This window comes from Aedes albopictus, chromosome 1, assembly GCF_035046485.1.
Source record: "Aedes albopictus strain Foshan chromosome 1, AalbF5, whole genome shotgun sequence".
Lineage (NCBI taxonomy): Eukaryota > Metazoa > Arthropoda > Insecta > Diptera > Culicidae > Aedes > Aedes albopictus.
In genome coordinates, this window is record NC_085136.1 from 191797348 (window position 1) to 191869436 (window position 72089).

Sequence of the window (72089 nt, forward strand, 5' to 3'; positions counted from 1 at the left end):
AACGCTCCAGATGGAACAGAGCCTGCATTTCAACTTGAGAAAACGTAAATAGATTTTCTTAATGAGTCCTTGGAGAAATCCCTGGTGGAATCATGGAACGAATAATATAGAAATACCTGGAATGATAATAGGTCTCCTCCAGAATTTATTGAAAGAATTCCCCTTGCAATAACAACCACTACCGTAGGCCGCCTTTTCATTTTTGATTAATTCTTTTCGATAAATACTCAGAAAATCGGGATGCAGAAGAGGGCAAGTCCCTTGTCTTGTGTATTTACAACTGAGATTCCTACAAAAGTGCTGCTGTGAACCCTCCAGATATTTCTTTAATATTTTTTGCTGTGATTCCTTCAGGGATTTCCAGTAGCATTTCAAGCGAAATTCTTAAAGAGAGATATCTGGAAAAATCATTGGAAATATCTAAAGAAATCCTTGGAGAAATCACAGAATGGAATTGTATATGATAACGTGGACATACTTCTGGAGCAATCTCAGCAAGAATTTCAGCATTTCAGTAGGAATTCCTTGAGACGTTATCCAAAGATTTCTTCATTTTCCCAAGAGCTCCTCTTGACATTAACGACGGATTTCTCCAAGAGTTACTTCAGGAATTTCTCTAGGAAATATTCTAGGATACCTACCGTAGATAGTTGATAGACCATAGTGGTGGAGAACAAACGTTTTGTATCTGATGATGGCTGAATGAAGTAGGCCGAAACGTTATGCCAATACGATTTGAAAAGTCTTTTTTCACCGAAAAAAATCAACAAATCTCGAAACACCTACCGTGATGTCTGCATTGATTCATTGTGTGTTGTTCTCAAAGTTCTGTGCCAAAGTTATCCTGAATCGGATACAGGAGAAAAAAGACGCGGCGGCAGCAAGAGAGTTCCGTGCCGAAAGATCTTGTGTTAACTATATTGTCACGCTCCGTATTATACTGGAGCAGGTTAGCGAATTCCAAGAGTCCCTCTTTTTGGTGTTCATTGAGTACAAAAAAAAATTCGATCGTCTGAGCCACAAAAATCTGTGGGCGCCCTGAGACGCAAAGGAGTTTCGAATAAAACTGTCAACCTCAAGGAAGCGCAGTACGAGGCTTTTACATGCAGAGTCCTGCATAACGGAGCTTTGTCGGACCCCATCCGGGAAGTTTGGTACTATCACTGCTACTGTTTCTCATCGTAATAGACAAGATCATGGTGGGGGCGTTTGACCGTTAGGCCGTCCCTTATTTTGCAAAATTTAGAAATGTTATAAGTTCGTTAGTGGAAAATGATCGTTTTAGCTAAAAAATGATCGTGTCAAAATTTGAAGTCCGTATCTCAAGGCTAAGTGGTCCCTCAAGGGGCCTAAAGTTGTCAAAAATTGTATGGGACCAAAAAAACATGAAATTTTTATCGACAGAAAAATACGCTATTCTACTAAAACCGGTGATTTTAGGACCCTAAAGGGCCAAAAATGTGCTTAGATTTGCGATATCTCTACTCGTTTCCAAGATATTGACAAAAAGCAATTGAAAAATCAGCATTTTTGACCATTTTTTTTAGATTCCGAAGGAAACTTACCTTATTTTGTTCAATAACTCAAAAACGAGTAGAGATATCGCAAATCTAAGCACATTTTTGGCCCTTTAGGGTCCTAAAATCACCGGTTTTAGTAGAATAGCGTATTTTTCTGTCGATAAAAATTTCATGTTTTTTTGGTCCCATACAATTTTTGACAACTTTAGGCCCCTTGAGGGACCACTTAGCCTTGAGATACGGACTTCAAATTTTGACACGATCATTTTTTAGCTAAAACGATCATTTTCCACTAACGAACTTATAACATTTCTAAATTTTGCAAAATAAGGGACGGCCTATTGACCGTGTACATACCAAATCGTAGGCTAGTTTGGCAGTCCATTGCAATGGAGCATACTAGACGAACGTCGTTCTAACATGCAGAATAAGCTCGACGACCAGACCGAACGCTCCTCTACGGCGGGTCTACCATCAACGTCAGCAAGACCAAATCGTTTGGTTATCAACACGGATTAAGACGGCTAGGGCTGCTTTTCCGAATCTACGAAATATATGGAGATCCAATCAGATCAGTCAACGCATCAAAACTCGATTTTTCAATTCCAACGTGAAATCTATGTTGTTGTACGCCAGCAAAACGTGGTGCGTGTCAGCAGAGACCATACAAAAACTACAGATTTTCATCAACCGTTGTCTGCGGTTTATAATTCGGGCCTGGTGGCCTCACAACTGGATTTCGAGTACTGAGCTCCATCGACGATGTCATTGGAAACCGATATCTACAGAAATTCGAGAACGTAAATGGAGGAAGTCGACCAAACACCACGAAAGAACGGAGACGAAATCTGCAAGCAAGCGTTGGATTGGAATCCGGCAGGACATCGCAGCAGAGACAGACCAAGAGGCCCATGGCGACAAAGCCTCAACAACGAAATCAAAGAAGGCGAACCTGACCTGGGTCCAGGTCAAGGCTGAAGCCAGCAGCAGCCCAGGATGGAGATCATTTACGTTGGCTATGTACCCCCAGAGGTGCTCAGGACACGTGAGTGAGTGAGTGATTCCTGCAGAAGTTGCTTCTGTGATTGCTACAGAGATCTTTAAAAGGTACCTCCAAAAATTCACCATGGAGATTGTTGCGGTGGATTGCCGTTCGGAGGTCTTTGGAGCAAAATTCGCCAATGTTCCCGGTGAAATCAGCTCAAAGCTGTAAATTTATTCGTGATTGAATTGCATTAAAAAAGAACTAATTCTACTTACAATTGGTCCCGTACTAGGCAAATAAATTTCACGGTTTGCAATATAGCTAGGGTAGTTTAGTAATAGTTTAGGTTGTGATCTGTAATTAGGTAGTTTTAATTAGTATTATAAGTTCAAATAAACAAATTTCCAATTCACTTTATAGTTCACAATTCTGCATCCACAACGATGATTTGCTATTTTCTGATAACCTATCTGACAGCTTCCCATAGTATAGGTATTCGTCTCACACACTCGCATGAGAAACGTCTAAGCTTTCGGGGGGCGCTTCGATGGTAGCCGTCGTCGCAACATCCTCCCCCTCGTGTCGTACGACTACTGGTTCTACGGCACCACACCCGCGACTCGCAGCTGCACAGCGTCCGCCGATATCCGTATCACTTTGATCACCCGAATGCTCTTCATCATGTCCAGTAACGTCCAAAACTGCGAGGTTGCATGCTGCTCTTCTCCTTAAGATTCCGGCAGATGTCTCGACATCCGCTAGACGCACAGCTCCGTCCTTCCCGGGATATGTTCGGCACACACGGCCGCGCACCCATTGGTTCCGTATTTTTCCGTCGACGATCACTACTAACGCTCCTTCTTTGATAGGCTCGATGTCGCTGAACCACTTTGACCGTCGGGATATTATTGGTAGGTACTCGGTTATCCAACGACTCCAAAATCTATCCAACTTATGTTGGATCAGCTCCCAACTGTTCTTCAACGCCTTTCTCTCATCCACCGGCGCCTTGAGCGGTTGTCGAACTCCACTAGAGCTGAGCATCAAAAAATGGTTGGGAGTCAACGACTCCTGCTCTTCGCTGTCAATAGGCAGAAACGTTAACGGCCGCGAATTGACCATATGCTCCGCTTCAGTCAACAATGTCATAAACGATTCGTCGTCCAACTTCCTTGTTTCCGGCAATGTTCCGAGAGCGGTCTTCACGGATCGAACCATGCGCTCCCAACATCCTCCCATGTGTGGGGCCAACGGCGGGTTGAATCGCCATTGAGTGTTGGTATCCGTAAAGGTGCTGCCCAGGCTAACGTTAATCTCTTGCAATTCGTTGTTCAGCTCTCTACTCGCGCCAATGAAATTTGTTCCATTATCCGTGTAGATTTCTTGCGGCGCTCCTCTGCGAGCGATAAAACGTCGAACTGCTTTCTTACACGAGTCGGTCGAAAGAGAATGCACTAGCTCCATGTGTATAGCCCGTACGGTTAGGCACGTAAATATCGCTACCCAACGTTTTACCACGCTACGGCCGATCTTTACTGTATAGGGCCCGAAGTAGTCTATGCCTACAAATGTGAACGGTTTAACATATGGTGTGATACGGAACTGAGGCAGTTGACTCATCTTCGGAATAGCAGGAACGGATTTGTATATACGACACCATTGGCAACGTTTCGCTATGGATCGGACTTGTGATCTCAGTTTTGGGATGTAAAACTTCTGACGAATTTCATTCACGACCGTTTCATTGTTGGCGTGACGAAATTTTCGGTGGTACCAGTCCAGTAACAAGTTGGTAATCGAGTGTCCTTTAGGCAGTATTATCGGGAACTTGGTATCTCGATCTATGCAGTCTGCCGCAGCAACCCGACCATCTACGCGCAACAATCCATGTTCGTCTAGCATCGGTGGGAGATTCACTAGTGGACTGCTTCGGCTCAGCGCACGCCTATTTTTGGGAGCCGTTTGCGCGTTCCAGTTCATTGTAGCAACTTCATCTGCGTATCCGTCCGACTGAGCATACCGCCAGAGACTTCTTTCCGCAATTTGCAAATCCTCACTGCTGATATCCGTAGTTTCATCGCTCTTCATTTTCCTGATTCGCCGCAGAAGCTTTTCGCCGAATCGGCGAGCAAACGCCAAGCCTCGTAGTAGCCGCTCGAATTTGGAAAACCGCGACACTTCGACTACCGGAAATGATAAAAAGTGGCTGCAGACGTAAGCAGGCCGCAGCTCCTCTTCTGTAGCATGTGCCGCTCCCTCGAACTTGTCCTTCGGCCAATCCTGTTCGTCGTTGTACAGAAACGCCGGTCCACGCATCCATCGGCTTTCGGGCTTGCAGTTTGGACCTTTACCCCATTTTGTGGCTTCATCGGCTACGTTGATTTTGGTACCCAACCAATGCCACTCTTCCGTCTTCGACAGGCTCAGGATCTCGTTGACTCTGAACGCCACGTACTGCCGATACCTTCGAGAATCTGACTTTACCCACGAAATGACGGTGCTTGAGTCGCTCCAATAGAACGTTCGTTTGATCCGGACTGAATGACCATCTTCAATGGTCTTACGCAGACGTGCACCAATCACGGCGGCTTGCAACTCCAATCGAGGTACGGAGGTCAACTGTAGTGGAGCTACCTTCGTTTTAGACGCCACTAGCGCACATCGTATCTGTCCCCGATCGTGAACGCGGAAGTATGCTACAGATGAGTATGCTTGCGCACTTCCGTCCACGAATATGTGGAGCTCCAGGTCTTCGTAGCAGGTAGGATCGTACCCCGGAAAGTAGCTTCGAGGGATTCGTACGTTGTCTAACTCCTTCAAACCCTGCAGCCATAGCTTCCATCGCACAAACAGTTCTTCGGGTATCTTTTGGTCCCAATCCACCTTCGCTCTCCAGACATCTTGCAGCAGTATTTTCCCTTGAACTACCAGTGAGCCGACTAGTCCCAATGGATCGTAAATCTTCATAACAAAACTTAACATCGCCCTCTTAGTCGGCGCCGTCTTCCTTTCCAGTTCCTCTTGTAGGCTGATCGTGAAGCAGAACACGTCTTCGCTTGGCAACCACGATATTCCCAGCACCCGCTCGAAACCACTGTGGCTGTTCATAGACAGGCTTTTCACTGTAGAGGGGTTCTCATCTCCGATGGCGTCCAGAACCGAGGATCGGTTTGATACCCAGTTCCGGATATGGAAGCCTGCTTTCCGGTGGACTTCTGCTACTTCCAACGCTAGTTCTATGGCTTCTTCTTCTGTGTCAACGCTATCAAGGTAGTCGTCAACGTAATGCTTATTCTTGATCGCTGATGCTGCTCTTGGATAGCGTATTTCATTCTCCGTTGCGTTACGGTTCTTCACGTACTGTGACTGTGCGGGAGAACATGTTGCTCCGAAAATGGCGACGTCAGACGCCATGGTCACAAACGGTTCGGTCGGTGTGTTACGAAAGACGAATAACAGCGCACTTCGGTCTTCCTTCCTGATTCCAACTTGCAAGAACATTTCCTGGATGTCTGCGGAAAACGCCACTTCACGTTCCCGAAATTTGAAGGTCACGTACAATTGCGGCGTCAACAGATCAGGACCTTTGAGGAGCATCGAGTTCAACGACACTCCGTTCACTTTCGCCGCCGCATCCCAAATTACTCGCACTTTTCCCGGTTTGTTTGGGTTCAGCACGATTCCTAAAGGAAGGAACCAGATACGCCGAGGATCGAATTCTGCCATTTCTTCCTTCGTTACTACGTGGACGTAACCTTTCGATTCATAGTCTGCCATCTGTTGCCGTATGCTGTCGTACAACTTCGAGTCCCTTTGCAAACGCTTCTCAAGACATCTTAATCGACGCTCCGCCATCGGACGGCTGTCCGGGAACTCGATGGAATCTGTTTTCCAAAGCAGTCCGGTTTCGAACTTCCCACTTGCGGTCCGAACTGTAGTGTCCTCAAGAATTTGGCGCGCTCGTTGGTCTTCACTTCCCTCCAAGTTAGGAGCCAAGGCCACTCCTAAGCTCTCCACCGAGAAAAACTCGCGTACGTAGTCGTGAAGGTCATGCTCTGACGTGTCGGCGCATATGTGCATCTGACGGTGCTGGAAGTTTTCTTCTTCCCCTCGTACGCGACCACATACGACCCAGCCAATCCGAGTTTTTGCAGCGATTGGTTCTTGTTCTTGGCCTTCTCGTAGTTTCGTTGTCGTCAACAGGTGCGAGTTACTCAAACCGATCATCAGTCCAGGAACGGCCCCTCGATAACTGCTGACTGGTAGACGACGCAGATGCTGGAACTCCTTCGCCAGTTGTACAGCATCCAGCGACTGTTCCGGTAGTCCTAGATTCTCGACGGTATACACTTCGGACAGGTTGAAACGCGTGTCACCCCCAAGTTCCGAAATGCTCAGCGTGTCCAGTTCCGTAGTTGCAATTTTCTTGTTTACTCCACTAGTCCAATGGATGCACAAGGAATGCGCTCGCCCGTTTACTCCCAGTTCGTCTGCAATAGCTTTTTCCACGATAGTCACAGATGAGCCGTCGTCCAAGAATGCGTACGTATTCACCGAACCATTCTTCCCGTACAATGTCACAGGCAGAATCTTGAACAACGTTGATGAAATGGGCTGACGGTGGATGGTAACAGTGGCATCGGTAACTGGCTGTTTCTTGATAGGCTCCGAGTGTAGTAGACGATGGTGGCGCTTGTCACAGTTGTTGATACCGCAAACCTCTCCTTCGCATGGCCAGCGTGTGTGGGAAACGAGACATCGACGGCACAGTTTGTTTTCCTTGACGAAATTCCACCGTCCATCAATCGACAGCTTCTTGAAGATTCCACAACTCGCAGCTGTGCGGTCGTAAGCGCCGCATGCAGGACAACTTTTGTTTGCTATGACTGGCTTGTCTTTTCCGCTTTTAGTTCGCCCTTGCCGATCACCAGATGAGTTGGCAGCTTGCACTGCTTCCTTCTGCTCATGGGCCGCGTGAGCATTCACGAACACCTTGTCTTTGTGCCGAGGCTTATCGTCCTTTGTTGGTTTTACTGCGACAGAAAAGTTCGTTACTCCACTAGTGGCGGTTGTGACCTTCCTCATGTACTCGCTGAACGCCTTCAGATCAACTAGTGGTAAGTTCTCTTGGTGCAGTGCCCAGTTGAACTTTATGTTGGCCGGCAGCTTATCCACGAGCTCTTGCAAAAGGATGGGATTAGAAAGGTGATTTTCCATTCCCACCGCTTGCAAGTGTCCACACAAGTTTTGGACGGCTAAGCCAAACTGAATCAACGTCTCCAGTTTTTCCGCTTTGGGGGCAGGTGTTCCTCGGACCTTGGCGACCAGATTGTGAACGATCTGTTCTGGTCTTCCGTACAGTGTCTGAAGCGTCGATAGAACCTGCGGTACGGTGAACGGATGGAGAAGGAAACTACTAACAGCTTCCTTGGCGACTCCTTTCAGCGATCGTTGTAAACGTAGGAGATTTTCCGAGTCGGTGTAGCCACACGCCACGGTGGAATGGTTGTAGCTACTGATGAAGAGTGGCCATTCGATGGGATCGCCACTGAACACTGGAAGATCTCTGGATATGACCTGCCTCGATGCCAACTGTTGCGGATTCGGGCCCTGCATCACTGATTGGTAGTGCAAGGGCGCGAAACGGTTCTGGTTAGCGGAGCCATTCGGATCGAACTGAGATTGCCCTAACGGATCTGTCAAAGGTGGCCCTAACCGTGGAGGTACAAAGTTTGCATTGGGTGTTCCTACTCTCCTATCCTGACTAACGGTACTTGGGCAAGGGGACACTCTGTTTGAAACATTGTTTTGCGTACCACTTACCGGAACCGCTGGTGGGTTTGTACTCACGGCTAAACCTCGCTGGAACGTTCCTTGGAAGTTAACGTTCTGTTCCGCTGGTATGCGTGTGTTCGTCACCGAGAGATGTTCAGCTGCTGAGCGCTGTTCCGCCGCCGAATATTGCTCACAGCTCAGGCGTAGAATTTCCAACTGTTCGATCAACTTTTCCTCCTTCGCCATGAATGACTGCTTCTCTTCCGCTCGTCTTGCTTGCTCCTGTTCGTATCGTTTTTCGAAAAGCTTCAGTTGGTTAACTAGATCCAGTTCTCGCTTCCTACGTACATCATTTTCCTGTTGGTGCTGCGTTTCGACGTCGTGTTGCATTTTCAGAACAGCTTCGATATCTTCCAGACGTTGTCTGTCCTGCTCACGCTCTTCCTCGGATCGTTTCAGACGACGAATCAATTCCTGTTCCCGCTGCTGTTGACTATAGGATTCCTCGACCTCACCTAACTGCCGCTGTCCGCGATCATGCTGCCTCCGCATCTCGCACGTTTCGCGTTGCCACACTGCATAGGGTACCGGTGGCCTTATCTTCGTTACAATTCTCGGACGGATGTCCGTAGTCAACCGCTTTGGAATGAAAGAACTCGTGGGATTCGAATCTTCAAGAAGACGAACGTACGGTTGAATATTCACCAAGGGTAAGTTTGGAACGTTTGACTGTCTTTCCGCACTCTGTCTTTGTTGGTCGTTTTGATGCAAATCGTATTCGACCGGACTGTCACCGATAGAAATGCTGTCGGCGGTACGTGGAACTGATTCTACTTCGATCTCGGCTGGGACTCGCTGAAGATTCATGTCAACCACCCTGCTGTTTTCCATGGGAGTCGATGAACCGGCTGGTCCGGCAAGTTGATCGGATGAGACTTGTTGAAGTTTCTTTTGATTTGACTCAACTGGGAGTGCGTCAGACACTTGTTGGTGGTTGAACCAGTCTTCCACCTTTTGTCTGCTGCTTGCCCCACTTCGACTGGAGCGGCTACTCCTTATACTCAGCACCTCTTCATCCTGCTGACGAAGCAGCTCATGCTTCCGAGCCAGATACTCCTTCTCTCGTTCCAGCTTTTCATTCATTGCTTTCTCGACCAGTAGCTTCTCGTTCTGCAACCGTTCGTTCTCTAACTTTTCGCGCAGGCACCTTTCTTCCTCCAACCGTAGAAGATCCCGAGCTATTTGGGCCCGTTTCGCACTCGAAGCACTCGATCTGGTTCGTGAACTACCAGGGGGCGGTGGGTCTACCACTTTGCATTTTGCACAGACAAAGACACTTGATCGTGCTGTAACTGTGTCCAAGTTCTCACACGAGAAGTGGTACCAGTGCTTGCACTTTCCGCACTGTACCATGTACAACTCGGCGTTGTTGGGTCGTCCACATTTTGCACAATCATGATCACCGCCGTGCTCGATGTCTATCAGTGAAGGCTCGAATGCTTCTTCGATTGATTCCGGAACGTTTAGCCGTGCACCGTCACTACGAACAGGTTGAGAACTACTGCCTGCTGCATCTTGGATCGCTCTACTTTTCGACCGCGTCTGGCGGACAAAAGATCCTTGCATGTTGATATCTCGAACAATTCTTTGAGATTGTTGCGGTGGATTGCCGTTCGGAGGTCTTTGGAGCAAAATTCGCCAATGTTCCCGGTGAAATCAGCTCAAAGCTGTAAATTTTTTCGTGATTGAATTGCATTAAAAAAGAACTAATTCTACTTACAATTGGTCCCGTACTAGGCAAATAAATTTCACGGTTTGCAATATAGCTAGGGTAGTTTAGTAATAGTTTAGGTTGTGATCTGTAATTAGGTAGTTTTAATTAGTATTATAAGTTCAAAAAAACAAATTTCCAATTCACTTTATAGTTCACAATTCTGCATCCACAACGATGATTTGCTATTTTCTGATAACCTATCTGACAGCTTCCCATAGTATAGGTATTCGTCTCACACACTCGCATGAGAAATGTCTAAGCTTTCGGGGGGCGCTTCGATGGTAGCCGTCGTCGCAACAGAGATTACTCAAGAATGCGTGCTGAGTTTCCACCAAGATTACTTCATATGATTCCTACAGGGATTTCTTTCGAAATTATCAAATAATTCCTTCACAAACTCACCCAAGGTTTTTTTTGCCGAATTCCTCTAGTGATTTTTCTCTGAATTTCTCTTCGTATTCTGGAAATCCTATTTAAATTTCTTTGAGAATTCCTGTTGAAAGTGGTCCTGAAATGGAACTGTGGTTTTTCCAGGCTTTCATGGTGGGAATCCTACAAGAAGAGTTGCTGGAATTCTTCAAGCAATTCCTGCTAGAAATACTTCAGGAGGATTCCCAAGAGCAAAAACTTCAGAAATACCATCTAGAAGTGCTTGAGAATTCTCAGCAAGAATACTTGGAGAAATCATGGTAGAAGTTCATGAATGAATCCGTTCACGAATTTATAAGGTTATTCCGTAGTGGAGGAATCCTTGGGAAAATCCCTAAAATGATGACCGGAGCAATTTGCGGAGGAATCCTAGAAGAAATCCATGGAGAAATTTCAGAAAATTCAAGGAGAACCCATCAGACATTTCTAGAGGAATTCCAAGAGGATTTCTCAAAATATTTGGGAAGCCTGCTGAAAACTCTTCCTGGGATTCCTCAAGGGAATCTCTTGTAATTCTTCCAGAAATTTCTGCTATGAATCCTTCAGCGAATTTGTGAAAGATAACTCTAGGAATTCCTTTTTGTATTCCAGTCATTACTGCTGAGATTCCTTCAGGAGCTCCTACTGATTTTTTTTTCGAATTCTTGAGAAATTTCATGCATTTTCAGCATCTCCAATTATTAATGTAGAGAATCTTCCAGGAATTCCTGGATGATTTCCTGTTGGTGGGAAACTCAGAAAAAATCCTGGGGGATTCCATTCTGAAATTTATTGAAGAATCCCAGCATTAGTCCTGTAGTAATCCCAGCAGTAGTTCCCAAAATAATCTGAAGAGGATTCCAAGTAGGAGTACTTAGTTTCTAAAGAATTCGATCCCGAGCAGAAGGGCATACCTTACGAATACCATGCGAAGAGCAACATGTGCTCTAATACCTAAAATTGTTATTCCTGCGTTATTCTACGAAATGTTATGAGAACATCACAATAACAGTTGGAGGTATTTGAGCAAAGTTTGGTATTGATGTAGTATTTGTTGGTTTAGCTGTGCAAATAACCGAAGAACAAGATTTGCTATTACATCATGAAGTCATCGAACAAATGAAACATTCAATAACAAGAAATGTTATTAGTTTGTTATTCAATAACTTTGGAATAATAAATACTGCATTTGAAATTTTAGGTATGCATTCATTATTGAAATAACAAGACTTGCTATTTTCTAGGTGTTATTTATACAAAATTTTGGTATTCATTTTTGTTATTTTGCCTCTTATTACCACCTAATGAAGGGCATATCAAGGTATGGTAGTATTTAAGATAAATACCTTGATATGTTATTCATTTGTTATTTTCTTCTGCTCGGGATACTGGTATCGCTGGAGGAATCCCAGCAAGAATGTTTAGTGAAAATGCCAGAAGAGTTTTTGGAAGTATCCTTGCAAAAATTACAGGAGCAATCTGAAGCATAAATTATAGAGGAATCATTGGAACTACAGGCGGAATTTATAAAGGAATTTCGAGAGCAATTTCTGAAAGTATGTATATAGAGAAATAACTGAAAGATCTATTGCAGGATTTTTTAGAAAAATCCGTAGAGGAATTCATGAAAAAATACTTGAAGAAATCACTTGACAAATCACATGAAGAATTCCTGGAGGAACTTCAAGTGGACTCCCTGGAAGAATCCTGGATGGTATCAGCAATCCCAGTAGCAATTCCTAGAGGAACCCAACAGGCATTCCGGAGACAATCCAAGAGAAATTTATGGAAACATTATCTTGGAATTCTTCAACAAATGCCTGATGGGATTATTTTAAATATTATTGTTGGGATTGCTTCCAAGGTTTCTGCAATAGTTCCTTTACATATCCTTACAAGGATTCCTCCAGAGATTTATCTAAGGGGTCCTATAGAAAATCCTCTTGCTATATCTCCAGAGATTTCTCCAAGAACTCCTATGTCTTAGAATAGCAACAGATATTACTACTAGGACTTCTCCAGAAATTACTGCTGGAGTTTCTCAAGCATTTTCAGCTGAAAGAACTCCAGGATGATCTGCAGCGAGAGATACCTGCGTAATCCCAGCAAAAGTTCCTGATTATTTCTACCAGAAATTTATAAATCAATCCCAGCAATATTCCTGAAGTAATACCAGTAAGAATTTCTAAAAGAATGTCAAGGTGATTTCCAATAGGAATTACTTGGAACATTCTAAGAACATTTTGTAGTAATCCCCGTAGAAATCCTTGAAGGTATCACGGCAGTAAATTTCGAAGGAATCTCAGCTGTAAATACTAGCGATGGCATGCTTCTCACTCTCCTAAATAAGCACAAGACAGAGACAGATGGAAGAGGGGGATTAGCCCTCTCCTTCATCCCGCTTTTCTTAGTATTTATCGAAAAAATATAATAAAAAGAAGAAAAGGCTGCCTACGCTAGTGGTTGTTATTTCAAGGAGAATTCTTTCAATAAATTCTGGAGGAGACCTATTATCATTCCAGGTATTTCTATAATATTCTTTCCATGATTCCACCAGGGATTTCGCCAAGGACTCATTAAGAAAATCTATTTACGTTTTCTCAAGTTGAAATGCAACCTCTGTTCCATCTGGAGCGTTATTTCAATGATAAAAAAGCAGAAGGAGGTGTATTTCATAACAAAGAACAACTTTGTAGAACAAACAAAAATTACCAAAATTCCCCAGATAAAGATATAACGAAAAAACTGTTTTGAGGGGTCGTTCACAAAAAATGACACATATCTCTTATAATTAAGCATATAAGGTAATAGTTTGTTCGGCAAACTTTCCAACAATACATTTTTCTACAACTTTGCAGAAGACTCCAACTCTCTATCTTAATTTTTGAAAAAAGTGAATTTTTGTCACACTTTTAGGAGGATTAATCACAAAAGTGAAAATCCCAAAATAAAGAGTTCAGTATATAGAACAAGATCTTCCAAGACACCATACCGCTAAAGTCAATACATAGAGCTGCAAAAAATGGGTTATGGTTGATGTGTACCCCAGTATACAGTATGTGGCAGGTTCCTCCGGAGATTATGCCAGGTGTCCACATCCGGTAGTTCCTAAACGGTCAAAAACTGTGTGGAAGCAATGTTTGGTTGCAGAGGTAAAAGTTTTAGTGAAAATAGAGTGAGTTTAATAGCGAATCATAATGGAAAACACTCTGTGTACCGAAAAACAGCCCTTTTTATACGAATCTGACCCAGTGACCCACCGGAATAACTCCGGCCATAGGGACCATTCCGACGTTCTCTGTCCACTTTTACAAACTAAACATATGTACGAGTGCACTGTCAAAAAATTATTCAAATCCGTTGTGTATTCGCTGAACGGCGACATTTTTAGTTCATATGCGCTGACTCAGGCCGATACGGGTTAAGTCAGTGAAGTGTTGCATGAGAACTTTGCCTTTGGAGGGACGGCTATGGAAGCTTTGAAACGATTTTCGAAAACGTTCCAAAATGTACCTTATCGAAACAAACGGGGCAATACGCCCCATCAAAAGAAAAACGTCCAGCACCGTGATAAAACTGTACCAGGGAATAATTCCACCACATGCTTATCCTAGGAGGATCTTTTAACAAGTTTTTAACTGCATAAAAGTTGCAAAATAACACAAGCGAACAGAACTAGCTTCATTTACAATGAAGTCAGTTTACAAAAGGTAAAATATTACGCCAAAAGCCTCAATTTCAGACTTTTTGATATTTTTATTGCTTTTCTGTTTCAATCAACTAATGGACCAGCTTGATGGCAATTACACTAGTTTACAAAATAAAACGAAAGTCGTGAACTTCTGTCATCGACCAAAATTTTTGAAGCACAATTTAGCGCTGATTTCGAAACCACGCTTCAAAAAATTTTAAGTAAAGCAGTTTTTCAGTTTTAGCTCAATATTGAGTTTTACAATTTTTTAAAATATGGGTTTTACTAAAATTCAAATATCTTGCGTTTTGTTCAACAAATTTCAAATCTTTTTCCGTAAATTAAAAGCTGAATACAATACCATTCGATCATATGAATGCAAGTTTTGCGTCAGATTGATGAAATTCAAGATATTGGCGAGTTTTTGGGACAATCTCCTTAAATTTTAGCAAAATTTCCAAAAATATTTGAAGAATTTTTTTTTTTCAATAAGAAAAAAAAATAAAAATTCTTTCTCAACGTTTATTTGACATTTCATATGGGGGCGAGTTACAGTAACAAATTCAGCTCAATCGGAGCATTTAATACGGAGAATGAGATGTGTAAAGTTAGCGACTTTGCTTAAAAACAGAACAAACATCGATTTCAAATCATCATCCTTGTATGGAAAGTAAAAAAAAACCCGCTCTACTGTATTTTTTTCTTTCACGTTTTTGAACTCGTGCCCTACACCAAAAATGATCATCAGCTTACCGAGTTCAAAAATGCTGTAAACTAGTGTTATTCTGCAATATTTAAGATCTCTAGTTGATCACGCATGCGAAATGCGCTTGAGTCACTAGAAAATGAAGGGGAGCGTTTTGCCCCGGTGGGGCGTATTATACCCTTTTACCCCGCATAAATTTCATGGCCTCTATGTGGCGATTCTTTTGATAAATTTCACTCAGAGACAACCCTGAAATGCTTATAGGATGCAAACTTTGGTCAGAAATGTTCGCAAGAGGATACATATTACTCACTAACTGCTGGAAAGTAAGCTCCGGAACCTGGACGGTACTGGCTATTCGTGTATCCCTTCGTGGATAATCGGCGGTGTTCTTCACCAACTTCCTTATCGGCACTGACTGGTTGGGTGCCCTTGCCTGATAAAATGCTCATACTAGGATGTCACCTTTCTAGTCTATCCAAACTCCGTTTCGACCAGAGACGGTTGGCGATCAGAGAGCTTGATTGGACCTTGCTTTAAAATTTCCGAAAACAGTTCGGCTCCAATCAACATCTCTATTTCGTTTGGGCAATGGAAAGAATCATCTGGGAGAGAATACCAAGTGGTATTTTCCAGGAATATATTCTCACACGTACCGATGGAATCGAATCCGTCACCTTTGGAACTGTGTAACACTCTAGGTTGGTAGCAAAGTCACTGCAATTCGATCTTAAACGCACCACCACCTTGTGATGCAGTTGAGATCTGGTGCCATTGACACCAACAATTGGAACATTCGCAGGGAACTTCAGTAACTTCATCTTTTGCACTACTGAGTCGGCGATAAGGTTGATCTGTGATCCAGAATCCAACAAGGCACGCACACGATGAACTTGACCATTTCTGGACGTTAGGTTAGCCATTGCTGTCATCAGGAATACACGCCTGGTTGATGGAGAATCTCTGCTGAAACACGGTGACCTTATAGAATGCTGAATTGCTACTGGTACTGGGTTGGTTTCTGCAAGTTTCTGGATACCAGCGCGATTAAATGGAGTACTCTTACGCTCAAAATGTAGCAGCGTGTGATGTCTTTTTGAGAACTGCATTCACGATTTACTACTGGAACATGCTGAGCTTCGGTGGCATTTTCTCAAACAATTTAAGCATGCATTTCGCTCCTTCACGCTTGTACGGCGCTGATCCACGGACAGCTTCTGAAACACGGAACACTTAAAATTTGGATGGCACAGAAGTCGCACACATATATACGTCGACACTATGAACGCTGCATGCGAAGTCTGGGAAGGCACGAACTTAGATGCAGGCGGCTTCCGGTTCGAGACCTTGGGATTCGGGGATACCTACGACGGGTGCACTGTTCTCGCATCTCTCCAGAATGACGCATCGTTGTTTCAGGAACAGACGAGCAGACTAGTTTGCAAACTCCGTCTGGTCCATTGAAGCTTCCCACAGCTCACGGGACTGACCATCTAACGCACGACTCAGCACGGTCACCACGATCAGCGCCCGAACTCCACATGGCGAGTGCACTCTTCAATGAGATGTCGGAGTTCCTTCGAAGATCTTCTTGTCATCTTTTTCAGGTTTAGCAGGCCTAGAATGTGCGATTCCAGGATTAGTCGCTTGCTGCCAAACCTTTCCTCAAGGATGTCCCATGCGCGCATTTAGTCGTTGTCCTACAAAGATTCGAGGTCGATCACACCAGCCAGCGGCATCTCCCATCAAGGAATTCTCAAGTTAGTACAGGTTCACGGTGTCTGAATCTGACGAACGCTGTATCAGATTCTGGAACATGACTTTGAAGCGGAGCCATGCTCCATAATAACCATCGAAGATTGGCAGTGGAGCACCGAAGGACTGACATTGTACGAAGATCGGCTGCTGGTTGGTGATACATGGTGGCGCAGTTAACTTCTAGTTCCAGCTCTCGAGCAGTACAGACACCTCCTCGTACAGGTCCAAAAACTTGAGGTAACACTTTTCTTGCTCCTCAAGTCCATCTGATGGGGACAGGGAAATGATCTTTTGATGGAATCTGGTATACTCGATGTGGACATTTTTGACGCTTCGTTGGTACACGTTTCTCTTGGCTGAGGTTAGCTCGACGTTATCTGCTTCGGCTTTCTCAAAGACAGTCTGGATTCTGCTAATATTTCGTTGGGCAGTTCCACAATTGAGGGAAAGCGCTCTCAGCTCTCCGTCCTCATCTGGATCTGAAACCTTCTTCACTGGTGTTCTCTTGGGCGGCATCTTAATCGAGTCTCACACGGGTCAGCAACGGAAATGCAGACAGAACTTCCGATGCATTTGACGCAGCGGATGGAATCGATTAGTTATTGGCTGGAAAACCGACGCGCTTGTCACAACGGGTGGAACACTACCACAGAAAGTCCGAAGTGACGGAAGGTAGCACTATGCGACAGCAGACTCACTCGGGATACCACGAAAATCGACGCGCTTGTTGGACCGGATGGAATCGACACCACATGAACTTCGGAACGATGGATTAAGACACTACGCATTAAGCATGTGGCTCTCATTTACATCCTACGAAAACAAAGGATTGAAATGCTGTTTGTATTGTTTCTTATTTTTGTATTTTTTGTTATAAGTGAGTACCCATGAAAACAAAAAGAACGGAAGCAATCGGTACCGTAATCGATTGTTTTCGAATAGGATGAATATGGGACCGTGAGACTACTGATGGCCCACACACCCTACTAAAATGAATCATTGAAATTGAAAATCATTGAAAAATCGGAGTTTATTCTAACCAGATATCCGAAAAAATGAGACAATTATGTGTTATAAAACAATCATATGGCAACCTTGCTCAATCCGAGGAAACACGAACACTCGCTATCAAAACAGAGAGGAAAATCAGTCGTTCCGTGGTGTCTGACCGAGTTGGGTGTTTTTCCGGCAATAGTAGTAGCGTCAAATCCTCGTATCCAAACCAAAAACGCGCAACAAGTCCTCTTTCTGCTTCGCTTCTTCATCACGGTTCAATCTCGTACAGGATTGCATTGCGGTTGGGGTGTAATTTGTACAGCTCTCTACATTCAACTGGTTGGTGGCGGTGTGGAAAAGCGAATTTTCCGCGGCAGAGTGTGAGAGGCGGATAATGTGCATGATAAATTGATACTCTTTGTGAACAGGCGGACAGCAGTAATTGAAGAATGGAAGAACTTACCGTGTCATAGTGAAGTATAAATTCAAGTGTAGTTCCTCCTCTCCTCCTCTTCTTGGCGTAACGTCCTCACTGGGACAAAGCCTGCTTCTCAGCTTAGTGTTCTATGAGCACTTCCACAGTTATTAACTGAGAGCTTCCTCTGCCAATGACCATTTTGCATGCGTATATCGTGTGGCAGGCACGAAGATACTCTATGCCCAAGGAAGTCAAGGAAATTTCCTTTACGAAAAGATCCTGGACCGACCGGGAATCGAACCCGTCACCCTCAGCATGGTCATGCTGAATACCCGTGCGTTTACCGCCTCGGCTATATGGGCCCTTCAAGTGTAGTTAAATTCGTTTAATATAAAGTGCATCACTGTGAAGCAGGGTAACTTTGTTGTTCGATGTATCGATGTTGAGTTTCAGACAAAAATGTGCAAATAAAATTTTCAATTATGTAGTATTACTATGCATACAACGTAATTGAATCAGACAATAAAGAAAACATAATATGTACAAGACTTTATTAGCTTGATAAAGCTTCTTTACCTCATTGTATACATATTTTCTTCTGAAAATACGAAAATATTCAAAAAAGTATAAGATGCTTGAACGATTCTCAATGGAACAATTAACAGCGCGTTAACATGAGTTTACCAGTAAATGTTCAATTTCACCCTCGCTTACATTATGTTGACCTAAACCTCATCAAACGCAGGCTTCGAAACGTTCGATGTTAAATCAACAAAAGAATATGAAGAGCACCGACGAGCTATAAACGTTGAACAAATCAACTTGTATTAAACAAAAGGCAAACGAAAGTGTCGATGAAATCATCATTGTATCAGGGAAATTTAATGCACTGAAGTAAACGAAGAACGAACAAAGTGGAAATTCCGTCGGGAGGACCGAGCCGCGGATTTTTCCAATCAATTGGATTTTTATGGAGGCATTCACAGCTGCACAGCGTGATTGATGAAGGATAATAAAAACAGGATATTGCTCGCATATTGCCATTATCGTTAGACTTTGCGAGCTGCACGAGGACTCGCGCCACCTTTCAATAGTAAACGACCGGCACATGGAGCAGAAAGAGATTAACACCACTAATCGTAAGTATGCTCGCCAAAATGTGAACAGCAGGAGATGGATTTAGTAGGAGTGGACAAAACACTTTTAGATAGTCATACGTAGTGTCGTAAGGATACAAATATTCAATATCAAGAGTTTGTTTTATATACCCAAAAAATGACCTCGGGCACAGGTCAAAACCCTTTCATCTACCAGCTAACTATTGGATAAAAAACAATTTATAAAACTTCACTACACAAGATCAAAAACACCACTGCATTGAAGCACGAGCTTCGAGCCTTTTCCATTCTCTGGTATAAAACCTCCACCCGTGCAAATGAAATCCCCAGTCGCCGTAAAATATTTCCATCTCTCTATCACAACGTTCCTTCAGTAATTTGCAGTGCGCCGTATTTCAGAGAACACATTAACGGACAAACCACACGTTACTCAAATACCACATCAATCACGCCAATTTCGGTATGCATCATACATCAATAATCAAAGTAGAATTCGAAATGGCCCAAGGGATTCTTGATTGAATTACTTTGATTTTTCCTCTAGTGGGGGTCCGGAAATATAGCCGAAAATTCAAGATGAACCAGCCAAAGGAAAAAACTTCGGCGTTTCATAAAATTTTTTGAACGACGAGTTAAAACGAAAAGATTCATTACTTAATTCTGAAGATGCCGAAAAATGTTTTGAGGTAATGAAAAAGCTGACATCCAAAAAATTCTGTGGTGGCCTATGCTCCACACAAATTTTGAAATTTTTGCATGCAAAAATTTATCGAGGAGAGAGTAGAGGTCTAAAATGCCCAAAATTTGGTTTACGTGATTAATTAACTATCAAATTTGTAATAAATAGATGACCCATGAATAGAGACTAGGACTAGCAAACCATTCCCAATGTGCACAATTACAGCCTCAAAATTTAAAAAACGAAACATAATTTCATAGAATCATTTATATTTACTGATACTACCTGTACACTGTAACTGGAATTTTGGTAATTTCCTTGACTTCCTTGAGCATGAAGTATTTTCATGCCTGCTATACGATGCTCACAATCACTATTCCCTGTTGATAACTGTGGAAGCGTCCCTAGAACACTGAGCTATGTGTAGCTGGCTTTTAATACTCTATCACAGCCCCCCAAATCCATTCTAAAACCCCCTGAAATCCACTGAAGTTCCTTGAAACCTATCCAAAACCAACACCCTTACGCATCATATACCACACTTGAACTCTATTGAAGCCCCCTGCACTACCCTGAAACCTTTCGAAACATCACTACCCTGAAACCTTTCGAAAACGTCAGAAAATGCCCTAAGCACCCATAGACATCTCTTACACTCCAGTGATGCTTCAGAATTTTCTTGAAATCCTATGAAATGGCTTAAACCCCTTTGAAGTAGGCTTCTCTTTGAAATGCCCTTAAATTAAAATTCTTAAAACGTCTTGAAAACCTTCAAGGACAGACTCGTTAGAATCCCAAAAGGGCAAATTTTGCACGTACTCATGATTTTTAACGCACTTATCGTGCAGCTTATTGTAAGTGAGCAGGAACAAAAAAATACACTATCGTTAGAAGTTCACTTATTCAAAATTCTGCATCTGCAGTTCGGGTGCAATATTGAACTGAGATTAAAAGACGTTTGTCCTAAAAACGAATCAGAAAACACATTTAAACTCGGAAAACCCTGCCGATGCAATCGTAGACTTCCACTAAACCCTACTGAAATCCTCAGAACCTTAGCAGAAACGTATAACTGCCACATAATAGCAGGATACCAAAATCAGGTATCATACCAAAACAAGGTTTTGGGAGGATAATCTGGTGTTAATAATAGCTTATTTTGGTATGATTAAATAACTGTCAAAATATGCCTCAACGAGCTTTTGGTTTGGTATTGAGGACTGCTTGAGGAATTATTCAACAATTGAAACATCACTATTTGTATGGAAAAATCATCGATTATTATTGAGGTATTGCAAGACCTGGTGTTATAACTCATTAGGCATTCATTGGAAACACACTAGTTACCTATTGTTTAAGATATTCAACCTCTTCAATTCCTTATTCGGGATGTAGGTATTGGATTTTGCATACCTGAGTTTAATAACTTGATGATTTTGTGGCTATATCGGTCTCTTTCTACTCATAGTATAAGGGAGTAGAGATCAAAGTGGATAATGAAATGATAGATATAATAGTATTCGCTAGGTAGCGAACAAGTGTCAAAATTTTATAGAAGGTGAAATTAGGCAAGTAGGCCATGTATTGAACGAATACACCGAATGCGTGAAACTTCTGCCGTACTTTTAAACAGATCGGCTTGGCTGGTAGTTAATACCACCTTACCAAGACTGGCAAAAGTTTCAGGCACCCGACTGCCTAGGGTAATTGATCCGATCATGGAGGAGTTAAGCGCTGGGTTCATGTTTAAACCACAATTGTATCGCCCCAAGCAAACTTTTTACATGGATTGAATTGGAAATAATAAAATCCATCCTTAATCTACGGGAAAATAACGAAATATTGCCACTTTGATGTTGTTATGAGCATTTTATTCGTTTTTATCTGAAAGATCATTGTGTTCCTAATGTTGCGGTATGTGTTCCTAATGTTGCGGTATTTTGTTCCTATTGTTGCGGTATCCCATTGAAATCATATGGGATACCGCAACATTAGGAACACTACCGCAACAATAGGAACACAGCAGCAAACACATTTATGAAAATATTTTTTTAAAATAGGTTTTTGGGCAAATCTTAAGCAAACAAATGGTGCAATCTCATAATTTAAGCACCATACATCTATTAAAAATACCTTTTGGTAACATTTCAGTCGAAAAAGTGCTCAATTGCCATTACCGCAACAATAGGTACTACCGCAACGATGGGAACAATTACCCTATGTATTGTTCTGTTTTCATCACAAATTCTATCGATCGGTAGCTTTTTCGGAATTCGCACTCCGTTCATAGGGGTATGCCTATATCGCGGCGTTTTCTTCCTATTAGCTTTTTGGATCTTATTGGATGGAACACTTTTCTGAGTTTGGTATTCTACAGCTATTTTCTCCAGTTCGGAAAGTCCCCCTGAAATCCTTCTGAAATCTCCCTGAAATCTCGCATTATGTTAAAACCGCTCTGCACTAAAGTGTGTAACACCCACTCATAAGGGGCTGTCCATAAACCACGTGGTCATGAGGGGGGGGGGGGGGGGGTTCGGCCGATGACTTTTGTATGGACGCGGGGGGGGGGGGTCTGAGAAGTCCCAAAAAAATGACCACGTGGTTTATGGACAGCCCCTAAGTGCATCATTTCCAAACCAAATTCATAAAATCGCAAGAGCTGAGCCTTCAAAATCATAGAACTTGCTATGATTCTTGCATGGCCATCAGGCTTGGGTTACTAGTGACCTTCGTAAACCAAATAAGACATTTCACATCCAGAAGAGTGTGATAGTTGATTTTGTGAATAAGAAACTCTTACACATTTTTGTGTGGTCTGGAAGTTAGACACTTATAAGTAGCGGTATTAGCGTGATGGCATCACCAAAATATTGCGATTATTTTCATTATGATAGCTTCAAAATTTTCTTTCAATGTTTACTGATATGCAAATGATATGCAAAGATGGGAAAAGTTCAGTTTGAAAATTCTGTTTATGAGTTATTGAGAGGCGAACGTAATTATAACGGGTAGTACATACTCGTTAATCGTTAAATTGCGGTCGCTTTTTAATAACTCATAAAGCAATCGTTCAAATTTAAAAAAAAAATCTCTGTTAAGTTTAATACTGCTCTGACGTCCATAAATTACGACAAGCTGTGAAAAAGAGTGCCAGGTGGGACGACCCACACAGATATTATATAAAAACTGTTAGGAGGGATAGGTTGATAGGTTAAAGGAGAACCATAGAAGGAGGAGGGTTGAAAATGATTAGTTATTGTGTGACGTAATTTATGGATGCTCCATTAGTGATTTTCATGGCCAACTAAATTAAATTTTCGACAAATCCAACTATTCCGTGATAATCTTCTGTTAATCGCTACTTATAAAAACAGCTCCCCAGCTAACCAGTGATTGGGAATTGAAGAATTCAATATTGATAAAGTCATGCGGGGATTAAACCTAAAAAGAAAAATCATAAATTTTTGTTTACGCAGCTCTAATGGACTTGGATAATTGTATATTGGCAAACGGCAATTTATAGTGAACTCCCAATCGAACTGGAAAAGGAACAATATATCAGTAAATCAGTGGCTAACAATAAAATAACTGATCGTAGTTTTCGCATTTACTCCGATTCAAGCACTGCAACTAACACAAAGTCTAAATATATGACAGCTGTTGAATAGGATGATAAAATGGAGGTCATACGGTAGTGTAATTACCACATGAAGCATCTGTGGTTAGCCGACGAGACCCGGGTAGGTGCGATCGATCGTAAATCAAATCGTGGGTTACTGTGGCAGCCTATTACCATAGATCACCCTAATGACTTCGAATAGGCTGATTATATTGCTCTTTTTGATCAACGGCGCTCCGATATGTAAAGTAAGGTCGATGATTTTGCCAATCGGTCTTAAATGTTAACAAGGTTAAGTCGTTGGATGTAAACACGGTCAAGCCTGCCAGCTTTACGGTAGCAGGACAAACAGTGGAGCATGTTGTAAGCTTTCAAATTATATGCCTTTGATGCCAAAGTTGACTACATTTTAAAAAGGTAACTAAAAAAAAATAATACAAAACTATTTTTTCAGTATTTTAACAGTCGAAATTCGAAGTCTCATTGTGCTCTGAAGAGATTAAATAACTTATTTCTCCATAGGTTTTCATTAGATTTGTTGTAGTTATTTTCATCGGAAGTGTTTCAAAAAATTCAAAAGAAGTATCACAACGAGTGCAGGTTGAAAATCTAATCTAATCTAATCTAATCTAATCTAATCTAACACATACGCAGCCAGTACCTACAGGAAAGCATCCTGGAAAATAATCGGGTTCGATTAAGCCCAAATATTTTTCTTGTCAGTATTGATGCTTGCGGCATATAAAAAATATTACACAAGCATTAAAGCGACCAGGCCTACTGCGTCGTGTTTACCGCAAAGATGATTCTAGAACTGTCTAGATATTAAAAATAAATTATAAAAATCGAAGCAATTCTAGAATCTACAGGGTAGGAAGGATGCGTGGACATACCGTACCAAACGCTCCGATAGGTTTATTGTTATATGGTTGAGCTTTTTTTTAATTACCTGTGTTGACCCTTTAAAGCAAAATGGAACTATTTTGTGTTGTACAGTCAGGTCTTTTTTACGTGGTAAACTCCATACAAAAAAAAATTCATCGTCTTATTTTTGTATGATTCATCGAGAAATGATAAGACTTTTTTTACGTGGTTTTTTGAATTTTGAACTGAGTTTTATTTTTACGCGGTACGTATCCCCGCGTAAAAAACCTGACTGTACAACGCTGTTGCCTGTTTTTTTGTTTGTCATATAGGGAAATTTAACCATCTCGTCAGGGCCTCCGTTTTGGGCACCCTTCCGCTACAACTCAGTAAATTTTCAATCAATTAACAAAATTTATTGAACACAGTGAGATCCGTATAGTATCTAGTCTTGTTTAAAAATTAAAGTCAATTCATTTGAATTGCCGACCGAAGTTACAGCGAAAAAGTGACCGAAACAACAGCCACTACACTGCCCAAATGGCTCGGCACCCAAAACACAAACACGTCGTTTATCATCCCGGGTAGAGGCTAATGGCAAACAAAGGACAAAATAATAACTGGTTTTGCCATCATATCTCGTTTTACCATTCTTCTGTTATTATGAAAAACTTAAAATGGCAAATCAATAGCAAAATATACAATCATAGCAAATCTTGTTATGTTATTCATAAATAATGCTAAATAACACATCAATAACAAAAATTACTATCATGGTGAAACTTGCAATTAAGCATATTTTATAATGAATTGTATAAAATATCAAAACAATAACATAATTTACATTCCTAGCTAAATTTGCCATTATTTTGATATTGTGAGAAATTATTTATAAACATTAGGCACCGTAACATATTTTACTCTTATTATACCATTAACTATTATATCACAGACAAACAGACGTAACACTTCGAACATTTTTCGATTCAAATCATAGTCACGGAAACATATTCACCCAATGCTAAAAGTACTATGTTTGGCCGACCCCCAACTAGGTGGCGGTAGTGAGCGAACGTCAAACTCGAACAAAAGCTATGCGAGCGCCACGGTTGGGCAGTTGGCCAACTATCAAATTTTGAAGAAGATCGTTAAATCGGTGAACGATGGGAATTATCAGAGTGTTACGTCTGTTTGTCTGTGATTATATTGTATATATCAAGCATAACTTTTCAATTTGACGTGTATCTTGCAAAAGTAAACAAATCCGGATTCTCAGTTGTGTGTTTGATTCGCAATGGATTCTATTTGATGCACATCAATTTATGTTAATTTAGAACTCAAACAATTAATAGAAATAGCTCATTTCACCTTTCTTCTGCTACTTTGAAATAATAACTGAATCTACCATTATTTTAAAATATAATTTGAACAACTAAACCTACCATTATTTTGATCGCCACATAAACAGCTAAATTTATTCTTATTCTGTTATTAATAACTCAAGAATGTCATATTTTGTTATTCACCGATAACAGTTAATTTGGGTCTTATTTTGTTATCAATATCTCAATAATAATTTATTTTGTTCTTCAATGTAATCCGCTTGCTTTACCATTACTTTGTTATTACAATGGCAAAATAAGTTATTACAATGGCAAAATAAGTTAAATTTTTCATTTACCTCGACTAAACGAATGTCTATGCATAAAATGACATTTGAAGGATTTTAAGCCTTGTTTTTGTTTCAGTGTATATGTAAGTGTGATGTATCACCGTTTAATAAAACAGTATTAGATATACTATCACTGCAATAAAAAAGTTTTATCAAAAAATCTTTTGTATGAGTTTCCCGAAACTTTTTTGAAAATTTTTGGGCCTCGGCCAAACAAATGTCTATCACTGTATTCAACCCAAGAAATACCGAAATACGACATTTTTTTCCAAATATCTTAGAATCCAATAGAGATTTTGCAAATTTGAGCACAAATTTGGTCCAATTGGGTTCTAGAATTATCGATTTACTCTAGAAATGTTATGTTTGAAAATTAAATTTGAAATCTTTTTTGAAGGTTTGTTCTAGCAAAAATTTCACTTAAACCCTTTGCGCCACCTCTAAATTTTTTTTTGTACAGCTTACTTATTTCGACTAACAGGTCACTTTCCACTTGGCAAATCATATCCCGGAGATTTTTTAAAATTAGCCCCACCCCAATGTACTAGTACGTTGCGTTGGATTGACGAATGAAAACAAATAGATACGCCAAAAATAAATAAATAAATAGTTAATTATTACATTTTAGAGTAACCCTGCATCTGAGTTTTCATTCAAAATGTATATTTCCCTCCAGAAATTGGTAGCAATCAATCGATGAGCATCATCTACCAACAGAACGTGAATAAAGAAAAACACAAGGAAAGCAGAAACAACAGTGCAGCGTTTATCATCAATTAACGTCTACTCTAGTGATTAGTCATTATTGTGCACAGCATGGAGAAGCTTCATATTTCACAAAGTTTGTCGTCTTCTTTCACTAATATGATTGCAGTGCAAACATCTTTGATGATAAGGATAAGAACAATTAGTAAATCACAATGTTCATCAGGGGCCCATGTAGCCGAGGCACTAATAAGAGTGTTGGGGTCTAGGTTGGGGTTAATCTCCGATCGTTCCAGAAACTTTAGGGAATAAACATTTTCTTAAATTTTCGCAAAAATATTCATTACCAAAGAAAGCTCTCAATTGACAATTGGGAAAGTACTACTCAAATAGCCATCAGCTTAAAAGAAGGTTCTGTCCCAGTGGATCTAATGCAATGGACGATTAAAATATGTGTAGTTCATCTAAATAATTCATTGTCTAAAAATGTAAATTCTTACGTAAAAAGGCTTATACAAAAATCAAAACCAAACAGTTTTCTTTGAGAAAATCATCAATAAAATATGTGGGAAGCTAAAATTTATGAACTTTGTACCAGTTTGCTATAACTGATGAATAGTTTCTATTAAATGCAAATTTAATAATTAAGCATGCTTTCCTCATTGCTACTTCAATAATTATATTTGTTCTGGTACCCACCTCCCACCTGTATTTGAAGAATGCTAATTGTTGGCCCTCGGGCAAGAATAAATTGGAACGGTATCCTATCACGAAATAATTACTCATAATCGTTATTTTGGCACGTAAATCTGCTTACACAAAATTTATGTTTGCCTTTCCTGCATTCAAACAAAACGCGATGTGCGTATGATGTGAATTGGTACGAATACCGATAGATGATGTTTGATGTTTACATAATTTAGTTCTCTGTTTGTTTGTCTATACCTAAATATGTACGATCGCATAGCCAACGCTTTTCGCAGTGGAAATTGAGCGACAGTTGGAAGATCGAATTTCACTGCCCGAAATAGCTTCTCAGTGTATGAGCAGTGCCTAATTTACACAACATTGATTTAATTAATTTCAAACCAATGACTTTCCCGTGGTGTCTAAATTATTCTTTTTTTATCATATTTTTCACGCTTTCATTTAAATCGGTGATTGTTTGACCACAAAAATGTGATAAAGTAAGGTGGGGCAAAAGTTCGACCTTAGTTGAAAACTCTACCTATTTCAAAAAATCGAAGCAGATAAAAATAAATGAATACCGTGTGGTGATTCTACCATTTATCAGCTAAAATTTTGCTGAACAAAGTTACGCCAAATGTCTTTTCAATTTTGAGTTACAACACTTTTTGTATATGTGCGTCTTATTCGAACTCTTGCCCCACCACTGGGGCAAAAGTTCGAATCTAGTGTTTGTGGAATTTCGCTAACCGTAGCACACTATTTTGACACTTTGGTAATAGGAATACCTGAAACCACTTGATATTTGATGTTAGCACTGGAATACACTTTAAAATTCGATCTGGATTCTACCCAAATCAGGGTTAAATTTACTACACCAAAAATTAGTAGTTTTTCGCCAAATTCAGATAAAACAACTTTTTTTTCAACTTTAATCGAATTTTCTCTCTAATTCCATCACTCTTAACCCTCGAGCAGTCGCGTATTTGACTACCTGCAGCGACGTCCCGCTCACGCTGTGTACCACATGCGAGCATTTTTCATGGTGCGTGTACCCAGTACACGACGCGACCGCTCCCGGGTTAATAGTAATATGTACATTTTGCAGATTTTTAGGTTTATACCTAAAGTTGCCACATGACTCGAACTTTTGCCCCACAATTCGAACTTTTGCCCCACTATGTGTAAAATATGATTTCCAAATCTTTTTTGCAAAATGTTATACATGCTAAAGCATCTTCAAAATATACCTAGTTACGCCTCAAAATGAAATATCGAATTCGATTTCATTACAATTCCTGTCCATGCGTTGGAAAGACCATCGCATGTTACAATTTTTTGATCAAAAACCAACATTTTGTCATAACTATTCGAAATATTGATCAATTTTCATAATTTTTGGAGCGAAAAACTCTTTTTCAAAAAGGGTTCGATCAACCTTGACACCCTAAAGAAATAATTTGAATTGAGCTCAAAAACTTCAAAAGAAACTCTTGCCCCACTCGAACTTTTGCCCCACTTTACTCTATCTCTACTGGTTTCTGGTATATTTGAAAACATAGCATATTTTAGTATCCAACTAAAAAAAACTAAAATATGGAGCGGACCTGATGTGATGGTTAGAACACTTGACTATCACGCCGAGGACCTGGGATCGAATCCCACTCCCGACAAACTCGCAAAATGTGAGTTCTTCCTTCTGAAGGGAAGTAAAGCGTGGGTCCCGAGATGAACTAGCCTAGGGCTAAAAATCTCGTTAATACAGATAAAAAAAAAATATGACATTTTGCTCAAATACATATCTCGATACCGTCATGCGGGGTGTCATTGGGCCAAATTGGGGTGACATTGGGTCACTATTCCGCACATTTAGAGTACGACGGGAATGCATATTGTTTGCTAAACTACTAGAATACATAATTTCAAGATACTTGGCATCCACCGTTAAATTCTCTGACTTATATTAAATCCGTAGGTTCGTTGAACCAATGTTACCCTCTAGGCCCAATGTCACCCCGAACGACGGTAATTACTAGAGATATCGCAATTTCGAGATCAAATCAATCTGAAATAAACTTTGGAGAAGTTTCGGCCTGGAAAATGCAGTGAAGTTAACTCGATAAAGCGGAATCCAATCTAGGGGTTGAATGAGAAACTGCAAGAATTCCCTGGAAATCTGTTCAAAAATACGGAAAGTTCGCTAGTGTTCAAGCTGATTCAGATCTGAGGATTCCCTTCTAGAGGATGGAGTTCTTGTTCTTGAGAAGCTTTTCAAAACAATCCTTCGATGGAAGTTCAAGATACAAAAAAATGTATCAGCCATTTCTAGAACCCACCAATAAATCGTTGCTAAAGAAGTTTAAATTGGAACTTTTCAAATTTTGAAACCGTTGCCATGGAGAAGCTTTTCAAGTTTTCTTATACGTGCCATGAGGCCGCCATTTTCGGACACATGCAAAAAGACGTCAGCCATTTCCTGAAAATTTTCTACGACTCAGACAAATGACAAGTTAGGATCATTATGTAATAAACTTTGGAGAAGATAACACCGTTGATTGGTTATGTCTAACAGTTCAAGGGCGGTGAGGAAATAACAAGAATAGTTTAGAAAGACAGTAAAAATATCCTAATAATAGAATTTTATTTACTGTGCATCCAGCTGTTTATATATGTATGTAGGGTATTGGTTCCCTTAATAAGCATGTGGCTCCCATTTTATCCTACGAAAAAACAAAGGATTGAAGCGCTGTTTATTTTATTTCACATTTTTGTATTTTTCGTTAGAAGTGAGCACCTATGAAAACAAAAAACAAAAACGGAATCAATCGGTGCCATAATCGCTTTTTTCGAATAGGATAAATATGGGAGCGTGAGATTAATGATAGCACACATACCCTACATGTGTAGTTTAACGTACAATACACAGCGAGCGGTAAACCGCCTGAATGATATCCAATGTATATCAATCCATCTACGCATTCGTCATTGAAGACAAACATTAATCTTTCATTCGCTTTTTATCCATTCCGCCCTGCAGCATAAACAAAAAATTTTCATCGATGTCGCGCTTGAATTATTTTACGAATTTCAAAAACAATCACTCTGTACCCATTTGAATCTTCTCAGAGGGTACACACATTGCCAAAATGTAAACAAAGAGGATTTGCATGCCAAGTGTGGTAAACTGTTCTGGGAAGAACAGGTCAAGCACATTTTATCCTTCAATGATTTCATGCTAAATTGGAAAGGCGAGCATTGAAAAGGCTCTTCCTGAATGTCCATCTGGGAGTCGTGAAACTGACTATTCAGATAATTTCAAAGGACGATGTAAATGTAGAATGATAATTTTAGAGCTGTTTCCAGCCTCACTTAAATTCAATCAATAAATATGAATTTTCAGTTTCAAATATACCTACAACATTTTCACGCTTGTTTTAACTTTTCATGTAGTCCATGTAGGAGTTTCATATGGAAACAATTACTGAACAATTGGCTGGTTTCATCATTCAGGGAAGCAAGTATAAATTAATTTAGATTTCGTTACCGTTGCTGTTCTCTCTTTCAGTCAATCCCATGTGCATCTTGATTCCATATCCATCGTGCAACCAGCAGCTATATTTTTCCAAACCATCGTTTCCGTGGAACGTCCAATATGATGGAGGCAACCGGAAAACATCAAATCGTCTTCAAACATCGTTAGAGCAGCTGGTGTTCAATCTGTGCTGCTTCGGGTTTGACTGTGCGGCTGCCGACCACCTCGTAGCGCCAAAATTCGTTTGACTCGGGAGTGGATCCGTTTTCGTAAACTCAATTTACCATGTGGAAAATTAGTTTTTCTCGTGTCTCACATTTTTCACGCAAAAATGGTGCCCACGCCAAGCGTGAAGAATGTTATGTGTTTCAATCTGCGGCGCGAGTCTAGAGGGAATGCAATTTCCATATTTTGATAATATTATGTTTATCTGTTCCTTTCAATACACATCGCGATAGATTAGAAATTAAAGGGAAACGTTGATCCTGTGTAATACATACCAAACACCACACATTTTGCCTGCGAAACACTTAACCCTCCTAAGATGTTAAGCTAGACGCACCACGATGACGTAGTGTATGCTCAGCGAGCTTATTTTGGATCGTATTGACCCCAACATCCTACTAGGGTTAAACTTGAATAATGCGTGAAGCCGTCACGAAATTCGGTTAGTACTCTAGATGGCATCCTATCGCGAGATTTTTTTAATAATGTTTAGACAAAAAATACAACAATAGACAATAATAATAATAATATGCCTGTACGCCATTCCTAGGGTGGACTTTCCCAGTCATGGTGGCATCTCATGTACGCGAGAGCACCGCTACCAACTGGACATCGCTTAGACAGAGTATAGTTTGCTCACTGCGGAGCGCTCCCTGAAGACCTTGTCGCGAAAGACTGATGTCTTTCATCTACGAGGACTTGGCCTGGTCGCCAATTTCTCCGCCCGTTGGCCGCTGTTGTAGTCGATGCCGTACACAATCAAAATAGATTCGCTCGCTCGGTTAAAACGCGCACAGCCGTGTGCTCAGTAAAGCCGTGTGCTCAGCAAAATCTTTACTGGATCTCAGTATTTTTTTTTTGTTTTAAACTTTACCATTGTTTTTATTCTTTAACCACTAAACCTAATTTACAGCTCTTTTGTCCACTAGGGCACTGCGTGAGCTATTCTAATTGGCACTTACACTTTGTACAGCGCCTTAATGTATTCTATTCTTATTCTTCTATATCAAGCTGGTTGCTTTTGCGCTGCTGTCACTTTTCTACCCTGTCCATGGTAGAATGATGAGCACGAGGATGTTGAATTGATATGTGGCTCTCGGGGGTCCATTATGAGTTACCGTTAGCCGATATCCAAGTTTCAGGGTCCGTTAGAGCATATGCTCAGAAGAGGCTCAGGTGTCAGCCGCTCTTGGGGGGAAGAGCAACTGACAAAAAATTGCAAGTGCCGGGGCTAAGATCGCTCCCATGACCATCCACTTATGAAGTGAACGTGCAGCCACTACGCCACGGGCCCCGGCGGATCTCAGTAATGATCTGTCAAAATTGCTGAGATCTCGGCAAAATTGTTGTTTGCTGATTACTCGGCTCCGCAAATCTCGGTAAAAGAATGGAAAATGCTGATATCTGAATTCTGTTCTGAATTAAGTTTGTAGTGAATCACCAGGTTTACAGTAGATGCTTGTGCCTTGTTGCCTTCACCTGCACATCGCCTGCACTCCATCATTTGCTCCTGATTGGACCTTCGCTGAATTATGTCCCGATTCCAAAAACTGGTAAGGGTGTGTCCATAAACCACGTGGTCATTTTTAAGGATTTTCCAGTATAGATTGAGAAAATCTTCTCTTCAGAATCAGATAACTCGCAAAAACCTCATGCTCTCTCTTCCATACCTTCGCGGTACGCTCGTAAGAAACGACAGAGGAGCGGCAACCTCAATTGGCGACGGTGAGAACTGTCACTGATGTCTACGAACGTCGAGTAGCTAAATTAGCCGTGCTAGATGATCCACACAGTTCGAAATTTTAGTGTACATTTACATTATATATCATGGACATAATTGGAGCGTGATATATGCCGTACAATTACATGCTGTTTAAAATTTACTCTTGCATTTTTGTCGTCATGTAAACTTAATGGACCTGTAAATCTCATCCCTTCCATTGCTGCCGTCGGTTCGGGTTTGATGGATGTTTTGAATTGAAAAAAATACAACGAATCTGGTTCTTATCATGTATTCCTTTGCTTGCTTGGAGTAAATTACATATACAATAAAACGGTAATTAAATTATCATGAGTAATGCTCATTTCGGCAATCTATATCCTGCAGCAGGGATTTCTTGTCTGTTGAACTTGATCAATGCAATCCAAAGCGCTGCCGCTTCTGATCATCATTTTCAGACTGTTGCTGCTGCTGCTGCGCCGGCGGCGGCGGCGGAGATTCACTTTATTTTCTTGTTTCATCTGCAAAATATCAATGCGATAGTGTATGTGGAGTTTTTCACTGATAAATTAGAGAAATACTTACGCAGAAGGACTAATCGCAACCGAAAATCAACTTATTCACTCGACGGACGATTTGTTTACATCGCCGCCATGTTTGATTTGAAAATTAGCAAACTTTACATTTCGCGTGTAATTTTTTTTTATCTGTATTAACGAGATTTTTAGCCCTAGGCTAGTTCATCTCGGGACCCACGCTTTACTTCCCTTCCGAAGGAAGAACTCACATTTTGCGAGTTTGTCGGGAGTGGGATTCGATCCCAGGTCCTCGACGTGATAGTCAAGTGTTCTAACCATCACACCAGGTCCGCTCCATATTTTAGTTTTTTTTAGTTGGATACTAAAATATGCTATGTTTTCAAATATACCAGAAACCAGTAGAGATAGAGTAAAGTGGGGCAAAAGTTCGAGTGGGGCAAGAGTTTCTTTTGAAGTTTTTGAGCTCAATTCAAATTATTTCTTTAGGGTGTGAAGGTTGATCGAACCCTTTTTGAAAAAGAGTCTTTCGCTCCAAAAATTTGAAAATTAGCAAACTTTACATTTCGCGTGTAATGTTAGAGCGCATCTAATGTGACTATACTACAACAACACAAACTCCCGTGAAATAGAGTGCGAACATATTGTCAACACAGTATATTGTTGTAAAAATAATTTAACGTTAAGGATGACAACATGATGCAATCAACTCCGCTAAATCAAATGGAAAGTTCAGTCGAAAAATTGCTTACATGATCCAATATTACAATTGATTTTGGTTTACGTTAAAGGTAACATTCAGATTTTTTTGCTGTGCAAGAAAAACATTCTTCGAAAACATTCTTCCAACTGTGAATACAGTCTTAATAGCGTCCACCGTCGATCGACCTTCCGGAAGCCGAACTGGTTATCCAAGAGGCCAGAGTGATCGGGTTTCTCGGTAAAAACCATCAGCCTCGACAGTACGATCCGTTTCAACAGTTTTCCGGCGGTGTCCAGAAGGCAGATATGTAATTTGCCTCTGTAGGAACATCTGCAATGCGATTCTGAACATATCAGGGCTAGCCTCGTTTGCTAGCGGATATGATGCCCATAGCACTAGTGGTGGCAGAGGACGAAGAGTGCTTCGAGCGGCGCCAGGCGGATCGCCAGAACATCATCTATGCTGAAATGACAAAGGTAATGGGATACCTTCAGGGACCGTTCATAAACCACGTGGACTTTTTGGGGGGCCAAAGTCTACGCTCCATACAAATTTCTAATGTTTTGTATGGACGAAAGTCTACGAGAGGGGAGGGGGGGGTGGTCTGAGATGACCAAAATTTGGTCTACGTGGTTTATGAACAGCCCCTAAGCAATAAGCATAGATGGACATACAGGCTCATACCGAGCGTGCTCTAAATGGACGAGCAGACCCCATGGCGAGGTGAATTTACCTTACCACGCTTACCAATAGAAAGTACTCATGTACTATTCCACCCCTCCCCTCCTCACGAAGTTAACCCTAACCGGCGAACCGCGAAGGTAAGGAAGATAAAGAATGATTCAATGAGGAATAACCTCTTGGGTATCTGTTCAGCAGATTATCTCATTCTATAAAAAAGGGAACACTAACAAGGCTTTTCGGTCAGGGGGGGCAAGCACCCTTACCAAATTTGTGCTTACTTGCTTTCATATCTATACGCAATACGATGAAATTGAATATAATAACATTAGGGTTCATTCAAATATGACGTAACGCAAAATTTGACAATTTTAGACCCCCTCCCTCCCCCACGTAACAACTTTTGTATGGAAAATTTTGAAATTTTATATGAAGCGTAACACGATGCTAGACCCCCTCCCTCCCCCCTTAGCGTTACGTAATATTTGAACGAACCCTTACATTCTAAAAGCATTATTTAACCCTTCAGCAGTCACACTGTTGTATTTTGTACAATACGTTAAAAAAAACTCGCCTGATCCACATGATCCAAGGTGGTGCTGGTAGCGGTGAGCCATTTTTGGAAGATTAAGGATTTTTAGGACTAGAATTTCCTGGAGCAGTCCCTGGAAGACTTCCTGGATAAATCCATGGAGCGATTCATACAGGAACGCCTGGAGGAAGCCCTATAGAATCCCTGGAGGAATTCCCGGAGGAATTCCTGGAGAAATTTCCGGAGGAATCCCTGGCAGAGTTTCTGAAAGTATACCTGGAAGAATTCCTGTATAAATTAGAGAAATATCTGAAGAGATCTCATGAGGAAATCCTAGATGAAATTCTAGATAAATTTCTGGAGAATTCCTTGGAGGAAGCTCTGGAGAAATTCCTGGAGTAATTCTGGGAGGAATCCCTAGAAAAAAAAAATCAGAATAAATTTCTTGAGGAATTCCTAGAGGAAATCTTAGAGAAATTTAAAAAAATCCTTGGGGGAGAAATCTCTGAAGGAATTTCAGGAGAAATCCATGAAGCAATTCCTGGAAAAATCTCTAGAGAGAATCCTGGAGAAATGCCTGGAGAAACTTTTAAACAAATTCCTGACGTTATTGCTGGAAGAATTATTGGATGAGACCCAACAGGAAATCCTGAAGAATTTCCTGAAGAAACTTCTTGGATGAATTCTTGGAGCAATCCCTGTAAATAATACTGGAGAAATCTCCAGAGGAATTCTGGGAGGAATTGCTGGAGATGTTTCTGAAAAAAAAACCCTTGAGAAATTCCAGGAGAATTTCCTGGAAGAACCCTTGGAGGAATTTCTGGAGGATCCCCGGGAGGAATCTCTGGGAATATCCCTGAAGAAATTCGAGGAGAATTACCGGCAGGAATCCCTGAAGCAATTCCTGGATAAATCTCTGAAAGAATTCCTGGAGGAATGTCTAGAGGAATCCCTTGAAAATTCCCAAAAATATTCCTGAAGAATCTCTGAAGAAACCCCTTAACGATTTCCTGAATTGCTGACATAGTTTCTGAAGGATGTCCAGGAGCAATTCCTGGAGAATTTCTTGGAGGAATTCCTAGAGATGTTCCTGTCATAATTGCTGGAAGAATCTCTAGAGGAATTCTTGGAAGAATTACTGGACGAATTTCTAGAGGAATCTCCAGAGAAATTCATGGAAACTTCTATTTCCATATTTAAAAAAAAACCCTCGAGAAATTCGTAGAGCGGAATTTCTGGAGGAATTCCTGGAGAAATCTTTGAAGGAATTCCTGAAGGAATCCCTGGAGGAGCCTTGAAAAAAATTGTGGAGAAATCCCTGGAAAAATACCTGGGGAAATCCCTGGAAAATTCCTGAAGGATTTCCAAGAAGTTCTCCTCCTGGAAGAATTTCTGAAGAAATCCTTAGAATCTTTGGAGGAACTTCTGGAGGATTTCCTGGAGAAATCTTCGAAGGATTTCCTGTAGGAATCAATGGGAAAATCCCTGGAGAAATTCATGCAGAAATCTCGGTGGAATTCCTGAAGCAAATTCTGATGGAATCTCAGGAGAAATTCCTGGAGAAATGCCAATGGAATTGCTAACAAAATTTATGAAGGATGTCCTGGGGTAATTTCTGGAGGAATTCCTGGAGGAGTTCCTGAAGAAAGTCCAGTATAAAATCCTGGAGGAATGCCAGGAGGAATTCCTAGAGGTATTTCTGTGGGAACTGCTGGAGGATTCCATGATGAAGTTCCTAGAAGAATCTCTAGAGGAATTTTTAAAAAAAAGAATTACTGGATAAGTTTCTAGAGGAATATTCAGAATAATTCTGGCAGATTTATATTATTTTTTTATTCCTGAAAAAATTCCCATGAGAATTTCGGGAGGAATTCCTGGAGATCCTCCAAGAAATTCCTGAAGGAATCTCTGGGGGAATCCTTGAAAGAATTTGTGAAGAAATCCCTGGAGGAATCTGTAAAGAAATTCCTGTAGGAATCCCTGAAAAATTACTGAAGGTATTTCTGGAGAATTTCCTGCAAGAATTTTTGAAGAAACCCCAAGACGATTTGCTGGAAGAATCCTTAGAGGAAGTTCTGGAGGATCTCCTGGAGAAATCTTCGAAGGATTTCCTGGAGGAATCCTTGGGAAAATTCCTGGAGAAATTCAAGGAGAAATCCCTGAATTCCTGAAGCAATTCATGGAGGAATATCAGGAGAATTTCCTGGAAAAATGCCTGGAGGAATCCCTGAAAAAATCCTGGAGAATTTCCTGGAAGAACTTCTGAAAAAAATCCCAGAAGATTTTCTGGAAAATTCCTGGAAAAATTGCTGACATAATTTCTGAAGGATGTGCAGGGTCAATTCCTAGATCAATTCCTTGAGTAATGATAAATTCATGAAGAAATTCTTGGGGTAATTTCCTGGAGGAGTTCCTGGAGATAGTTCTGGATTAAAACCTGAAGGATGGAATGTCTGGAGGAATTTTTGGAGGTTTTCCTTTGAGAATTGCTGCAGGAATCCTTGAATAAATTCCTGAAGGAATCTTTGGAGAAATTCTTGCAATAATTACTGGATGAATTTTTTGGGGAATCTTTAGAGTAACTCTGGAAGAAATTTCTGAAAAAATCCCATGGGAAATTCCTGGAGGAATTTCTAGGGAAATTTCTGGAGAAATTTCTGGACAAATCCTCAAAGGAATTTCTGAAGGAATCCCTGGGAGAATTCTTGGGGAAATTCGTGGAGAAATCCCTGGAAAAATCCCTGAAGATGTTCCCGGAAGAATTTTAGCGATATTCCTAGAGGAATCCAAGCCTGGAGGTAAATTTACAAGAATTTTTGGAGGAATTTTTGAAAAAATGTTAGAAGGTATTTTTAGAGAAAATCCTGGTAGAACTATTGAAGGAATCCCTGAAGGATTTCCTAGAGAAATTCCTGGATGAATTACTGACATAACTTATGATGAAATTCCTTGATTATTCCCTGGTGAAATTCCTGAAGGAATCTCTGAAGAAATTCTGAAGAGGAGATCCGGGAGCAATTCATGGAAGAAATCCTGGAAGAATGCCTGCGTGGATTTCTGAAGGAATCCCAGGAAGAAATCCTGAAACAATCCCAGGAGAAACTCCTGGAACAACTCCAGGGGAATTCCTGGAGGAGTTTCTGGAGGAATCCCTGAAGCAACTCCTGGAGAAATATCTGGTTGAATTGCTGGAGGAATCGCTGATAAAAATTCCTGGAGAAATCTCTGCAAGAATCTAAGGATGAATCTCTGGAAGAACGCCCGGAAAATTTCCTGGAAGAATGGAATTCTTGGAGGACGCAATGTGCTTTTGGTAATATTTTTCTCTCATGGTCGCTATTTCTTTCCGACTACATTTTCGTACACAGTAAAAAGTAGTCGTTAGAATGCCCTAGTGCATTATGCGATGTATACGAATTAATAATACGAACAACTCTATAGGAAAATCTGATCAGCAAAGTAGGGAAAGGCGGTAACTTCACGGTAGAATGTGTCAAATATGTATTTCTGAGCATTTTAAGCGAAATACTTGTTCAAGTTTCCAAACAAAATTTATCGAACCATAGAAAATGTGTAAATACAGTCTCAGAATCGAAATTTTAATCACGGCTTGTAATTAAACGGACGATGATGTCATGTTTGAGAATGTCAAAATAAACGTGTGTTGCTTTTCATTCAGAAACATAACGGTTGTGTGATGATCTTTCCTGAATTGGTATCTTATCACTATTGAAATTTGGCTTAAAATTGATACAAGAGTTTTGATTTGGCAAATTTGATGACTCGGAATTTACTACACTCTACCCAATCGAAACGAACTAGGTTCTGGTTAAAAATAATCCATAAAACGAATAGCTGCATTTATTGTGCAATTGTGAATGCTGCAAAATTAGTTTCGGTTCACGTTGAGCAGAAGTTCAAGAAAGGCGTCAAACGAAAGGCTCGCGTATTTCAATACAACACATTGGATTGACTGAATTTTATATGTTGTATCTTTGTTGCTTAATACGCTATAATAGCATTTCACTTTTCATTTATCCATCTGTACCTTTCAATAACACTACTTTTCCGTTGACTGCTTTTTGCTGTGCACATTCCTAATAATCTCTTACTGGATTCTTAGAATATATGTATTACCATTATAATGATGTTCATTGGAAACAACGACCATTGCTTAGGGCGTTCATATAACTCGCTTTTCCTAGTCGGTTCTAATAAAGATGCCACGGCACATCGCGTTCCAACCGCTTTTACCACTGAAAATGGGGATAGCAATTACCGAAAGGTTCTATGACATCAGTTGCTTTTTAATGGATGGCACGTTCAGAAACGATATTGACCGAAGTTTATCACCAATTTCGTCGAGCTTTGGAGGTAGCGCGAAATAAAGTGGTAGGGGGTAAGTTACTCTGATTGATTTTTATCCTAACGAGCAGATTATTTTTCATCTCTTCTTTGCTTTTGACAGGCCTCGACGAAAAACAAATTTTGGTCGTGGCTTTTGTGGTGAAAATTTCATGTGACACACACCGGTGTTCCGACAAGGATCGAAGGTTTTTTAAAAGATGCAGCATTAATGCATCTTTAAATATCCATCGCAGATCCAATCAAAATCCAAATCATATAAAAATCAAATCTGAGGGCAATCATTATTATTTTAAAAATCCAAATCCTATCCAAACTATCTGTTTTACAGATTTTAAATTCACATGTAGTATCTAAGTTTCAAATCGATGCACAATTACCTACAGCAATAATAACAATAATTGATGTGAACTTTTCCCTCTTGTTCCACCTGCAGGAGAATATGTGCTAATTAAAAGGACTCATCTGGACATCAAGTGATTCCCGGAACAAGATGTTTACCCAAAACGAATGTGATCAGAATCGTCGACGAAAAACAATACCAACTGCAGTAGAACCACATAACTTGGAGCTACAGCAGTCTCTGTCAGAGCCAGAAGGGCTTCCATCAGCAGCGTATCATCAACTTCACCATGGTCGTCGCTATCGTCAAGCTCAGTAACAATGCACGCCCTTCGCCAGTAGGCAACGAATGCTAGGAGCAGCGGGGCCCGGCACATCATTCTCTGCGTAAAGGTAGGAAACGACAAACATTGCATCGGAAATGCCTCTAACCAAAAACAATTTTCACTGACGCAAGGATGAGAGCACCGCCCGAGCAGAGCTTGAAAGAAAATTGAAAACTAGTGTTAAAGTTATGTTCTTAATTATGATATTTCAGTAAGCCCTTGTTGTGATCGTTTTAAAGGAAAAAACATAGAAAATTCAACACAAAAATATCAATGGAAGCTATTTTACACCCTCCTTTTGCCACTAGTGCAACAAATCATAATTAATTATCGGTAAAATTTGGATTTGCTTTTGGATAATTGTTAAATTTGTGTATTCTTGGATAAATTTCAGACCTAAGGTACAAAAAGATTTTTTGAAATCACCTTCTGACAGCTGGACAACTCTGACAACTCCGCCCAGTACAAAATCCGACGAGGGGTTCATAAAATTGCTCCCAAACAAACTTCAATTTGATTTTGTAATAGGTTCCTGGGCTCCAAAAATCACAAAAATTTGGATTTCATTGCAGTTTAACGTGTAGATTCAGCATATGAAATTATCTTAACACCGCTTAAGAAGTCAATATGATGATAGAAACAAATCATTCTATTTGCTTACGTTTTGCTGTTGAACTTTGCTCGGGCATAGTATCAAGTTAGTAGGTGTAGGTATGTACGTTTTTTCCTGACTTTATTCAATTCCTTTGTATGTATACTTTTCTATTTGTGCTCAAGCACAAACTGTGAGTAACATTTGAAAAATTAAACAATGAAAACGAGTCTTTGCTCAGAGATTCCTATGAAATTTCTAACACACAATTCGGCAGAAACCAACTATCCAAATGACTATTCAAATAAAAGCATGAAATCTTGTTTCAAATCAGTTGAAATAATTAGTGTTCAAAATAATTTGAAATCAAAATCCCACGATATGTTTAAACATCAAGGGGAATCCATAAGAATCCATTGTATCCTTTTTCCGAATTCAAGTAAAATTTCAACGAATGCATTATTGTAATAAACTCCAACCCTCAAAATCTCAGAAGTATAATCAGTTTTGTAAAAATTGTGAAAAACCTGCCTAAACAAAATCACATCTCAATAACGGCACTACGTAAAAAACTTAGTATATTTTTTTATAATGATATAGTCAAATATGTCCATTTACCTGAATTAAATGTTTTATTTTCTGCATTGCATAGTTTTTGAGATATGATTTTTTTTTTCAAGTAGGGTGCCTGTACCATTTATCGCACTACCATAGGAAAACTATTTCTAAAAAAATAAGAAGAATACCGACCAAAGTCGACGATATGTCAAATGATTGATCTGATTTCATACTACACAGGAAAAATATAGAAACCGAGCCAAAACTATTTTTAATATTTATTACGGCGTGTGCCAATGAAAGGAACCATGTACCAATTATGGATACATGTATAAAATGATGGGTCATTGGGCCGAAATGTCATTAGGCCGAATGGTCATTTCAAACTCATTAGTAAAATATCAGTAGATTCAACTTTAATAATTACTACCTACATAGATATTGTTTTAATAGAGAGATTGAAAAATATACTGAATTACCTGTAAATGCCATAGCAATGAAAATATAAAGAGTAATCTATGCTAAGAAAACGGAAACCATCGTTTTTGAATATAAACAAGTTCTACATATTTAGTATGACCATGCTGAGGGTGACATTTCCGATCTATCCAGAAACTTTTCGTAATGGAAATTTCCTTGACTTAATTGGACATGAAATATCTTCATGCCTGGCTCACGACAAACACACGCAAAATGGTCATTGGCAGAGGAAACTCTCAGCTACTAACTGTGGAGTAGCTGAGAAGTAAGCTTTGTCTCAGTGGTGACGACGTAAGCGCAAGAAGAAGACCCTATGACCATTCGGCCTTGTGACCATTCGGCCTAATGATCTTCGGCTGAATGGCCTGACACCAATACCCTAGAATGCTAGAAATATTGTTCGCAGTTTTCTCTGGTGGCTGGTGAAAAATAAATCTGCTGAAAAGAGGGTTCATGCATCTTAAATGTTTGGGAACCTGCGATCTAGTTGGTTCACTGTACAAATGCCGTTGGTTCACCATTAATGTACAAGAGGATGGCCAAAATGTTTTTCTCTCTCACAAATATGTTCAACATGCTGTAACTTTTCATAGAGTGCATCAAAAATTCTCAAATTTTGACTGTTTATTCACCTATTATATGTGCATTGTGCATGGTTGCTACCAAGATTCTCTTGTTCATTGCAGCTCTCAAGTCGTGAGTTATGTTGAATTCTCTGATACGCTTTTCGTTCCCTATTCACGATCAGATCAAGATGATGCCTTCAGGTTTTGAGCTTAGTTTAACAAAATAATAATCGAAATTACCACTGTACTGGATGGATATCAGTGAGGGTTTTTTTTCTGAACATCTAAGTTTGTTCAATAAGCATACATAATCCAAAATAAAATCTATATTTTGTTCGTTTTATTTTTGCTTTTTGCCTTTCTCGTGCACCAAGGTGTACCGAAAGGCTATATGTTCACTCCAAAAACGAAAATTTGATAGAGCCTCCGGAGGGGTCAAGTCTTATATACCAATCGACTCAGCTCGACGAATTGAGGTGATGTCTCTGTGTGTGTGTGTGTGTGTGTGTGTGTGTGTGTGTGTGTGTGTGTGTGTGTGTGTGTGTGTGTGTGTGTGTGTGTGTGTGTGTGTGTGTGTGTGTGTGTGTGTGTGTGTGTGTGTGTGTGTGTGTGTGTGTGTGTGTCTGTGTGTCTGTGTGTCTGTGTGTCTGTGTGTCTGTGTGTCTGTGTGTCTGTGTGTCTGTGTGTCTGTGTGTCTGTGTGTCTGTGTGTCTGTGTGTCTGTGTGTCTGTGTGTCTGTGTGTCTGTGTGTCTGTGTGTCTGTGTGTCTGTGTGTCTGTGTGTCTGTGTGTCTGTGTGTCTGTGTGTCTGTGTGTCTGTGTGTCTGTGTGTCTGTGTGTCTGTGTGTCTGTGTGTCTGTGTGTCTGTGTGTCTGTGTGTCTGTGTGTCTGTGTGTCTGTGTGTGTGTGTGTGTGTGTGTGTGTGTGTGTGTGTGTGTGTGTGTGTGTGTGTGTGTGTGTGTGTGTGTGTGTGTGTGTGTGTGTGTGTGTGTGTGTGTGTGTGTGTGTGTGTGTGTGTGTGTGTGTGTGTGTGTGTGTGTGTGTGTGTGTGTGTGTGTGTGTGTGTGTGTGTGTGTGTGTGTGTGTGTGTGTGTGTGTGTGTGTGTGTGTGTGTGTGTGTGTGTGTGTGTGTGTGTGTGTGTGTGTGTGTGTGTGTGTGTGTGTGTATGTGTGTGTGTGTGTGTATGTGTGTGTGTGTGTGTGTGTGTGTGTGTGTGTGTGTGTGTGTGTGTGTCTGTGTGTGTGTGTGTGTGTGTGTGTGTGTGTGTGTGTGTGTGTGTGTGTGTGTGTGTGTGTGTGTGTGTGTGTGTGTGTGTGTGTGTGTGTGTGTGTGTGTGTGTGTGTGTGTGTGTGTGTGTGTGTGTGTGTGTGTGTGTGTGTGTGTGTGTGTGTGTGTGTGTGTGTGTGTGTGTGTGTGTGTGTGTGTGTGTGTGTGTGTGTGTGTGTGTGTGTGTGTGTGTGTGTGTGTGTGTGTGTGTGTGTGTGTGTGTGTGTGTGTGTGTGTGTGTGTGTGTGTGTGTGTGTATGTGTGTGTGTGTGTGTGTGTGTGTACAAAAAAACTCACATCACTTTTTGGCAGTAAACCTCAACCGATTTTAATGACCGATGGTTCATTCGACGCGGAATCTGGTCCCATTGTTTCCTATTGAAAATGGTTCAGATCGGTCCAGCCGTTCCGGAGTTATGGCCATTTAGGTGTTCCGGACCGGTACCTCAGGAAGGGGCCAGATATGAAAACGCTACAAACCCATCCATGCGGCACATCAAACAGCGGCATTTTCGATAACTTGATGAATGGTATGCAGAAAAATAGTCTCAGACCATATCTGAACCGGTAGTGTCCCGGAACCGGTTCCGGGTGTCCCGCCGGAAGTGACCAAACATAAAAGTGAACTAAACCCATGCATTCGACACATCAAACCGCGGCTTTTTCGAAAACGTGATGAACAGTAAGCAGGAAAACATTCTCAAACCTTAGCGGAACCGGTAGTGTTCCGGAACCGGCTGCAAATGTCCTGCCCGAAGTGGCCAAGTATAAAAGTTAACCAAACCCATGCATGCGACATATTAAATAGTGGCTTGTTTATATTCCTGATGAACAGTGAGCAGGATAATATTCTCAGAGCACATCTGAACCGGTTGTGTCCCGGAACCGGTTCCGGGTGTCCCGCCGGAAGTGGCCAAATATAAAATTGAACTAAAACCATGCATGCGACATATCAAACCGCAGCTTTTTCGATAACCTGATGAACAGTAAGCAGGAAAGCATTCTCAAACCATATCGGAACCGGTTCCAGATGTTCTGCCGGAGGTGGCAAAGTATAAAAGTTAATTAAACCCATGCAAGCGACATATCAAATAGTGTTTTTTTTTAATATCCTGATGAACAGTAAGCAGGAAAATATTTTCAGAACATATCTGAATCGGTTGTGATCCGGAACCGGTTCGGGGTGTCCCGCCGGAAATGGTCAAATATAAAAGGGAATCAAACCCATGCAAGCGACACATCAAATAGCGGATTTTTAGGCATCTTGATTTGGCAAAACAAGTTTCTGGCCATATTGGGGACAAGCGATAGTGTTCCGCAACCGATTACGGTTGCCCCATCGGAAGTGGTCAAATGTAAAGGAGAACCAAACCCATAAATTCAACACATTAAATGACTTAACAAGAAAAAAATCATAGACCATACTTCGGAAAACCAAAAGTGTACCGAAACCGGTTCCAGGTGCCCCGACGGAAGTTTTAAGTGACCAAATGTAGAAAAGAACCAAACGCTGCGTATAATAACGGCTTCTTCGATAACGCGAAGAACGGTCAGCAAGAAAATAGTCTCAGGCCAGTAGTGTTCCGGAACCTGATTGAAGGGCCTCGTCGGAACTGGCGAAATGCACAAATCAACCAAACCCATACATGCATTACATCAATTTGCGAATTTTTAGGAAAACTGACTAATAATTTGCATGAAACTAGTCTAAGACAACATCAGGGACAATCGGTAAGTGGTAAAACGTGAACCGAAAGTGATAAATGTGAAATTGGACCAAACCTATGCGTGTCGTACCATAAAACCACTTTAATTCGACAATGATTGCTGTCAAATTACCTGGGTAAACTTTTAATTCGATAAACTAACATTTTTTTTTAGTTTTGTTTATTTGATTGTATGATTTGTTTGTTGTGGTGGTACGAATTGATAGCTTGTTCATTTTACGATTGTTGGCTTTCGAGGTTCACTGCGGTTGATCACCAAACGGATCAGGTGGCGGAAAGCACCAAATTAGAACTGCACGAGGAGCCGCTGCGGCTGTGAGTAACATCACAATATCGTATCATTCGTATTTACAGTGTATTACACTGTGACATTTGATCATTTTGACAGTTACGGGGTTTGACAGTACATCAAATAGCAGCTTTTTTTTATAACTTCTTCTTCTTTATGGCTCGACGTTCACAATAGAACTTGGCCTGCCCCTCTTCTACTTAGCGTTCTTTAGAGCACGTCCACAGTTATTAATTGAAGGGCTTGCTTTGCCTGCCATTGCATGAATTTGTATATTGTGAGGCATGTTCAATGATACACTATGCCCAGGAAGTCGAGAAAATGTTCCCGACCGGAACAGGAATGAAACCCGCCGTTTCCAGATTGTCGATTCATAGCTCTAACCACTAGGCCAACTGGGGACCCTTTTTTGATAACTCTATGATTCATAAGAACATAGACTCAGACCATATTTTAGACAACCGGTAGTGATGATATGATGATGATGATATTGTTCTACCATCTATTGTAGCAAGGCAGCTGCCTATAGCACTGGAATAATCTGAAAAGCGATTTGATCAAGATTGTGCTGTTGTTAGTGGTCAGTCATTCTCCTGTATGAAGGGTCAAAAAGGGTTGTGCGGACCCGCAAGCAGAGACACTTGCGCGAAACCCGTGTCAGGGGAAAAGAATCTCCTTCCAAAAGAAAGTTCTCACGAACAACTGCAAAATCAAGCCCTCGATTGACAGAATACTCCCAATAGATGGGGTCGAAGAGCCCGCCCTCAATCCACGAAATGTTAACAACAAGGAGGAGGCACTTCCAAGCTCCTGTCCAAATCGTTTCAATCGGGTGCCCTGATGGTCCCTCCCTTTCCCAATATATAATGAGATATGTACTGACATACATAGTGTGTGTTGTGTATGTTTTGTTATGCATTTGTTTGAAAAACAATCATAATCATGATTAATAAGCATTTATAAAATATGCAAAAACTTACCTGATTACTCCTGAAATAAAATGTGGATTAGCAACAAAACATTAAAAAAAAAACACATCAAATCTCGATCCTGGAATGTCTGCTCACCACTGATCGGCCACTTTAGGCATGAAAACATTAACAAGATCGAAATTTGATGTGGTGGTAGATCTTACGCCGCAACGCACCATTCTAAGGTGATCTACCCACGTTACGGGGTAATATTTTAGACAACCGGTAGTGTCCCGAAACTAGTTCTGGGTGTCCCACTGGAACTTGGAAGTGGTCAAATGTAAAAGTGATCTGTACCACCCATGTATAAGATAAATCAAATCGTGTTTTTTAGGTAACCTAATGTACGTTAGCAATGATATTGCCTCAGACTATATTTGGGAGACCCGGTGGTGCTCCGGAACCTGTTTCAGAAAGTAACCAAATGTACCATACGACACACCACATCACGGCTTTTTTAATAATCCGAGCAGAGTAAAAAAGCTCAATAATAGCATATTTTGATATGGACAACAAAAAGTGATATTTGTTTGTTTGAAATAAGAGGTAAAAGTACTGAAAATAATATCTCAATTTTACTCCTGGAACATCTTCATCATAGCACATTTAGCGGTAAGATCTAGCCAATAGCAGTGAGCTATTTGATTGATCTTCAAATATCATATTTTGCTATTGGTTAGATGATTCAAGAACAAATTTTTGCTATTATTTTCAGTACTTTTACCTCTTATCTCAAACAAACCAATATCACATTTTGATCGTCAGTACTTGAACTCTGCCCGGGAACCTGAGGAACGGTTAACTAGAAAATAGGCTCATACCACATTAGAGACTACCGGTAGGGTTACACAACCAGCGTTTGATGCTTCGCCGGAACTACGAAAGTAAATAAAATCAATGCAAGCGATAAATATGTGTAAGAGAACAAAATCTTGACATATTAAACCCACATACAAACAGACTTCTCACTATACTCACTACGTTCTTGTTTTCAACGGTCAATAAAATATAACCTAGAATGTGCAGAAAAAAACTTCATCGAAGACCGCAAAGTGATCCGTGATTGTGTAAAAATTATATCTTAGCTTGTTAGTATCGTCTTGATATTGATCAGCTCCCAATGTTAGCGAAAGTACTCAAGCAGTCAACTGAGAAATCTGATATTATTCAGCTCTGCTTATACGCTGAACACAACGTTGGACTATGTGTCATCAATAAGTTTTAAGTCAATTTAATGATGACTTTGATAAAATGCTTGCTTTTCTTAAAAAAATCAGGAACACTTTGACTTACGTCAACGGGAAGATCGTGTGAACATATACGACGAGAAAGGCACTATCACCACTAGGTGGATTAATTTGGGTTTTTAATTCTTTGATGAAACAAAGTGAATAACAGTTTACATGACATTTGTACTTGACTCTCCAAAAAATCATTTAATTCAAACGTGGGTGGATTTCAAAAGTGCGTGTCTCGTAGTTCAGTCTCCTCCATGTCTGTTTTCTCGTTGTTACGTTCGCTGAATGGATTGCACGGGGAATCACAGAGAGGAAAGGGTTTGCCTTCTTTTTTTCAGGGCACCGCATCTACTTTGAAAGGTCTCAAATGTCTCAAAGCATGTTACTGGAACCCAGTTGGATTTTGTCCCTTTTGAGACGTCCTGATGGAACTGCTTACCGGAACAGCGACTGAGGAATTGATTGTATAATCATAGAAATTGATATCTAAATGAACTTCATATTGTATGACTGCTACTTGCCGTAAAATTTATCATTTTAAACTAAAAAAATCACAATTTTCACTGAACATACTGAAGTGGAAACAGAGCTGCTGACATTTGGTTGTGGTGTGAAAAACAAAGCATACAGAATGCCCATAACAACCACGATAGCAATAGCTGCTTGGATCCAAAACTTTCGGTGATACTAAAAATACTATAAAATACTATCGTGAGCCAAATAGTAAATTCATGAGAAAGTTTAGAGTTGCAGGCCCCTTGGTTGATACAAATTTGAGCTCGATTGGTTAATCTTTTGTGAAGTTGTAATCGTTCTAGTGAAACACTATTTTTTTAAACAACTATTTTTTGAACTATCATATCTCGGAAACCAGTGAACCGAATTGAATGAAACTTTTATCGTCAATCAACATTATATTGATACTTGATATGACGCTACACACTTAAATTAAATCGCCGACCTCAGCAAACGGATTGCCGAGAATCCGGTAATAATTTTTACTGAATCTCGGTAAAAGTTTTTGTTTTTTTTTGCCGAGATCTCGGTAATCCAACTTTTTACCGAGATCTCGGCAAAGTTCATCGAGACTCGGTAATGGTTTACCGAAATCTCGGTAAAATTTTTACCGAGAATCAGAAAATATTTTACCGAGATATCAGCTGTTGGATTATCGGTATACCGTTTACCGAGATCAATTTTTGAATTTAAGTGTGTATAAAATGAAATCTTTTCTCACGATGAATGAAGTTATACCGGTTTGGCATTTTCATCCATATAGAAGAAAATAAGTCAAATTTACAATATCAAACAAAAATTACTAAATGTGTTATTCTTTCAATCCAAGTAGGCTCTAATATATCTTATCAGAGATATCTTGAGAACAGAAGCAGAAAATCTTTGGATATCAACACTAAAATTTAATGGCATTGATGTTAAGGTGACTTGGTGCATCACAGAATTTTCATAGGAATCATTGACTTTTCAATTTTAAGTGATAAAAAACGGGCAGTTCTGCAGCCACGCAGCAGAAAAAGTATCATCACACTCACCACGAGTGAGCATATGGGATGATACATTTTCATACAAATATGCGCTTTGGTGACTGAGTTTTATCACTTTGAAATTTCGAGCGATATTTCAATGATGCTGATGACGCACTACGCGTCCTTAAAAAAATACATTTTTTCAAGAAAGATCCAAAAAGTTTCAATCCATGATAACTACTTTTCAACGTTCAAAAAGTATCTATGTTTTAATTACATGAGAAGCATCTATGTATTGTTGATAAACGTTCAAAAGTTCATTAAATTCGGTTCACTGGTTTCCGAGATATGACAGTACAAAAATAATAATGTCTAAAATATAGTGTTTTACGAGAACGATTCTAGCTTCGCGAAAGATTAACAAATTGAGCTCAAAATTTTACCAATGATGCACATAGTAGGTAAACAAACAGACAAAACTTAAGTATTTTTGATGCACTCTATGAAAAGTTACTGCATGTTGAACTTTTTTGTGAGAGAAAAAAAAGTTGCCTATCCCAAACATGCTGGCCACCCCCTGTATGTGGTACAGTGACCGGCACAAAAAAATATCCACCATATAGTTGTTACAGTTTCTAATGAGCAAAAATGATAAAATATACCTTTCAATGAATGCACTGCATCCATTTTACATTGTTTTAGTAACACTAGTTTACAGCATTTTTGAACTCGGTAAGCTGACGATCGTTTTTGGCGTAGAATCATGCCCTGAGTTCGAAAACGCGAAGGAAAAAAATTACAGTAGAGCAGAAAATTTTTCGACTTTCCATACAAGGTTGATGATTTGAAATCGATTTTTGTTCTATTTTTAAGCAATGTCGCTCACTTCAAACATCTCATTCTCCGTAATCAATGCTCCGATTGAGCTAAATTTTTTACTGTAACTCGCCTACATATGATATGTCAAATAAACGTTGAGAAAGAATTTTTAAATTGTTTTTTTTCTCATTGAAAAAAAATACATTTCTTCATATATTTCTGGAAATTTAGCTAAATTTTAAGGAGATCGTCCTCAAAACTCCTCAATATCATGAATTTAATCAATCTGACGCAAAACCTGTATTCAGATGATCGAATGGTATTATATTCAGCTTTCAATTTATGGAAAAAGATTTATAATTGGTTGAACAAAACGTAAGATATTTGAATTTTATTAAATTGCATATTTTAAAAAGTTGTAAAACTCGATAATGAGGTAAAACTCAAAAACTGTTCTACTTTAAATATTTTGAAGCACGGTTTCAAAATCAGCGCTAAATTATGCTTCAAAAATTTTGGTCGTTGACAGAAGTTCACGACTTTCGTTGTATTTTGTAAACTAGTGTAATCTGTGTTGAAATATATTTGGGTTTTGAGGAATAAAGTGATTTCTGATAAAATTGGGAAAATTGTTTAAAAATTGGGTATGACAAAAAAAAGATTCACTTAGCAATTAATTCTGACACATACAAATTTCGCCAAATTTTCACACGTTTTGCTTCTTGGTGTATCCTATTGTGATGTTTTAGACATATGAAATTTATTTTGACATGAGTTTTATCAATTTTAGGGTGATATGGGGCGAATTCATTGTTCATGGTTAGTATTGACGGTTTCGCGCCTTATCGAACGCAACGATTTGAATCCGTCGTGGATAGAACCGTCGCCAGAGTCGTCGCAGCCAATCAGCAGGCGGGAGTCTGACGTTTCTCCGATCTCACTAACACAAACAGCAGCAGAGGTGGTGCTTGATTCGTTGCGATGATTCAAAAATCAAGACCAAGAATTGAAAAGACCGCATCAACATTGCGTAAACAAACACGTTTCGGTCGACTTGAGGCCTTCTGGGATCCATCCACACATCTCACCACCACTATCAGAAAGCTTGATGTTTGCGCTATCTGTTAGTGGTGGTGAGTGGGTGGAGTTCAGAAGGCCATAGGTCGATAGAAACATGTCTGTTTACAAAATGTTGATACGGCCTTTTCAATTGTTGGTCTTGAAATGACGACTGGACAGTGAAAAGAATTGTCAGACAAAAGAGGCACAAAACAAGCAACAAAGAAGGTGCGACGATTACTTTTTATCCCTACTGGTAACAGATAATGACATGATCTCGAAATTTTTTGTTGCAGACAAAACGGAAGCTGAATTTGTTGCGTACTATTCAACTCGTGAATAATCAACTATTACTAACCCAAAGTCGAAACTGTTTAATGATAGAGCTTCATCAGAGTTGCAGTGTTTACCGACTCGAAGTTACCGTTCGAAAATCGCAATGCAAGGATTAAAAATCTCTAAACTCGTGGTGTACGATGTTAATCCCATTTTTTTCAAGTTGGGACAAACTTATGTCGCATGTGTTGTTTTGTCGCAACAAATACATTGTCATTATTGTTGCGCGATGGTTGAATTTTGATTCACTGCGACTGGAAGTTGGCAGCGCATTTTGTTATGAAACCAACATACAATACAACCCGTCAAAAGAAGATACAGCATTGCAACAATATCGATTAGGTTTGGCTTCTCTTGATAAGCAAATTACCCACGAAGATCTTCAACAAAGCGATGAAGAGGACGATATCTTCCTTTTTAAATATCAGGATTTCAAGATGATTATTTGTTTTTATGATGTAATCTACATTATAGAGAATATTTATACTTCCATATAAACACCTAATGAGAGACACAATGATTTGGATCACTGACTCACTTGAAAGCGTATTTTCTCCATGTTACCGAGAATTGCACAAACTAACTGTGCGATATGAACAACACTTATGATGACAATGGATATCACTAATTAATCCACCTCACCATTTGTCCTCCAATCCACAGGCCTACCGAGAGCAAATTATTGGATTCATCTGGCTGGAAAATTTTGCACGCTCCAACAGGTCCGTAACTGCTGGGAAACCCAGACCCAGTCCCAAAAGTAGCACTGCCCGGCTATGGAAGGCGAGGTTAGCGTTCTTCTCGTGATAACAGTGATAATCGGAACAGTGCTAATGACATCGCTGCTCGCATGTTACATTTGTGTGTTTAGACAGCTGTGCTGTTCTAACGATATGGATCTGGACCGCAGCTACAGCCAACGGAGCTCCAAAAGGACATACACTCTGCGGGATAGCACCAACATGGCGGAAATCACCAACATCACCAGTCAGCAGACGGAAATTGAAAAGGTCTAGCCTAGGCCGGGCGAAGCTATCACTTCGCTCTAACAGTCCACCTTCCGGGAGATAGGAAGTTTATTGCTTGGTATGCAAATGTGATCAAACGGGAATTAATTTGTGGCACCCTTGGGTTTGTAAATAATTATGCTGCTAGTTTTACTGGTAGAGCTAGTGCTCAGAATGTGGAAACATTGTTCAGAGTGGAATGTGTAGTTAGTTTTTAATGTTCTTAGGTGGGATAACTAATCAAATTACGCCAAAAGATCGCTGAACAGCGTCGTTGTACGACAATTTATAGACATATGTATATTTAAAGGATTTTTTATATAATACCCAAAAGAAATACTTGTAACAACCTAAACTGGAATAATTTACAAAAGTTCCAAATTCATTTTAATATCACAATTCCACAATTACTCAGCACAGCAGTGTTCTCAGTTTTTAAAACATAAAGAAATGTGTAAAGGAAACGAGCGCAAATCGATGGATTCTACACGGAACTACAAATCAACCCAAATTTAAGTTGTTTTGACGCAATCCCGGTCTTCCGTGGAATAACTCAAATTTGCGTCAAACAGCGAAAGTGGTGAGTGAGTAGTTCTCGTTTGAGAGCGGCAAAAAAATTAACCCACTGGTAAGTTATTTTCACCCAACGGAGGCCTCAAATGACGCAAATTTGGGTTAACTCAAGAAAACCCAAATTTGGCTTCTTCCACGGAAGAGCAGCGGATGCGTCGGTGCTCCTCTCTTTGTTTTTGACAACATTGCGGTGGGGCGATGGAGAAAACAACCCAACTTTGAGTTAAAACTAAAAGCAGTTTAGCCAAATTTGAGTTTTTAAAACTTATTCTTTGGGTTTTAATATTTTTCCGTGTAAGATGAGGTATTACTGTTCATATCCTGATTGTACGTACGTTTTGAAAACATGGTACGAGCATGGAATAATTCCTTTTCAATCGAAATTTGCCTTTTTGGTATGCTTAAGTAGCGAATTCGATAGAATGAAATCCATTGGTTTAGTCAAATGCATACTGTTTCGTGTTTAAAGAAACAATTGCGTATGCATAGATGTACAACTAACAACCATGTGCAGAGTTAGTGCGAGCGTTAGTTTTCAACTGAATCACCAAGCGATACGCTAAAGAACACCAAAAACTGTCCTATCACTGCACATTGAAAAACGATCACGAGCACTTGATCGATATCTCTGATCAGTGCTTTATTCGAAATGAAATTTTCTCAAGAATTGGCTTCATTAGCAATGTTGAGATAATTCCATATTCTGAATCTGCATCTGAGCCTAAATCCAAATCTTCATCAATTTTGGTGCCCGGGAACCTATTCAAAAATCAATTTGAATTTTGTCTCTCTCTCTCTCTCTTCTTGGCGTAACGTCCTCATTGGGACAAAGCCTGCTTCTCAGCTTAGTGTTCTATGAGCACTTCCACAGTTATTAACTGAGAGCTTCCTCTGCCAATGACCATTTTGCATGCGTATATCGTGTGGCAGGCACGAAGATACTCTATGCCCAAGGAAGTCAAGGAAATTTCCTTTACGAAAAGATCCTGGACCGACCGGGAATCGAACCCGTCACCCTCAGCATGGTCATGCTGAATACCCGTGCGTTTACCGCCTCGGATATATGGGCCCAATTGAAGCAATTTGAAGTTTGTATGGGAGCGATTTGTCGAATCACTCCTCCCTCGTCGCATTTTGTACTGGGCGGAGCTGTCAAGCAGTTGCCCAGCTTTCAAAAGGTGATTTCAAAAAATCTTTAAGAAATTGATTTTTGGTATCAAAATGCAGTCTAAAAATTTGAAAAAATCATAGTGGCTCAGAAAAAGATGCTCTTTCGTATGAAAACGAAAAATCATTATTTTGTTCAAAATTTAAAAAAACCCAATTACATGGTGACAAAGTCATGTGCAAAAGACACCGCTGAAGTGAGTTATGATGCCTGCTCTGCTCATATTTCCCTAAAAATGAGAGTTTTTCGTTTAATTATATTGGGTGGGTTGATTGAACGTGAAGAATATTTCGTCCAGCTTTAGTAGAACCAATCAGAGACGCATTTGAACGTGTTCTGTTCAAAAGCTGTGCTCACAAGGGCCGTGTTCACCATGTTCAAGTTCACAGTTTAGACTTTAGAGGTACCGTAAAACGGGGTATCTTTGATAATGCGGGTAACTTTGATAGTGCGACAGGCATTGTTTACTTCATCATATAACTGTAATTCCTTCAACCAGTTAAGAAAAAGCAAACGTAGATCAATTCTATACATATGGAAGCTCATCTTAGACGTTTTTTCATTGAAACCTAATTCATATATAACTTCCTGGACAAAAATTAAAAATTTTTGATATTTTAAATTATTAAATATTGTACAGTTAAACATTTATTTCACCAAAGATAATGATTTTTGATAGCTAAATTCACTGTGTTTTTCACGGTGTCAGGCCATTCGGCCGAAGGTCATTAGGCCGAAGGCCATTCGGCCGAAGGTCATTAGGCCGAATGGTCATTAGGCCGAATGGTCATTAGGCCGAATGGTCATTAGGCCGAATGGTCATTAGGCCGAATGGTCATTAGGCCGAATGGTCATTAGGCCGAATGGTCATTAGGCCGAATGGTCATTAGGCCGAATGGTCATTAGGCCGAATGGTCATTGGGCCTTCTTCTTGCCGTTACGTCCCCACTGAGACAAAGCCTGCTTCTCAGCTTATTAACTGAGAGCTTCCTCTGCAAATGACCATTTTGCATGTGTGTATCGTGTGACAGGAACGAAGATACTTTATTGATGCTGAATCTACTAATATTTTACCCATGAATTTTTCCTTCTTTTAAATATATGCTGTTCTTTCTAGTATCATTGCTGAAATAGTTTTTGGCGCTGAAACTGCTGATATTCAATTCATAAATTTTTCCTTCTTTAAAACATAGGCTATTCTTTCTAGTTACATTGTTAAACTAGTTTTTGTCAAAAATTGTTGGAATAGGTAAAAACAACGGCTAACTTTCAATTCGTCCTGATGACCATTCGGCCTAATGACCATTCGGCCTAATGACCATTCGGCTTAATGACCATTCGGCCTAATGACCTTCGGCCTAATGACCTTCGGCCTAATGGCCTTCGGCCTAAAGACCCAGCATCAAAAAATCTATCTGATGTATTCCACAAGGGTTCTCTCATCATGTTCATACTCCTAAGATTTCAATCAATGATTATTATTTAATATTTCTATTAGCTAAACTGGATAAACTAGGCGTGTCACGGGTTTTGATTAACTGGTTCCGATCATACCTCACCAACCGTAAGCTATGCGTGAAAATCGGTGTAGCGGAATCGTACTATTTCACGAATTCATCAGGCGTCCCACAAGGCAGCAACTTAAGACCAATGCTGTTCTCGATATTTTTGACGAATGACGTCGGATTGGTTCTCCCTCCAGGATGCCGGATATTCTATGCTGACGATGTCAAGATCTACATGGTAATCCGGAATCTCGATGACTGTATACATCTGCAGAGATTGATCGATAGCTTCGAAGAATGGTGCAGCGACAATTTCCTGACTCTGAGTGTGAACAAATGCAATGTGATAACCTTCCACCACAAGAAAACCCCTATCCTCAACGAGTATATGATGAATAATCAACGGCTAGCTCGCGTCAATAATGTCCGTGATCTAGGAATAACTCTCGACGAAGGTCTGACGTACAAGCAACATTACTCTGACGTGATTGCGAAAGCCAATAGACAACTCGGTTTCATATTTAAGATAGCAAAAAAGTTTAAAGACCCGCTTTGCCTTAAATCCTTGTACTGCGCTCTCGTCCGATCGATCTTAGAGTTTGGATCAGTTATTTGGTGCCCATACCATCTGACCTGGATTGCAAGGATGGAGGCCATCCAGAAGAAGTTTGTACGCTACGCTCTGCGATTCCTTCCTTGGAATGATCCCGCCAACCTCCCTCCGTACGGTGATCGTTGCATGTTACTTGATCTAGAAACACTCGAACAAAGGCGTACTATTGCACAGACGATGTTCGCTGCAAAAACATTGACTGGCGAAATCGACAGCCCTGAAATTCTTGGCCAATTTGGCTTCTACGCTCCAGAACGTGTTCTGCGTGCCAGAAACTTCCTACACCTTGAGGCTCGGTCGGTCGATTACGGAATACACGATCCCATTCGATTTATGTCTGCTGTATTCAACGGTTTTTATGAGCAATTTGAGTTCCACAACAACACCACCACCTCTTTTCGCGGAAGAGTTCAACGACAATTGCTCAATAGGCAGCCGACGCATTAAGCTTGATGAGTTGTCTTCAACTGCAATACTGGTGAGTATGTTTCCAAACAACATAGCCGTATTTGTTTGAGCTACCTGGTCGCTTTTTTTTCATGCTACGCTACTACGAACATCGGATGAACTGCAACGATCCTCGAGCTAACGGCGATATCTAGTTTCCACGGTTGCTGCATATTTCTGTTTAGTCTTTAATTTGTGCTAGTAATAAGTTTTACATATCGTACCTTTCGTGTTTAGTTAGGCTTAATCAACATCTTTTATATATAGATTAAGAAAAGATATGGGGTTTTGACGCCTTCTTGTTTCCGGCAAAATGTGGCTGACTCAAGGAGGCTTTTCCCCATCATAATCCATTTCATTAAGACCTTAAGGTCAGATGGAATTATTAAACAAATAAATAAATAAATAAATAAAATATTTGATGAGTTTTTCAGGGCATTATCAAAATTACCCCAAAATGAAAACCTGATTCTCGATCACATGGAAAACATAAAGTCAGCCAAAAAATTTAAAATCATTTAATCCTTTAATTGCAATTGATAACTGATACCCCAGTAGGGGTATTAGGGGCATAATGAACACCCTAAGCAAATGAGTACGTTAGACCTGTATAACAGAGAAAAACTTAACATATTAACAGATGGCTTACAACTTTAACTTGTTTCCCACGTATTTCAATCATTTCCAGGTTGTAAAATGTCTTTATTGTGAAGAAATAGTGAATTGTAAACCGTGTGTTTTTAAAGGCTGGCAGGAAAGGTACGGGGCGAAATGGACACCCATCGGGGCATAATGAACACCCCTGCATATTTTAGGCTAATTCTTTGATTACATCGACCAGTTAAGTAATTTGCCCACGGAGATCAATACCACAGGTGTAATACTCCATTTTAGACGTGTTTACATAACATCGAAGTTACTTAAATAAACTTAAGACTAAAAAAACGGATTGATGTTTTCAAACTCTCTTGAACGCCTAACAGTATGCAATAGACGTACATCCATTCATAATTTCCAATGTTCATTTCGCCCCAAATCGACTACAACAAGCAATTTAAATGCTATTTTGAATAAATTCTGATCAAAAATAAAATACTTCATCCATTGCTCAATCTCCACATACATGTAGATAAGGTAACAATTCACTTATTTTTATGGTGGGCACACTCAAACACTGGTAATACCTTATTTGCTGCTCCTTCGAAATAATAAGAATTTCACCATATGAAAAACATATTTCAATTTCAATGATATTTTGGTTATTTTGGAGAAATATAAATGGAACTTTTGCAAAATAGAACAATTACTTGTTCCTTTACACTTATGCATTAAAAGTTCAACATAAAAGTCAGCGGTTTCGGCAAAACAGGGGTAATCGATTTTCGTTGCTGCAGACTACGCAGCTAACCATGAGGGTGCGATGTGCACTAGCTCCTCTCTGAAGCAATTCCTTCTTGGTGGTGGTGGAGAGACGAAAGGTTAGGCGACCATGGGAATGTTGTTAAGTGGGTCGAGGAAACAGTAGTCCTGGCTTTCACTTTTTAAATTGTTTGGTAGAAGACGGTCCTTAGTCCCACACTACCTGAACCTTCTGTTCGGGGTGTCTGTGGAGCAGATTATCACTCAATGGTTTAAAAGGGGAAAAAAACACCGGTCGAGTCTCGGCCAGTTCCTAAGCATTGAATTCATCTCATAAGTGATATAATTATGGACTGGAAGTGCTTCTACCTAGTCCGGTCGACGCCCATCTGAGCCATGATACGGCCAAGAAATCCGAGACTCGGCTCGTTGCTAACCGGGCATTTTACACCCAATATCTAGTAAGGGAACTTATTACCCACCAGAAAATTCACTAATAGGTAAGGGATCGCGAATGACTGTAATGCTGATTGCAAGCGCGGTGTCATCGAACATCTTCCATTTGGGTGACGAATGATTTGGCTCTAGCTTTGAAATGTCAAGTTTGAACACCATTCCGTGATCAATCTATCTAAATTTTGTTCAAAAACGTGCACACGCACGTAAGAGCAATAATGAATCATTTTTGATACGTTCACTGAACATTATTTTTAGAGAATTTTCAAGAAAATGCTGATTTTTCATAAATGTGCCTACCGGAACCTATAAATAGCTTTTATGCAAATTAATATCATAATTTATATTTTATCTCATTTTGGTATCATAATGGCCAATTTTTTCGAACTGTTTCATTATGCAACAGAAATGAGTTATATAATGAAAAATAGTTGCATAATGTTCATAATGCAACTCATTTGAGTTGCATTATAAATATTATGCAACTCAAATGAGATGCATTTTAAAAAAAATCATTGTGTAAAATTTTGTATGGAACTCGTTGCAAAACTCGTTTTTTTAGCACTCTTCGTATTTATCCAACTCGGCAAGCCTCCTTGGATAAATGTACAACTCGAGCAATAAAAATTTTGCAACTCGTTACATAAATAACTATTTAGAAAGAATTGTTGTACATAAATGGTACAAAAATGTTTATCTTTCATTATACTGCCGTTCTACTCATAGTTGTCCCATGTTATATGGGATTCCCATACAACATGGGACAATTATGCGTAGGACGGCAGTATAGGGGTGAGCACTTTGATTTTTTTTAAATTGATATTTTGGGACAGTCTACTGTAGACATTGCTTTACAAGAAAGTATTTCCTCATCCTATGTTTTGCACGACTAGTTCGATGCATTCACGCTTTCTTAAGGAAATCACAATAGGCGCATTTCATAGGTTATAAAGCATGATCTACAAGAATACAAACTTGACAAACAATCAATTAATATACCCACCTACACAATATGTACTGTCTTGGTTGACATCCAATTACACCAAGAACAATATGAAATGCAGGCTTCAGATGGCTGCTTCGATGTACCTACCTATCTGATGCCTTTGGGAAGGAGCATAAGAGAACAGTAAACTAGTGGTAGGTAAGTAATTTTTCACGTGATTTTATTTTCATTCAACTCCCTCCGGTGTAATGAAATTGTTTGCCACCAAGCAGAACACAATCTTGGTCCGAACATATCTGTCTGTGGGCTTCTTCTTCCATCGTCGACAGTGTAAGGACGACAACGAATAACGTTTTATAATTTGAATCATAGTAATTTAATTTGGTTTGAATGTTGAATCAGTTCATAAAGTAAATATCCAATTTAATTAAAAAATAACTGATGTAATCGGAAATCGTCCTCAGATTTTAATATCACCCTGACAGCGCAAGCCGTCGAACTAAAAAAAACTCCATGGGTTCTATCACCCTAGGGGAACATAGGACAAACGTAAGAGAATTATGTATGTTTCATCCTGGGCGACTGTTCGCTTCAATCTTGATCTGACGTAGGTCAGAAAAACGATTTCCTTTATTTCATTGTGGAGACATGGTCAGCATGAGCTACTGTGTCTGTCTCAACTGCGAAATGCTGTCGAATTCTAACCAAGTGCTTGCTTGCAGATTTCGTCTCCGTAGTGTGTGGTCGATCTTCTGTAGTAGGTATGGTGCCTCCCCATCTCCATTTACGTTTGCGAATTCCTGTTGAAATCGGTTTCTAATGAAATCATCGATGGGGCTCGACATCCAGTAGTGAAGCTACATCAAACATTGATTGAAGGAAATTTGCACTTTCTGTGTCATCTCTGTTGATACATACAAGGTATCGCCGTGTCGCTGATGGTATACAACAGCACAGCTCTGACAGAGGAATTGAAAATTTTGAAAATTTGGTACGTTGAGTAATCTAAATGGATCACAAAATATTTTCTAAACTCGCAATGCTGCACATTGGAGTAAATCATATCGAAACCTGATCATAAGTGAAAAAACTCAAAATGAATCAATTGGGTTTTCCGTTGTGTTTTTGCAAAGTGTAGTTGAGGGGCCCAAAATCAGTAACCATTTTGTAGATTTTGAGCTGAGCATATCATAAAATTTTATTAGATTTCAAGCTTTCAGGAACTTTTTTAAGATTGTTTCTACGATGATTGGAAAAAATACAATAAATCAGAGAAAATTGTGTTGATTTTGAAACTCCATACATTTTGTATGGGATGAAAAATTGGTTAAAAACGTTAAACCTCATTTACTCGAAAGTGAGTTTTTGTCACTTCCACCATTTTGCTTCTAACCCCCTCAGTTATCGTGAAATCATTTGACAGCTAAACAGTGTCCAAATGTTTTGTTGACGCTTATCAGAAGAGGTTTAGTGAAGCTAAATTTTAGCCGTTTTCTTTGATATAACTCACAGCGCGTGAAAGTTTTGACCGTACAAAGTGAATAAAATTGAAAGTCAATCAATTCAACGATGCAGTTTGTTAAAGAAGGATAGTGTTGTTATTCTGTCAATTTGAAACCAAATAAATTGACGTTAAGTTTACATACAATATATGAAAATATTGAAAAAAAATGATGGAATACTTTACCGTACGTTCAAAATGAAGTAAGTTGATTTTCCGGCTGTTTCCGGGAAATCTTCTTTTAGTGTATGATAGAACTATTGTTCCTCTTTCAAATGCAGAAAGAAAACCTACCGGATGTTTCCGATTTCAGAAGTTGTAACACTTAAAGAAACGTGATAAATATATTATTATATGATATCATTTGACTAAAAACACTGTTTGGCCCTCTGAACGTATTTTTTTCTGAAAACTAGAATACAACAGCTTTCAAGCAAAAAAAAAAGTTTAAATTCGGTCAACTGGTTCAAAAGCTGTGATTTTTTGAAAAAAATTAGTATCGAACAGTCTTGATTTTCACAATCATAAAATTGGTCACCCTAATAACGAAATAAAAAAACACGGGTCTAATTATTTTCGATAAACTTCAAAACCACCAAGTATCACGATGTTCGGAGACACACTATATCGATTTTCTATGCAATGGTTGTATTATTTAAAAAAAATCTTGTTGAAGTCGGTTAGATTGGTTGTTTCTCACTGCTAGGTGAATTTATTGTTATAAAATTCATTGAAAATTATGAAATACGTTTCATTACCAATTTGGGTTGCATTTGGGTTGCGAAAATACGTCAAAATAATTTTGATCAGTTTTGATGTACTAGGTGCTCCACTGTGTGATGTCCTCAGCAGCTTTAATTTTCTAGATCCGTACATCTATGTCTTGGTTTCACCGTCAGATGTTAGCTGACTACCAAGTCATAATGTTTTGTACCTTTTCCACTGCAGCATTATATATGTGAAAAATAAAATTTTATTCTATTTACTTGGAATTCTAGTATATTCAACGATAAAATGTGTAGGATAATTATTATTTTAGGACAAACCATGAAAAGGAGGATCAAGGTTCTTTATTTTGAAAATACAGCATATCCTTAAAAATTAAAGGAAATCTTACAATCTCAAATACATTATATTCATCGAAAATACAGTAAAACGCGAAAAGAAAATGAAAAGGAAGCAGTTGCTTTCCTTTCAAATAAACCATGTGCTCAAAGAGGGATCGAGTGTCACCCATTTTTGAATTCATAATACATCATAAGACCTCCATAATAACAGTTTTGAAAACTTTAAAAATAATTTAAGGACAGACTTGTTAGAATCCCAAAATGGCCGCCGCAATGACCGATTTTTGCACCTACTCACGGTTTCGTAAGCACAAATCTCTTCGTAAATAAAACCAGCGCACCTGAGCTTCTTATTTATGGCCGCACGGGACGACGTGTAATTTTTCCTATCTTCCCTCTCTTTCTAACAATTTGCCTCGCGATTTTGAAGAAGCAAATATCAATTTCAACTGCACTGACGTAGCTGAAACTTTTGTCGATTGTGCACCACAAGTGAGCAAATGAACGATCAAATTTCTAGTCAATAATATGAAGTAGAAGTGAGATTTGCATCTTACTAGCAACAGAGCAATGGCGGATGATTCAACCACCGTCCCGTCCGGCCTTAAAGCTTATTAAAACTGAGCAAGAAGAGAATAATAATATTCACTGTTGTTTGAAGCTTGCTTCTTGAGATTTGTGTGTCTGAAATTCTGATGCACTGTTGAAGCGGGATTTCAAGACGTTTGTCCTTAAAGGCCTTCTGTTGTGTATAAACTTGCAATAGATATCTACCTGCCATTCTGTACGGAAATCAGATCTTGTTTTGTGTTTTCCTTAAAGTTACAGGTAAATTAAGAAAAAAGGATCAAGTCTACCCAGTCACCCCTAAGCACAAAGAAACAGACGTAACACTTAGAACACATTTCATTGCAAAACATAGTAACGAAATCACAACCGCCCAATGCTAATCGCACTGTAATTGGACAGACAACCACTAGGTAGCAGTAGTGAGCAAAAGTCAAACAGAAGTAAAATCGATACCAGCGCCGCGAGAGGTCAATAGCACATGTTCGGTGTAGTACTAGAATTGAAGTAATGAGCTGAATTTTTGTATGGTGAGAAGGTGAATTCTCAGGGGACTGTTATGGTCTTCTTGTTTCCTTACCCAGCATCAAAACTATGCTGCTGTGTTAAAAGATAGGTTGTCAGCTTGAGCCTCACGCTTGAGCCGCCGTTATGTTGGCTACGAAAACATTGCATTGGTGGGATAGGGATGCCAATTCCTTGTGAAACATTGGTTGATTGTGTTGTTGTTTTCTCCATTTCTTGCAACTTAAACAATACAGTTACCCGAAGTTTTGCTAAAATAGCATTAAATTAGGCAAGGGGATCGTAGTGTGCTGTAACAGTCAAGAAATCGAGCATATACTGTGTCTGCCTCAAAACACCGTCTAAATTAAATAAACTTTAGCACAAAAGCTCGCGATCGGCTCGGGCAACCGAGTTCACTGTGTCTGCCTCAAAACACCGTCGAAATTAATTTTCAAATGAATTTTTAGCACAAAAGCTCGCGTTCGGCTCGGGTAACCGAGTGAACTCGAGTGAATTGATGAAATTTTAAATATTTGTATAAGACGGTGGTAAGCGTGAAAACTTTTTATTAAACTACTACTTCCATTTGTTAAACCTAGCTAGGCACTATTGTATTGGAGATCGCGATGATACCGTGGATAATGAAATGACATTTTAAAACGAGACAGATAGTCAGGTGTGGGTTTGAAAGTTTATTGGAGGAAAAAAGACAAAACTTGACAGCTTAATCCAAAACGACTAACTTCCGCCAAAGATCGCGTAAGTGTTTGTAAATCTTTAGGTCAAATGAGCCTAGTCAATCTTCTTACACGTATATCTCGTCCATTTCTAAATTTCACTTGGAGCTCTAAAGACGTGCCTTAGCAAGTTGTGGAAAAGTGAGCCAATATCCAAAAACTTCATATCAGAAATCGTTATATAACACAGTTAAGTGAAGAAGTATGTAAAAGTATCTAATAACAACCTTGTTCGAAAATTATTAAAAGTTTTCTACACAGAGTGAAGTTACGAAGGCTAAAAAGGTGGAAATCACGTGTAGGCGAGTTTCCACCTTATAGGTAAATCTAGTGATTTTCAAAAGCCAAATACCAGTGAATCTAAAGAAAATTTCATAAACAGATATTGTACCTTTGTGAAACCTAAAACTGAAGACGCAGAAGGCGCTAATTAAGACAGAAGAAAAGGTAGTATTTTAGTGTGATGTTTTAGGAAAGGGTGTGTATTGCTAATTTAGAGATAAATTTCCGTTTTACGGGAGATTGAAAAAGCTACCGCAGCTGTCAGACTACTGATTTTCACTGAGTTATCATCAAACGGGTCAAAGATGCCTTGGATACGACGCCGATGATCATTGTTTGTTGTAGCCTCGCAGAGCAATTCACATTGCAAGCATACTTTGATTAGACCATATGTTTTAATGATATGATGATTTTCAGGGCTGCGGTAGGACTTTGACAGCTGCGGTAGAACTCGGCGGCTACCGCAAAGTGGAAATTTTTCAAAAAATCCGCAATATTTAATACGGTGTGTGGCTTAGCCACCACGTGGCTTTTCTGGTTTGGTCTATTCCCAATCGACAGGTAGTGAGGCCCCAATCCGGGCAGAACGGTGCGACCTGGAGCGATCGTGCTTGATTGACCACGTGACGGTGATTTTCGCCAGTTCTCCTAGCGAGCGTGAAGCTAGAGGGTCAGTGAATCGACCCCGTGACTGATCAGCGGTGGTCCTGAGATCCGCAACGCGACGAGATCCCGTGGTCCAAACCTGGGGAACCGTCAAGACCCTCAACCTCAACACGTGCCGGGACTATACACACGTGCAGAGGGCTCCCACGAGTCTCACGACGCAAAGCTCACGTGTCGAGCACGTGGGCGTGAGGCCCCACCACGCATATTGGAAGCTACAGACCACAGCAGTATTAGGAGCGCAGCATCGACGAGAACAGCAGCATCGGCCGCAACGATATCGCAGGTACCTGTAAGTAAGCCACAAACAACACACCCGTAGTGATGAGGATTGCTAGGCCTAGGTAGTGTACTAGTCTACGACACGGAGGTGGGTCGGAAGTGCTTTCACATAACCTCAGAAGTCCCGCAAGGTTCCATCCTGGGTCCGGTGTTATGGAATGTCATGTACGACGAGGTGTTGAGGTTAGAGTATCCAGTGGGAGTGGTGATTGTCGGATTTGCCGACGACATTACGCTCGAAGTCTACGGTGAAACGATCGAGGAGGTAAAGTTGACTACCAACCACTCGATCAAGGTTGTGGAGGCGTGTATGCGGTCCAGGAAACTGGAGCTGGCTCACCACAAGACACAGGTGACGGTTGTTAACAACCTGAAGTCGGAGCAGCAGACGGAGATCAGTGTAGGAGAGTGTACTATCCTGTCAAAGCGCTCCGTCAAACACTTGGGCCACGTCGATTATGCCTGTAAAAGAGCCTCCACAGCTATTGCGGCACTGTCCCGGATGGTGTCCAATAACTCTGCGGTGTACGCCAGTAAGCGCAAGCTTCTGGCTAGTGTTGCTACGTCCATACTTAGGTATGGCGACTCGGCGTGGGGCACCGCGCTAAGTACTAAATGCTACCGACGGAAGCTGGAAAGTACTTACAGGCTTATGTGCCTGAGGGTTGCGAGCGCGTACCGTACCGTGTCACACGACGCTCTCTGCGTCATTACTGGTATGGTGCCTATTAGCATTCTCATCAGTGAGGACATGGAGTGCTTCGAAATGCGCGGCACAAGAGGCATACGCAGGACTGCCAGGATGGCCTCTATGGTCAAATGGCAGCGCGCGTGGGACAGTTCCACCAAAGGAAGGTGGACCCATAGGTTGATACCGAGGGTAGATAGTTGGATTAACAGGCGCCATGGGGAAGTTACATTCCACCTGACACAGGTCCTTACAGGTCATGGTTGCTTCCGACAGTATCTACACCGTTTCGGGCATGCGGATTCTCCAGAATGCCCAGTGTGCAATGGTTTAGAGGAAACGGCGGAACACGTTTTGTTCGTGTGCCCGCGTTTTCGCACAATGCGTGTCCGCATGCTTGCCACATGCGGAGAGGACACAACTCCGGACAGCTTGGTCCAGAGGATGTGTAGGGATGAGTTTGGCTGGAACGCCGTTTCAACGGCTATTACCCACATCGTCTGGGAGCTACAGAGGAGGTGGCGCGTGGACTCGGAGAGTGGCTAGTCCAGATGCAGTACAAGAGGTGGTCCAGGGGTTCGGAGTCGGCTTCGTAGGTCATACCGGTGCCCTGCGGTCGAGATCGACCCTTACAGCGATTAAGTGGCCGCGGAGAGGAAGTCCCGGTAGCGGTGCTGTCGTGGCGTCGGTCTACTGGGTTGGATCCAAGCCCGCGGTTGGAAAGGGGTCCCCGGCAAGGGTCGGGGCAGGTGCAGACCCTGCCGTCAGCAACCTACGGATGCATCTGATAGGGCCTGAAGGGTAGTGATACCCTTCCTTTGCGGGCAGGTCAGATCGGGTTGCATGTGGGCATCAGTTCTTGATGTCCGCTCAGCAGTAGGGCGCGGGCGGGGTTGACTCTGCCCGCCTTCCGAGGACAAAGGGAGTGGCGAGGACCACTCGGGAAACTGGCTAAGCGCCAGCATGCTACCGTGATGGACTCTCCAAAGCGAGTCATCGATGTTCGTTGCTGCAGGCTACGCAGCTAACCTTGTGGGTGCGATGTGCACTAGCCCCTCTCTGAAGCAATACCTTCTTGGTGGTTCCGGAGAGACGTAGGGTTTGGCGACCATAGGAATGGTTTAGTGGGTACGAGGAGAGAGTAGTCCTGGATTTTACTTTTGTTGTAGAAGACGGCCTGTCAGACCTACACTACCCTAACCTTCTGTTAGGGTGTCTGTTGAGCAGATTATCCCCCTATGGTTTAGAAGGAAAAAAAGGCCTAGGTAGTTTGGTACGAAGATCGCACAAGCAATAAAGCAATACACACATGATCCCTATCGACATGAGAAAAGTGAAATTTTAGTGTGGATGAGTTTATTAGAGTACGGAGAGAATTTGTTTTTAATTTTCGTTCGTTTTGAGATTTGGACTATTTCGGTTAGTTTCGTTGGCGAGGGTTAGAAGTGAGTAAGATTGGGTGATCGGGTAATCGATTTTGGAATCTGGTAGATTCGAGAACCTGCCCTGAGTGTCTCTCTCGGGTTAGTCGGGCTCAGACATACGATACTGGCATCCTGGTTGTCTGATCTATTAGAAACCCCCTCACTTTGCAGTGCCGCGCTTGTTGACGGAAGCAAATATTTCGATCCCGTCATTTTTTTTTTTTAATCTTCAATTTTGATTTGATTAACACCCATTTATGATGGCCTTTTTTATAGCCATGTGAAGCCTATTCACGGAAAATCATGAAGAAAGAGCTGTCGCATGATATGGTTTGGAGTGAAATTGCAAGTGGCCTCTACTACAGGTTCCCCCAGGGACCTTCCAGAGAGTCTAGCAACATCCAGAGGAACTCCAAATATTCAAAAAAATACTGATCGAATCAGCTTCGATGAGGTTTTAATTTTTCTCAATGTTTCAAAGTAGTTTCATAGAGAAAAACATAGTTTTGATACAAATACCCCAAATGGCATAACGTTGGTACCCCAAGGGAATCCGGAATAATTCCGGAACCATCCGGATTTTGAAATGTGTGTCCCATTTTATCAAAACTAGAATAAAAATTGGATCTTGTCTCAAAATTTCATTACGATTGGTTGAAATTCAACAGAGTTATGATTTTTTCAATGTAAAAATTTGATGCCAAAAATGACGTTGACCTTTTGAGTGTTAAGGTTTTGATGGAGGAAGCCAAACTGACTATCCTTCAGCGCAATAAATTTAATTATCATCTGCAAACCGGCGAACCGCTTCCACCGCCAAAGGATCCCAAGCTTGAACTTTCTCCCGGTGACAATTGCTCTGAAGAATATCAAGAAGCGTTCGACGTGGAGAAATACGTACCGAAGGACGGAAAGGAAGGAACCTCTGGAAAAATCCGAGCTGAAAATACGGGATGTAAGATATTGCCAGATAGTGGACGGAGACGGATGTTACGCCGTACGAGTGATATTGTGTGTTTTTATTTATTATTATTGTGATGTGTTATTCTATCGAGTGAGTATTGGGTTGAGTTTTGAGGGTGTTCTCTTCGTCATGGGGTGTTTTCTAAAACCAGTTGATCTCAAAATTGGCCTTATAACTTTCCCCACAAATTGACGTTTTTTTTCCTTTCAAAGTTTTTGAATTCGACAATCACACTTTTTTCCAAATTTGAATTTTTGAGTAGTTTCTTGCGTAAAATCGTACAGTCAATATGTTCGTCTGATACGAAAACAATTAAAAATCTTAGTTGTGAATCAATAGTTGTATTATTTTTTTATGGTTTTTTGAATGCTTATCGATGGTTCCACTGTTGGAACGGGTAGTCATCATTTGGGTTTGTCTGGTGAGGTCGCAGTCATGTTCTTGAAACTGTTGCATCATATTCATATAATTTCATTTGTCTTGAGTTCGAACTTGAGTGATAACTTCAAAGGTTAAAGGGTATACAAATGAATCCGGAGTAATGCAATCTAACAAATATGAATAATTTATTCAATTTTTAAAACTTTATTACTAATAGTTACAATTGCAGCGGTAGGTTGGGTCAATTATTTTGACAGGATGTTTGGGAGTTTGGGAGGTTACGATATTGTTGGTTGGAGATGTTGTGCGCGAGTTTTGGTTTGGTCGGATCGGATGCGTTTTTTTTGTGATGTGACCACGTGTATCACTATTGACCAATGTAGATCCGATCATCAACATTGGGCCATGGGACTTTGTAGATTTCATTCCTCCGGCGGAACCACGACGGCGGTAATTTGGTGAGAACGTTTCTTGCTTAATTTTTCATGCTTACATCTATTTACACAACATCTAATCCAGTCGCATACCTAATCATACTGAATTGCAGATCATTCCAGTGCCAAAATCATATCTCCTTTCTACCCGAGCAGGAATGAATAACTGCCACATAACTGGAGCATACCAAAGTCAGGTATCATACCAAGACAAGGTATTTGTCGGTTATCCAGGTATTGGAAATAACTTATTTTGGTATTTTGTAGGTATTGATGGAATACCTCAACGAGTTATTGGTTTGGTATTGAGGACTGCTTGAGGTATTATTGCATTATGGAAAAATCGCTATTTGTATGGAAAAATCGCCGATTATTATTCAGGTATTACCATACCTGATGTCATTATTCACGCGTTATGCACAGAATACACACCAGTTATTATTTTAGGTATTTTACCTCTTATGCAGGGCTGCTTAATACCTCATTCAGGTTGTAGATATTCGGTTTTCCATACCTGAGTTTGTTATTCTTCAGCTATTTTCTCCTGCTCGGGTATTTACGAGGGCGTCGGTGAGTCGCTGGCATCTCGATAAATAGATAGCATCCCATCCCTATTATCCCCTCCCATCCACATAACGTGTTTCTTATCGTTTCAGAGAGCGAGCAATGGCGCTTAATCCTAGGCTTGTTAGCCAGGACACATGGTCCAAATGCCTACACACTAAGATTTTTTTGCCGAATCTCGGCAAACGAATTGCCGAGATTGGCACCGCTGAGTGCTCGGCAAAGAACGAATTTGCTGGAATGCTCGGCAATCATGAAAAATCAATGTTGTCGTTTTTTGCCGAGATTCTCAGCAAAATAATTTGCTGATTCTCAGCAAAAGCAGTTGGCTCGGAAGTTTGCTGAATCTCGGCATTTTCACATTTGTTGTTATTTGGCTGGTGAAGGAAAAAAAACAAGAGTTACTGCTAGATTGTTTGGTAAAAGTAAACTCATACACTAAGCATATATTATCATTCGATTTCCATATATTTTTACACTTTTTATTAAATAAAATTGGAGAACACCGAAATATTCCGTTCTCGGAGCACACATATTTCCTTGCTTCTCCAGCACGGCACCAGCTTCTGGAATTGGCATTGAGTAGAAAATGCGATGATGAAAAAGTCACATCCAACACTTGCTGCAGCAAATGATTCGGTCCTCTTGAAACTATATCTTAAATCTCACTTCACGATTTATTCCTTACTTTACTCCATACTCCGAAGTTATATTTGCGAAAATCAAATGCAAACGATTTGTTTTGCTTCGCGAAACATGGCGGATGGGAAAAGTGACAGTTGTATGAATACTTGCCGAAATCTCAGCAAAAACGTTTACTAAAATCGGCATTAAATGCATTTACTGATAAGCTCAGCAAATAAGTTTATCAAAATTCAGAAATTTCGAATGAATTGCCGATATCTCAGCAAAAATTTAAGGTTAATCTCGGAAAACAAATGTGTATTGCCGAATCATCAGCAAAATTATGAATTGCTGTTGCAGCTCGGCATTTTTTTCTGCCGAGCTCGAAAATATATTTTAAGTGTGTATGCCCCATCCCTGAAGCAAAAAGGCCCATGGAGTGACAAAATCTCTTAGCTATGTCACTCCCAACGTTGGTGTTTAAATATACTTAAACACTCACACTCACACCAACACATTTACATGATCTACTCAAATACACTTACACAATCTGAATCTTGCCGCATCACTCGCTAATAGTGATTCCCCAATCGTCCCATTCCAAATATCCAACTGTCATATCATTACATCCTTTCGTATCCTCGTAACGGAGAAGACGGGCGTGGCCGGCAATGGAAGTTCTCATACCTTTTGTACTTCCACCTCTGATTGGATAAGCAATTAGAATAAGAATATTAAAGATATAACATGACAGCTCAGTATGCATTCTACGAATTACTCCGTTACCACGCAACGCACCAGCGGAGAATTCACCTTCTCACCATACAAAATTCAGCTCATTACTACAAATCTAGTAGGTACTACACCGAACGTGCCCTATTGACCGACTACCGAACATTTGAATCAACCGTTAAAAAGGTGTTCGATGGGAGGTGAGTGTAGTGTGACGTCTGTTTCTCTGTGTAGTAAGTATAGCTGCTCTCTCCTCAAAGTTCTGTTGAACCAATTTTCAGAAAATCTACCTGAAGTTTTAGGTTGTTCAAATATTCGCAACTATCGGACAACTTTTCACAAACAGCGTAACAAAAATTAACTAAGGCTGACACAAATTTCGGTTTTCTCTTATGTCACCACCCCCTCGGAAAATTTTGGTCGGAATTCGACATTTTGAGGGGGGAGACAAATAAATTATTCAAGAAATTTTAAAATTTTGAAGTGAGATTAGAGTCATCGAGAAAATTTCTTAACAAATCCGATGAGTTTGACGATTTTGACTAATAGGACAGATCGGTGAAGTACTAGATTTGTAGTAATGAGCTGAATTTTAGTATGGTGGGAAGGTCAATTCTCCGTTTCTGCAATGAAATGGTGCAAAAAGCGTGGGTATTATGATTCCTTGCCTAAATTGATGCTGTTTGAGCAAAACTTTGGGCAACAGTATTGTTGTTTTCTCCATTTCTTGCAACACAAACAACATAGTTATCCAAAGTTTTGCTCAAACAGCATCAAATTAGGCAAGGAATCATAATACCCACACTTTTTGCACCATTTCATTGCAGAAACGGAGAATTGACCTTCTCACCATACAAAAATTCAGCTCATTAC

The 72089-nt window shown here is 40.2% G+C and overlaps 1 protein-coding gene and 1 long non-coding RNA gene across 4 annotated transcripts; one reads left to right on the plus strand and one right to left on the minus strand.

Annotated features, from left to right (window-relative positions):
- Positions 1-2671: 2671 nt before the first annotated feature.
- LOC134290429 (uncharacterized) lies at positions 2672-10303 on the minus strand. Its single transcript, XM_062857576.1, has 4 exons — positions 10199-10303; positions 10061-10139; positions 2919-10007; positions 2672-2859 (listed from the first exon to the last, which is right to left on the minus strand). The coding sequence occupies exon 3, from the start codon at positions 9904-9906 to the stop codon at positions 3007-3009; it is 6900 nt and encodes a 2299-aa protein (XP_062713560.1). The 5' UTR covers positions 9907-10007; positions 10061-10139; positions 10199-10303; the 3' UTR covers positions 2672-2859; positions 2919-3006.
- A 7363-nt stretch (positions 10304-17666) lies between these two features.
- Positions 17667-53116, plus strand: LOC115267003 (uncharacterized). Of its 3 annotated transcripts, none has more exons than XR_009996348.1 (4): positions 17667-17952; positions 18657-19170; positions 40106-40404; positions 52386-53116. It is a non-coding gene; the product is annotated as an uncharacterized LOC115267003 (long non-coding RNA). The 3 variants fall into 3 exon arrangements; XR_009996347.1 differs by having other exon boundaries at positions 17671-18090; positions 18777-19170; XR_009996349.1 differs by lacking the exon at positions 17667-17952 and adding an exon at positions 18430-18446.
- The last annotated feature ends 18973 nt before the right edge of the window (positions 53117-72089 follow it).

Coding starts and splice junctions, on each gene's coding strand:
- LOC134290429 (XM_062857576.1), bottom strand. CDS start 9,906: ATGCAAGGATCTTTTGTCCGCCAGACGCGGTCGAAAAGTAGAGCGATC.